Below are 72,089 nucleotides of genomic sequence, written 5' to 3' on the forward strand. Positions count from 1 at the left end.
GTCATGTATGGATGTGAGAGTTGGACTGTGAAGAAAGCTGAGTGCCGAAGAATTGATGGTTTTGAACTGTGGTGTTGGAGAAGACTCTTGAGAGTCCCTTGGACTGCAAGGAGATCCAACCAGTCCATCCTAAAGGAGACCAGTCCTGGGTGTTCATTGGAAGGACTGATGCTGAGGCTGAATCTCCAGTACTTTGGCCACCTCATGCGAAGAGTTGACTCATTGGAAAAGACCCTGATGCTGGGAGAGATTGGGGGCAGGAGGAGAAGGGGACGACAGAGGATGAGATGGCTGGATGGCATCACCGACTCGATGGACGTGAGTTTGAGTGAACTCCGGGAGTTGGTGATGGACAGGGAGGCCTGGCGTGCTGTGATTCATGGGCTCGCAAAGAGTTGAACACGATTCAGCGACTGAACTGAACTGAACTTCCCTCTGAAGACTTGCTATATACAATGTCAGCTCTAAAGTGTATAAGGTACTCCCTCATCTAAGAACTCTGGGAGAAGTTTTTTAATCTTTTAGTACCTATTATTAAGGTGGTAGAGTCTTATGGTTCATCTCTCAGGCTTTGGAGTCAAATACACCTGAGGAAAATTCTCCCTTCACAATTACTAATTTTATAAATTTTGGTGAGCCACATGGTATCTTTCATCTTCAGTTTTGCCATCTGTAGAATGGTCATTACAATGCTTAATTTGTACAGTTGTCATGAAGATTAAATATGTATGTAAGGTCTTGGTGCTGTGTCTGCAACGCATTAACTACCCCCTACCCCTTACACTCCAGCAAAGGTTTTTGTTACTAGAAAAGATCCCATGTTGGGTGCATTTGGGCCCAGCCTGGACAAATGCTCTCAATTAGGAAAAGCCTGTGTTTGGTGCCCTCTCATACGATCTGCATTAGTGTCTGCTCTCCCCTCCCTGCTTCTGCAGCCTTCTACACACTCTCTCTCCTGGGAGAAGAATTTGGACTCCAGTCTTTCCTGCGTCAAAATATTTTTGCATGCCACCATATTCTCACCCCTGGGGCATTCACACAGGAAAAGGATAGAAGATGAGGGAAAAGCAGCAAAGGAAACAGAATGAGTGTTGGACGCAGCAGGAGAGAAACCAGGAGAGTGTTACCCTAGAGGCCACGTGGAGTGACGCAAGATGGAGGGAATGACCAACTGGGTCAAATATGGTGACAGGTCAGCGAAGATGAGGACAGAGAACTGACCATCAGATTTGATAAATCAAGTCACTGCCTCTTTGACCAAAGTGATTTTTGCTGTAATGGTTGTGCTGAAATTCTGAGTGGCATATGAAATTGGATGCATCAGTCATGGACGACTCTTGAGAAGCTGAGAATTGGATTATTTCCTGTCGTATCAATAAACAAGGATGCTACAGTCATCCGGATTCCAGCCCTCCAGGGCACTCAGGAAGGAGAAGAGTCCCTGCCATCAGAAGCCATCAGACTGCAGCCACTCCCTACAGGGAGCCCTGAGGAACTCAGGATACTGGCCCCAGAGAGCTGAGATGCATATGAAAGGAATGTCTTCAGTGAGTCCAGACTCTTGCATCTTTCCATACATAGAAAAGAACCAAATACCTTGAGATACCTTATTTCTTGAATTCTTAAAAAATAGTTTTGATATTCAGACTACCTGCCCTTTGTTGCAAACCGATACAACCTGACTCCTCCAACCCTCTCCTCAGAGCAATTCTCTCGGGGTCACTTGAGATGCCGTCTCCCAGGCGTGAAGTCCTAAAAATTCCCACTGGATAAAACATACCTCCCAACTTTAGGATTGTGACTATTTTTTAAGTTGATAAAGTTTCTCTGTAGAGAGGCGCAAAGAAACGAGGTAGGAGCTTGAGGACAAATGTTTCTTTTTTAATATGGAAGAAATAAGAATGCATTTTTCTAATGCTGATGAGTGGAAAGAATCCAGTGTGAGAGGGAAATTGATGATACAGAAGGGAGAGGGAGGAATGGTTAGAGAAGCATCCTGGATAGACCAGAGGGAACAGGAGTTAGTACACGGGCGGAGGGGTTCCACAGGAGCACAGTTTGCTTACAGTAAGGCGGGGAGGGGCAGGGTCTATGCGCACAGATGCCCTCAGGTGGGCAGATGGATGGGAGCCTGTGCAAGTTCTCTTCTGATGGCACCTGTTGTTTAGGAAGCAATAGGAGACAAGATCACAACGAGAGAAGCTGCTACCAAGTGAAATAAAGTTCCACGAGAGAATAAGTAAAATCTGAAAAAGAATACATCTATTTGTGTGTATATATGGGCTTCCAGGTGGCACTAGTGGTAAAGAACCCGCCTGCCAATGCAGGACACTGAGAGACGTAGGTTCGATCTCTGTATTGGAAAGATCCCCTGGAGGACGGCATGGCAACCTACTCCACTGTTCTTGCCTGGGGAATCCCATGGACAGAGGAGCCTGGCAGGCTATAGTCCACAGGATTGCAAAGAGTCAGGCATGACTGAAGTGGCTTAGCATGCACGCATGCATATATGTGTAAATATACATGTATAACTGAATCACTTGGCTGTACACTTGAAACTAACACAACGTTGTAAATTAACAATACTTCAATTTAAAAAAAGGAAGCATAAGTGAAATGTTCACTTTTGGAAATATAACTCAAAGAGTGATGGTGAGGTGGTTTAGGGGCTAAGAGTTTTTGCTGAAAGCCCTTAGATAATGCAGTTCATATGAAATGTCAACTAAAATTCAAATAACAATAAACACGCATGTGATGCTCTCAATTTTCTTTATTTTCTAACAACTACTTAAACCACTCAACAAAACACTCTACAACATAATTTTAAGAAAACTTCTGCAAATTTTAGGGTGGAAATTAGACCCTACCATTAAAATATCACACAAGCACTTATTTAACTTTTTGGTATTCCTTACAGGTGATGGTACATTTTAACTCTATACACCACAGAATTCACCCTGAGCACAAAGCTCTTTAAAATAAAACAACACATGTGTATACCATGTGGCTGATTCATGTTGATGAAACGCAGAGATAAGCACAATATTGTGGAGCAATCATCCTTCAATAAAAAAAAATTTTTTAATAAAAAAAATAAAAATAAACCATCATTTCTTCTGAACCATTTTGGATTCAGTTGCTGTGGCTTTTTTTTTTTTTTTCCCCCTCAGAAGTTAAAACTACACTCAATCTGCTTCCCAGAGCCACAGCCTTGAGCTTATAGAAGATTTTACAGAGTACATCAAGGGCTCCTCAGAATCCTCCACCAGCGATGCTCTCCATTCATGTTATCACAGGTAGAAGAGAGAATTGGCTAATTCCAAACTTGGTTCTTTATGAAGGCTTTGTGCCACCAGGAAGGTCAGCTTGCGTGCATACTGACAGGGAGCTGGAATACTGATTAGGCCCTAAGGAGGAAAATGTATTGATAGTAATTAAGAGGAAAACTTACTCTTCAAAGCAGTATTCTTGCCTGAGGTTTTTTTCATCCACTAGTTATACATATATTAGAATGTGTGTAAATCAGTAAGAACTCACCAACAAAGGGCAACCTCGCTCACTGAGAACTTAAATTCGCTGGGCAGGATGGGGAGCCGAGAGGTTTCATGACGCCCGGACCTGTGAGCCACACACTGAGGGCTGACCTACGTTTCCTACAATTTGATGCTCTGAGGGGCTGCGCGCAAATCTTGGCTTTGGACCTTGACAGCAGCTCTGGAATGGAGTCACGCCTATTGCTTTCCCACCAGACACAACATCTGAGTTGCCTTCAACTGTCTCATCTGTAACTTGGAAGTAACAATACCCTGATTTCCTCCCAGACCGGTATAAAATAATATATATAGTAATGTCTTCGAGAAATTATCAATGCTAACGCATTCTAATAGTTACTGGTATTTTATGTCTATGATAGAGTGGGTTTCATGCAGTGTGGACTGAGAAATCATCCATCCATCCATCCATCCATTCACTCATCCCTCCTTTGTGGAAATTCAGGCATTGTGCCAAAGGTGAATCGGGGGACAACTTCCAGGTGGGCACCCCAAGTTCTACTCTGCAACCAAGTACACGGCTGTCACTCACCATCCAGTTGTAGTACACGTGACACAGTTTGAATGTGAGTCTCTGCATGTGGTCGGGCTTCAGGCCATTGTCATCATAAATGACATTATAGTAGGTGGGATTAACGGTTCCCCGACAGGCCATCTGGCTGATCAAGTAAAAGTCATACCTGAGGGGAAAGGAAGGATTGTGAGAAAGAAGGCATGCAGAACAGGGCCGAACCTGACCACACATGGTCAAAGCTTTGTTAAAAAATTTTTTTCTAACAGACTTGCCATTCCGGCCGTGTTGCTTCCGAATCCACGACAGTGCCAAGTGGTGGGTTCTGCAGATTTCGGCCAGTTTCCGCCAAGAATCGTGGCATGCCCTTCTTCCTGACCACAATCACTGACAGTTTGGGGCTTAAGACCAGAGACGCAAAATAAAAAATAGTAATAATAAGAAGACGGAGAGAACTAAAACCAAGCCATGCAGCCTTTTCTATTTATTTATATATTTTTGGTAATTTTAAAATGAAATAAATTCATTTATTCACAAAATGCTGCAAAACAAAGAAAATTAAAATTACCCCTAATCTCCCCTCCTCCCTGAAATACAAACAGTCTTTAAATTAAGGATCATCTTCATTTGTTGCCAAAGTGTGGTATGTCCAATCACTTGACCAGTTTCCATCATTGAAAGGGGATGGGGAAGAATGGTTCATCAGTTCAGTTCAGTCGTTCAGTCATGCCTGACTCTTTGAGACCCCATGAATTGCAGCATGCCAGGCCAGCCTGTCCATCACCAACTCCCGGAGTTCACTCAAACTCACGTCCATTGAGTTGGTGATGCCATCCAGCCATCTCATCCTCTGTCGTCCCCTTTTCCTCCTGCCCCCAATCCCTCCCAGCATCAGAGTCTTTTCCAATGAGTCAACTCTTCGCATGAGGTGGCCAAAGTACTGGAGTTTCAGCTTTAGCATCATTCCTTCCAAAGAACACCCAGGGCTGATCTTCTTTAGAATGGACTGGCTGGATCTCCTTGCAGTCCAAGGGACTCTCAAGAATGGTTCATGGGACAATAAATTACAATTAGCACTTCTAAAGAAAGCATTTATAGAATTATACACAAAGAGAAGATTCTTTTTTCCATTAGCAATCATCTCCCTGTTTCACCTTCGCTCTTCTTCTCAATTTCTGAATAAAAAATGGAAAACTAGCAGCTCTCCTTACTCCTCCAGTCATTGCTTCTGAATCCTGCAAAACACATGCCTGGGAGGGTGGATGGACAGACCACATACACCTTAGGGCCAAATGCTGAATGACCAGGTGTTAAGTGTTAATAGATAAAATCCAAATATTCGCCCCTGGTAGCTCAGCGGTAAAGAATCCACCTGCAATGCAGGAAACTTAAGTTCAATCCCTGCGCTGGGAAGATTTCCTGGAGAAGGAAATGGAACCCACTGCAGTATTCTTGCCTGCGAAATCCCACAGACAGAGAAGCCCGGTGAGCTACAGCCCATGGAGTCTCAAAAGAGTTAGACATGACTGGGCGACTAAACAAAAACAAATATTTGCCATTATGGGAGAAACCTCCAGATCACTGAAAATTCACTTTAAGCACTTTATCTTAAAAATACTTTATTAATGTTTTCAATCTCGAAACTTTTTAAAAGTTGATGTCATGGTGCAGGAGAACTAACTCTTTAGCATTGTCAGCTGCTAAAATGTATCCTGCAATCCCCAAATTGCATGCTGGTGACTCTTGGATCAGTTAGATTGACCCAATGCAAACCACTTCAGTATTCTTGCCTTGAGAAACCCATGAACAGAATGGAAAGGCAAAAGGATAGGCACTGAAAGATGAACTCACCAGGTTGGTAGGTGCCCAGTATGCTACTGGAGAAGAGTGGAGAAATAACGCCAAAAAGAATAAAGAGACGGAGCCAAAGAGAAAACAATGCCCAGTGATGGATGTGTCTGGTGGTGAAAGTAAAGTCCAATGCTGTAAAGAACAATATTGCATAGGAACCTGGAATGTTAGGTCTATGAATCAAGGTAAATTAGAAGTGGTCAAACAGGAGATCGCAAGAGTGAACATTTACATTTTAGGAATCAGTGAACTAAAATGGACTGGGATGGTTGAATTTAATTCAGATGACCATTATATCTACTACTGTGGGCAAGAATCCCTTAGAAGAAATGGAGTAGCCCTCAGGGTCAACAAAAGAGTCTGAAATGCAGTACTTGAATGCAATCTCAAAAACGACAGAATGATCTCTGTTTCCAAGGCAAACTATTCAATATCACAGTAATCCAAGTCTATGCCCCAAATACTAATGCCAAAGAAGTTGAAGCTGAATGGTTCTATGAAGACCTACAGGACCTTCTAGAACTAACCAAAAAAGTGACCAAAAAAAGATGTTCTTTTCATTATAGAGGACTGGAATGCAAACATAGGAAGTGAAGTAACAAGCAAGTTAGGCCTTGAAGTACAAAATGAAGCAGGGCAAAGGTTAACAGAGTTTTGCCAAGAGAATGCACTGGTCATAGCAAACACCCTCTTCCAACAACACAAGAGAAGACTTACACGTGGACATCACCAGATGGTCAATACTGAGATCAGATTGATTATATTCTTTGCAGCCAAAGATGGAGAAGCACCAAAAACATGGCCAGGAGCTGACTGTTGCGCATATCATGAACTTCTCATTGCCAAATTCAGACTTAACTTGCAGAATGTGGGGAAAACCACTAGACCATTCAGGTATGACCAAAATCAACTCCCTTACAATTACACAGTGGAAGAGACAAATAGATTCAAGGGATTAGATCTCATAGAGTGGCTGAAAAACTACAGACAGAGGTTCATGACATTGTACAAGAGGCAGTATCAAGACAATCCCCAAGAAAATGCAAAAAGGCAAAATGGTTGTCTGAAGAGGCCTTACAAATAGCTGAGAAAAGAAGAGACGCTGAAGTCAAGGGAGAAAAGGAAAGATATATCAATCTGAATGCAGAGTTCCAAAGAATAGCGAGGAGAGATAAGAAAGCCTTCCTCAGTGATCAATGCAAAGAAATAGAGGAAAACAGTAGAATGGGAAAGACTAGAGATCTCTTCAAGAAAATTAGAGATACCAAGGGAACATTTCATGCAAAGATGGGTACAGTAAAGGACAGAAACAGTATGAACCTGACAGAAACAGAAGATATTAAAAGGTGGCAAGAATACACAGAAGAACTATACAAAAAAGTATCTTAATGACCCAGATAATCACGATGGTGTGATCACTCACATAGAGCCAGACATCCTGGAATCCGAAATTAAGTGGCCTGAGGAAGCATGACTACGCACAAAGCCAGTGGAGGTGATGGAATCCCAGTTGAGGTATTTCAAATTCTAAAAGATGATGCTGTGTAAGTGCTGCACTCAACATGCCAGCAAATCTGGAAAACTCAGCAGTGGCCACAGGACTGGAAAAGATCAGTTTTCATTCCAATCCCAAAGAAAGGCAATGCCAAAGAATGTTCAAACTACCACACAATTGCACTCATTTCACATACCAGGAAAGTAATGTTCAAAATTCCCCAAGTCAAGCTTCAACAGTACATGAACCAAGAAATTCCAGATGTTCAAGCTGGTTTTAGAAAAGGCAGAGGAACCAGAGATCAAATTGCCAACATCCGCTGGATCATCAAAAAAGCAAGAGAGTTCCAGAAAAACATCTACTTCTGCTTCATTGATTATGTTAAAGCCTTTGACTGTGTGGATCACAACAAACTGTGGAAAATTCTTCAAGAGATAGGAATACCAGACCAGCTGACCTGCCTCCTGAGAAATTTGTATGCAGGTCAAGAAGCAACTGTTAGAACCGGACATGGACCAATGGACTGGTTCCAAATTGCGAAAGGAGTTCATCAAGGCTGTATATTGCCACCCTGTTTATTTAACTTCTATGCAGAGTACATCGTGTGAAATGCCGGGCTGGATGAAGCACAAGCTGGAATCAAGATTTCCAGGAGAAATATCAATAACCTCAGATATGCAGATGATACCACTCTCATGGCAGAAAGCAAAGTGGAACTGAAAAGCCTCTTGATGAAAGTGAAAGAGGAGAGTGAAAAAGTTGGCTTAAAACTCAACATTCAGAAAATTAAGATCATGGCATCTGGTCCCATCACTTTATGGCAAATGGATAGGGAAACAATGGAAATAGTGACAGACTTTATTTTCTTGAGCTCCAAAATCACTGCAGATGGTGACTGCAACCATGATATTAAAAAATGCTTGCTCCTTGGAAGAAAAGCTATGATCAACCTAGACAGCATATTAAAAAGTAGAGGTATCACTTTGCCAACAAAGGTCTGTCAAAGCTATGGTTTTTTTCCAGTATTCATGTATGGATGTGAGAGTTGAACCACAGGAAGGCTGAGCATTGAAGAATTGATGCTTTTGAACTGTGGTGTTGGAGAAGACTCTTGAGAGTCCCTTGGACTGCAAGGAGATCCAACCAGTCAATCCTAAAGGAAATCAGTCCTGAATACTCATTGGAAGGACTGATGCTGAAGCTGAAGCTCCAATACTTTGGCCACCTGATATGAAGAACTGACTCATCAGGAAAAGACCCTGATGCTGGGAAAGACTGTAGGCAAGAGGAGAGGGGATGACAGAGAGTGAGATGGTTGGATGGCATCATGGGTTCGATGGACATGAGTTTGAGCAAGCTCTGGGAGTTGGTGATGGACAGGAAGGCCTGGCGTGCTCCAGACCATGGGGTCACAAAGAGTCACACACGACTGAGCAACTGAACTGAAATGAAGTGACCCAAGGTCAGTGGGGAATGAGAAAGTTTGGCTCTGATAGTTTGAATGCAGCTAAACGTGGTTTTGCCACTGAGCTATGATGCTCTCCCTCCTCTCTGATGGTCACTGATGAGGTCAAGGTTTGGCTCTTTGAGCCTCAACAGTTGTATGATGGTATAACCCTACAGAGGAGAGGGAGTGCTATGCACAACTTGGAATATAAGGCTTTCTGAGGATTTTAAGAAGCCATCTTAAGATCATAATCCTCCTCCATTTTTCTGGTTCTAACATTTTTCTTGCACTTACCACTGGATATAATCATGGAGGAAAATGGAGCAAGGCATCGAATCTAGAAATCTGACAGTAGAGAAAGGTTCTTGGTGTTTAGCATGGTCTGATTTCCAAGTGCAGCCTTGATTTCACAGCACCCACACCGCACTCAGCATCTTCTACACACCTGAACTGCAGATTAGTGCCTGCACGTCAGAGCCTTTCACCCTTGTGTTGATCTGGGCCTCGAATTTGAAACCAGAGCTTGTTTTTTTTCCCCTAGCATGTTAATATGCACGAAGCATCTTTAGCTGCCAGCAGCCCTGCAAGCTTCCTGCTGAATCTCAGTGTCAGCTGCTCTGGAGATTCCTGCCTTCTTCTGGTACCCTTACCCAGGGCCCCCAAAAGCTCACAGCACCCAGACGATTTACATAAGATTATCCCAACCACCCTCCAATCTAGGGGTGGCTGTACTTGCATAAAGCAGAAATGGGGCAAAACTTAACCACACGAAAAATAAAAGAGACAGATGCACATAATAATTTTAATAGTTGCGATGAATGTGTTAGAATTGGAAGTGGGAAAAGAATACTCATTTGATACCTGGTATTTGAACTTGCTTCAATCACACTGCTCAGCAGTTGTGGGACTTCATAGTCAACGAGTGTCTGGAGCTGACCATCGCCGACACCGTCACGGTACACGATTATCCGTGCTGGCAAACCCTGGTTATGCCTATACCACCTGTTCAGCGCCCCTGCAGGATTTGATGTTAGTAAGAGAAGGATGACTTGTCCAATGCCAACAAAGAATAACATTCCCATATATTTCAGTGTTTAAATAGCTTGCTATTTCAGACCACAGTGAGATAGGGTAATACCTAATTTGGGTTATACCTAATATAAAATTGGATAACTTTCTGGAACATTGCTGCATTTCTGCTATTTAAGGAATCATAATAGCTTCTGTGGCATAATATATCCTCAAACTCAGCATATCTCTTTAGTAAAATTTTAATATCTAAGCAATAAATTAAAATTTAATTTATGCCATAGACATACAAATTCCCCCAAACCAAATTAATACTAATTTAGTTTCTTTCAATCCTCTCAAAGACTGGATAATATTATGTAATTTTCTTCTCTAATGAGCATAATGAAAACACAAGGAAAAGACTTGGCTGCTCCTGTAAAAAACATCTCTTCACACTGACTCACCCATAAGTCTCGCTGACAGTGTGAACTCTGAAAAATTTCCACTCACTTTAAGAAACTGCCTAAAGAGCAGAGACTCCTACCCAACAGAAACTTTTCATAACTACTGCTAAAAAAATGACCAGGTTTTGAAGTGAAGGGAAAGTAATATGATAAAATTCCTGCATCTATGGCACCATTGTATTAGGAGAGTTTATGGTCCCGGAGATTGGTTTTAGTTTGATAGAAGACGACCATATGTAGAAGTCCACTACCAGGACATATCACCAAGTGCACTTTTTTGGGAAACAAATATTTACAACCCCTCAGAGTTTATAGTTGTGATGATGCAGATTGGGGGCGGGGGGAGTTGTACAGGTCACATTGCTAGGCAGGGGCCAAGCGAGTTTCGGACCTGGGTTAGAAAAGACATGGGAACCCCAGACCCCTCTTTCCACTGCATTCCTCTGTGAGGAGGGCACCCTCCCCATCTGCTGTCTTCCCCATTTTCTCCTCTGATGCCACACCTGACCTGCCAGCACCCCCACCCCCAGCTCCCCAGGCTTCTCTCCTGTTTGTAGACCTGGTCTGTCACAATTCTTGTTCCTCCAGGCTAAGTTTCTTTTGGCCTTCAAACTGCTTGCCAGAATCACCAGCAGCTACAAACTTTTCTTTCCTCCTGGCTTTCAGTTTTTCACACAGAGACACAAACGTAAATTCCACAGAGCCTATCTGTCAGCCTGAGTCAGGCCACAGCTTTGGGGTCTCCAACTAGGTGCCAATTGACTGAGGGAGACTTAAAGAGTCTGTTTCCACCTGTCTGATCTGCTAGAAGCTTATGGACTTTGGGTCTGAAGGAGCAGTCCTTGGAGCCCACCCCCACTGCTATGAGTTTAGTACCGATCATGAACACTTTTAAGCAGTCTGCAACATGAGCTGTTGTTCTCTGAAGGATACAGCGGGAAAACCACCTAAAGTAAGAAAAGAACCAAAGTAAAGTTCACCTTTGAAAGTTCTGCTATCAACATGCATAAGTATTAAATTAAGAAGTAGACATTATAACTAAATCAATGTTCATAACTTTTTATACACTATATGATTACTATTATATTAAAATGCTCTCCCTCACCCCCTCCCACTCAATAAAATTGACTGATACTAGAAACTAAAGCACAGTGCTAGCATCATATGTCTCTGGGTTCAAGTCTTGGCTGGTAAATTCACCAACTGTGTGCCTCAGTTTCCTCATTTGTGCCAAGGAAATTTACAAAATAGTAATGTAGTTAGTGGCTCCCCAGGTAGCTCAGTGGTAAAGAATCTGCCTGCCAATGCTGGAGCCATGGAAAACTTGGGTTCAATCCCTGGATCAGAAGATCCCTGGAGGAGAAAATGGCAACCCACTCCAATACTCCTACCTGGACAATCCCATGAACAGAGGAGCCTGGTGGGCTATAGTCCATGCGGTTGCAAAGAGTCAGATGCAACTGAAGTGACTTAGCATGCAAAGTAGTTAGTATTTCATAGGGTTGTTGTAAAAATTACATAAAATATGCAAAGTACTTGGTTCAGCACTTGGTACATAATAAGCACTGATAAATACAGGCCACTACATTATTAAGGAAATGTATTAGTTTAGCAGTAGACCTTTTACTTTCAAATTTCAAAGATTTCTCAAGGATAAACTTCATTTCTATAGGTAAGCTTTGGGGAATTGAAATCTTAACATGATTAACTTAATCTAGACTTCAGAAGCAAGTTCATTTACTAAAATTATTAATTAAAAGCACTTGTAAAATGAAGATAATGACTTAGTGATATACAATATCCCCATTTCTCTAGTTCTCTAAAAATGTGCAATAATCATGATGCAATTAGAAATGTTGCTAAGAAGCCAGAAGTCCCTTGCTGCCAAGTCGCTTCAGTCGTGTCTGACTCTGTGCGACCACAGAGACAGCAGACCACCAGGCTTCCCCGTCCCTGAGATTCTCCAGGCAAGAACACTGGAGTGGGTTGCCATTTCCTTCTCCAATGCATGAAAGTGAAAAGTGAAAGTGAAGTCGATCAGTCATTCCCGACTCTTAGCGACCCCATGGACTGCAGCCTACCAGGCTCCTCTATCCATGGATTTTCCAGGCAAGAGCACTGGAGTGGGGTGCCATTGCCTTCCTTAGGTGTTTGATTAAGGAAGTGACACACAGAACAGGGATCTCATACAACCTGGAATGAAGTTGGAGGCATGCAAACTGTTGCTTTGTCTGTTTCCCACAATCCCAAATATATACCTGATCACAAATTAATGCAGTAAATCAAAGAGCTTAATTCTAGGAAGCAAACCTGTTGTGAACAGCCTCAAAACACATTGTATAGTTATAAATATTGAAACAATTCTAAGAACTACAATTTAATATGTACTGTGAGTCAATGTTTAATGTGTTATTCCTCATCCTGCCTATGTTTGCTTTGTTCTAAAGATGATGTATTTTATTTCTTATTTATTTATTTATTTTTGGATGTGTGTCTCAGCAGATGGGATCTTAGTCCCCCAACAAGGGATCAAACCCGTGTCCCCTGCAGTGAAAGAGCAGAGTCTCAACCACTGGACCACCAGGGAAGTCCCCTGCCTATGTTTTTAAAAGCTGTGTAAATAAACAACCACCATATCAAGTTTCTGTGACTATTAAAAATATTAACAAGCATGTCTCGAACATTTACACAGGATAGGTAAGTTGCAGATCAGGATATAAATCCAGGCAACCTGATTCTCAACTGCTTGACATCATGAATGTAAACTTTCTAGTACAGAGCATATAAGAAATAGCCTGTCCTAATGTACATATAAAAATATTTTTATTGAAGCTAAATTTTACTCCAATATTACCCATCACATTTATATATTTATATATGTGAATATAATTTGTGACCACAAGTGTTCATATTTTAAAAATGAGTGAAGAATATAAACTATTCCTTGCTGTATAGCCTTTAGTTAAATCAGAAGTCCAAACAGTTGAAGACTATGTTAGGGTAATTTTAAAAGTACCTGGTGATTCTGGGGTTAATACTGGCCACAAATCCAACCACCATCGTTCTCTGGCTGAATGCATCTTTACAGACATTGATACCAACCACCATCAGGGACTTTAACTGTAAAATTAGATTTTTCATGATTTAATGGAACTAGGTATTATTTTCCTAAGCAATGACTTAATATGCAGTTTTTGAAAGACTCTCCGTGGTTGTGAAATTATTTAAACTCAGCCAGGGAGATCAAGGTCCAGATGAGGCAGATTATTAAACCAGAAACCAGAGAAACTTAAAGACAGAGGGAAGAATAGAGTACATACTTTGATTAAGAGACACACTGTACTCCAAAATGGCCACCAACCACTGTTGGGGGAGGCAAGGGCCATCAATGGCTTAAGGGTTCCGGTAAAGCGGTCCATCATTTATCCCTTGCCTCAGAGCTGAAGGAATCTGAAGGGAAATTCCATTCCCCATTCTTTAGCTCTCCAAGGAATCCTCACTTGTATGCATGCCTCCAGGAGGAGCAGCTGAGGGTAACCTTGTATATCCTGATTAAGGGAACAGGCAACGGGCTCTCATTCCTCCGTCTCCTCACTTCTTCCACAGTGCCCATAGTTCAGGAAAGAGAACAGAATTTTTTCAGTTCCCAACACAAACTGGAGGTTTACATCACAGGCTCTGCTATTTCCTTAAGCCCTCGGAGTGTGGAGCGAAGCCGGCGGGGGGGGCGGGGGCGGGGAGGCGTTCCACCCAGGGTGCAAGGGTCCTCTGCAAGGTAGTGGCAGGGAAAGGCAGGGGCCACAGAACCCAGATTTTAAATGATGGCTCCAAATCAAGTCCCTCCAAGTCGATGCCAGACTAGATTCTCTTCCGTGAAATATTCTGTTACCAGCTTGACTCAAGCGCCACGAGGACAGGGGCCACAACTCACCCTCCAGACCTTCCCAGTGGCTGGTGTATAACGGAACCCAGAGCAGACAAACAGATAAACAACAAACCGACCCAATAAACAAACAGTGCAAATATTTCTAGAATCACATGAAAATATCTCCTACTTTGATTCACTTTTTAAAATTCATAACTGATTGGTGACTAAAAGGAAAAGAGAGGCAGTTCCTCACCGGGATCTCCACCGCCCAGAGCTCACCCCCGAGTTTACAGATCATTTGCATGGCAATCTTGGTGGCGACACTCAGCATCATCCCCTGCTTATTCAATGTCTGAGCAAGCACACACTGGCTGGGGACTGGGCAGTCGGAGCTCAAATATTTTTTAATGGAATCATAATAGCTGGTCTGAATAGAAGGCAGAATACACATCACCTAAAAACAAAACAGACAGCAGCAACAACAAAAAGAAGAAAGTCAATTTACTTATGTTGAGAGGATGCTTTAAAAAACAATGAATTTCCATAACATCTTTCACCGTTACACTCCCAAGAGGCGAACAGCACACCTACAATTCTTCTCTTAAATGGTCTTTAAAGAGAAGACAATGAATCTAAGCCTTTTGAAATGCCTTCTCATCAGCCATCTGCTCTGCAAAGCCCCCCTCCAATCCTACCACCTCCTTGGGCTCTTCCTTCCTCTCTGTTTCTCTCCTGATTTGATTCAGTTTCCTCAAATTCCCTTCCAACCTAGCTTTTCCTCCCATTACCTCTCTTCTTTGCAGTGACCCTTCCCTGTGGCTCTCCAGCTCCCCACTCCCCAACTGCATCCAGAGACAAGCAAAGTGGAGAATTCACTTAAATCGTAGTCTTTTCCCCATTAGGCACTGGACATCCAAAATTAAAAAACAACAGTTTTTGTTTTTGTTTGTTTACTCGGACTTGAATGTAGGGTATGATGGGAGGGAAAATAAGGAGAAAGAAGCTTCAGGTGCCCTGGTAAATTCCAGTCTTCTCTGTTACTGCTTACACTTACCATCAGGTATTTCCCTCACAGAAGGACCTCTCCTGGCCTAACTCCACCTCCTTCCTATCTTTTATTCTCTACTTTCAACCACCCCCATCCCCCAAATTATAGAAAAGACAGGCACTGTCATAATCAACAGAAAACAAATATAGTGACTTTTTTCACCTATAGAATTGTTCCAAATCATAACATCAAAAGCGAAAATTATTTACACTTAATCATATAAAGCAGAAGAAAATATTTTTAAAGTACCGGAAAAATTATCTCAGGGGCCTTCCTGCCTTGCATCCTGTGAATCTGGGGCTAAGGAGGAGTGGCCCAATGGGAACCAGGACTATAAGAAGGTCAGAGCCAAGTGAGACTGGTTACACACCAGGGCTGGAGAAGTAAGCAAGTATGTGGAGAATGAAAAGGGCCATGTTTCTCACTCTCAGAGATAAGGGGTACAGATATGGAAAGGGAGTACCATCTCCTGCGGCACTGGGTTGCAACTGGGGACCTGAACACGTTTCATATTTAAAATTTTGATAAAATATTTTAATATATACATAGATACATACAGCAATAAAATAGATGCAAGTGTGCATGTATATATATGAACACCCAAGCAGTGGTGGTAGTTCAGTCGCTAAGTCGTGTCCAACTCTTGTGACCGCACAGACTAGCCCACCAGGTTCCTCTGTCCACTGGATTTCCCAGGCAAGAATACTGGAGTGAACTGCCGTTTCCTTCTCCAGGAGATCTTCTCCACTCGGGGACTGAATCCACATTTCCTGCACCACAGGCAAACTTTTCACTACTGAGCCACCAGGGAAGCCTAAGCATACACACATATATACATATTTCCTAGCTTTGCCCATTGGGAAAGCCTAGGGGCCGTGACACCCCAGCAGCAAATAAGCACACCCAGTGCCCAGATCTTGGTTTGTGATACTGATCTCTTCCAAAAGGAGTCAGGGTTCATTGGAGAAATACACAATTCCAGAGTTGGGCAGAAAAACTTAAATTAACCTGGAATATTTTACTGTGCCAGACAGTAAGGAAGTGTTCCAAGAAAGATAAGAAAACATCAAAAAGACAGAAGCCATACTGAATGGGGTTCCTACTGGCAAAACCAAGGACAATTTGGACATAGGGGCTCAAAGACTCAGACACGACTGAGCAACTGAGTGCATGCACATAGGCTGTAGGAATGGATTAAGACAAGAATTATCAATGGATTCTAACACTAGTGGGTGAAGTTTGATGAAGAACAGGATATTTACATAGTCTCAAAGTATGTCCCTACCAAAAAAATCTTAATTACCAAAAAGTGTAACTTTATAAAGAAGAAGCTTGACAGAAACCACCCTAGTAATGGAGTACCCCGGGTAAGAACACAGAATCATTCCTGTGATACTGCTGCCCAAAGTGCATAAACTGAATTTAATGATAAAGAAACAGTAGACGAACCCAAAGTGAGAGACACTGTATTAAATAACTGGTCTACTATACTCTTAAAAACTGGAAGGTCATCCAAGTCAACGGAAACTACGGAACTGTCACAAACTGAAGGAGAGATTAAAGAGAAAAGGCAACTAAATGCAATATATTAGATCTATTCATTAGAGAAAACCTTCTGGGGACAAATGGAGAAATGTGAATGGAGTGGTAGAGTAGTTGGTTATACTGCTCCCTGATTTTGATGGTTGTTCTGTGGTTCCATAGGAGAGTGACCCTGTTTGTAGGAAATGTGCATAACTGTATTAAAAGGGTAATGTGCATCATGCCTGTAACTTACTCTCAAATGTTTAGGAAAAAATAAATAAATAAGATAGGGAGGGAGGAAGGGAAAGAGGGAGGGAGAGAGGGAGGAGAGGAAATGACAGAAAATGATAGTAAACATGATCAAATGCCAACAATCGGGGAATCTGAGTGAATGGTGTATTAGAGTTCTTTATGGCACCCCACTCCAGTACTCTTGCCTGGAAAATCCCATGGGTGGAGGAGCCTGGTGGGCTGCAGTCCATGGGGTCGCGAAGAGTCAGACACGACTGAGCAACTTGACTTTCCTTTTCACTTTTATGCATTGGAGAAGGAAATGGCAACCCACTCCAGTGTTCTTGCCTGGAGAATCCCAGGGATAGGGAAGCCTGGTTGGCTGCCGTCTATGGGGTTGCACAGAGTCGGACACGACTGAAGCGACTTAGCAGCAGCAGCAGCAACAGTACTATTCTTGCAACTTTTCTGCAAGTTCAATTTTACATTTTAAAGTGAAAAATAAATGCTCTTAGAGTGAGAATTTCTTTGGTTAATAACATCCTTATGGGCAAATTTTTGTGGAAAGAGCTAGCTAACTAAACTGCTTTGTGTGAGACATGAATAGCAAGGCTGGGAGCTGGGATGAATGAGCCAGGGGAGTAAGAAAGGAGCTGGGCAGAGAAGCACTGCAGTGCAGTGAGAGGCCAAGCGAACATGTCCAGGACACGGGAAGGGTTGAGCGATCCTTTACGAAAATGTAAATCAATTTTAACTTGTCTGGAATGGTGGTATGTGATGTAATCGTGCCTTGGCCCCAAACCCTCAGCAAAGTCAGCTATACAACACACACACATACATACACTCACCACACACACACTCACTACACACACACACTCACTACACACACACCACACCACAAACACACATACACTCACAACACACACACACATACACACACTCACCACACACATGCACTCACTATACACACACCACACCACAAACACACATACACTCACAACACACACACACATACACACACTCACCACACCCACACATATCACACACACATACACTCACTACACACACACCACACCACACACATACATATACACACACTCACTATACACACAAATTACACATACACTCACAACACACACACATACACTCACCACACACACATGCACACACTATACACACACCCCACACATACATATACACACACCACACACATATGCACTCACTACACACACCACACACACACACACACATAAACACACACTCACCACACACATGCATTCACTACACACACACATACACATACATATACACACACTACACACACACGCTAACTACACACACACACACCATACCACACACAGACACTCACAACATACATACACACACTCACCACACACACTCACCACACACGCATGCACACACTACACACACACACCACACATACATACACACCATACACACATACACTCACTACACACACACCACACACACATACACACACTCACTACACACACACACCACACCACACACACACATACATTCATGACAGACACACACACACATTTACCACACACACAGGCACACACTACCCACATACCCCACATACATATACACACACCACACATACACATACACACACTCACCACACACAACATGCATACACACACACACGATACTTTGGGAAATGCAGCAATTGTGGGTATCCCCCAGGGTGTTATAAAGCAGAAGGAAAGGGCACCCATGAAGGGGGACAAGAATTCAGGGGAAAAGGGACATGGGACCATAGGTGACCTTCCAAGAACCCCTGAAACATGAGAACAAAACTGGGTGCCCCAACACTTACGGGATGAGAGTCAATTAATCTTAAACCTTAAGTAAAAGATGACCCCCACCCACAAGCTGAAAATATGCAGATGTCCAACAAGTTGATAAAGGGGTGGGCGCTCAGCCGTGTCCACATCTTTTCGGTTCCCATGGACTGTAGCCCACCAGGTTCCTCGGTCCATGGGATTCTCCAGGCAAGAATACGGGAGTGGGTTGCCATTCCCTTCTCCAGGGGATCTTCCCAACCCAGGGATCGAACCCACATCTCTTGTGTCTCCTGCATTCGCAGGCAGATTCTTTACCACTAGTGCCACCTGGGTTAAAAATTAATATTAGAAATATGAAAGGAAAATAAAATATCTGGTTAAAATATCAAGATTAATACTTTTTGGGTGTTTGGGGAAATGCACAGCAATTTGAAAACATGTGGGAGAATATGTTCAAATTCCTGCTTTCAAGACTATTAGATAAGAAGAAAAATAAAAATTATACCTCAAAACACGAAAAACTATCCTATACTTACCAACTGAACCTCATATTTAACATGCTTCTGTATAGCGTGAATAAACGCAGCTGGATTTTCTTGTACTTTTATGCTACATAAAAAGATTAATTTTGAAAATGTATAAATTTTAGTAGCACATAATCATATAGCGTTAAAAATAATAGCAGTCAATATTTATAACAGACTATAATTTGAGGGAAAAAAATCATTAAACTGAAACCTAAAATTGTCTAAAATTGCTTCTCTCAAACAAGATATGCCAGAAACATTTAATTACTATTTTTATTAACATAAAAAACAGATTAGTGAAAACTGAAATTTTCTCCATTGTATAGAGTCCCCACAGATTCTATCTAAACAACAATTCTGTTGTTCAAAATGGAATTGAAGGCATACTTTTGAAACTACAAGTCTCATTATCAAACACTGAAACAGAGTTCAAGTTAAATTGGGACTAAAAATTCTGTAATCTGAATTTCCATGGGAACTCTAAAATAAAAATCATTAGATTACTGAGATCGAGATATCCAGTTAATCTGTATGATTCAAACTAAAAGATTTTTTTTTTTCCTAGTGGCACCTTGCATGGAGCCTGGAATATCTAACCTTAATTAATCAATCAATCAGTGGACAAGTACTTATCAATTATCTGTTCTGTGGCTACAGTATATTAGGGGCCAGAGGTTACAGAAAATGATTCCACTCAGAGGAATTTATAGATCTATTTTCTTGACATGGGTTCAACCTCTCCTATGTATACATGATTGGAATGGTCCCAATGCCCAGGGGCCTTTGAAAGCTTGCCCACCAAGTGGCAGGACCAACATCTGCCTCGCACTGGTTACAACAGGAGTGACCAGCAGTTCTGTTTCAGATGGGAGAAGCTACGCATATAAATCTAATAAGTAAATAGATATGTCACAGGAGAGAAAAAGGATGGAATAAAATATGAGCTTTCAAACAAAACAGACCAAGAACAGAACAAGAGCACAGACTTGTTGGAATTTGGGTGAAAAAGAGCCTGTGATGCCAGTCCAGGTCTGAGACTGTAGCTTCTTTCTTTAATCTTTTCCTGTCTTCTTACCTCATGGGTTGAGAGAAATTAGAGCAGATGAAACTCAAACCAGGCGATTTGTTAACAGATTTGATAAGAAGAGAACTCTAGACGACAGTGTAAAATGAGACTTCGGGAACAGCTACGGTTTACAACAATTCCTGAGCTGATGATGTAACTAATTAGGAACCACGTATTTAAAGAATAATTCCCCATCCTGGCAATTAGGACATTTGCACCTCCACTACAACAAAGAGAAAGAAGTATCTGTTGTTCTTTTTTTAAGCAATGAAGTAAGGCATGACCAACTTTGTGGCTTTTCTAAATTAAAACAGTATTCAGCTTTGAGTGTGATTGTATATCAATGGATTCCTTACTAAATTGAAAGTGTCATATTTCTCTCATCCCATGCAAATAGCATAGCATTTACTATGTAATAGTAGATACTCAATAAATGTTCAAAGGCTAAATGAATGACCTGGTTCTATCAGCAAACTATCTAGATGACTAATCTTATGCCACAGGAACAGAAGAAGAAAACTTGTTTCAGATTTATTTTTACATTAAATTTTAAATCATAAAATCTATCAAATAAGTCAGGAAATGCAACTTTTGTTAATATCCTGACTGCTGTTAAGTTTTATAAACAAGTGATATGGAGGAATTAAGAAAAAAGCTGAGAAGGCAATATATGGATTTATTAAGAATTCATATCTCAACTAGTACTGGAAAAACATTGAGGTAATGAGACTACTGCCTAGTAAGAATTATGAAAATAAAGTTTTACAAAGACCAACATAAAATACATCTTAACTGGATAAAATTTTAATCATTGCCAACTCTACGTGTAACTATTTTCTTGGGACTCTATAGTAGGAAATTTTACCGACATAAAGAAACATTTGTAGCTCTTTCAGCCATTAACTCCTATTACCTTTCTAATCAAACCATATTAACTTATGAAAAAAATGAGGAGAAATTTCAGCATCTTCTCACATTTTGGGGCAATCCACATTAAATCCCATGGGACCTCCAACTCTTCTCAAGCAGTTCAGAAAGTTCTCTGTCACACTTTCAGCTCTGTTACTACATATAACCAGCCATTTATTCAAAGACTGTGCACTTAAAACCTTGCAAGTTCGTATATCCTTAGACCAGTCAGCTGCAGATGCAGGTTGACACTGAGAAAAATAACAGAGAATAATTAAATAAAAAAGACAATGTGGAGATATTTCATATTTGTCATAACAGAACAATTCAGTACAGTTTGCTACTCACAGACTTAAAACACACATATAAGTACTTCACATCTGAACACAACACACACTTCTTGGGAGTGGAGGCAACTGAATGACATCCCAGGTCAACCCTTCCTTGCCTGTAGATCCTTGGCAAGTCCCTTCACCTCATGGGGCTCTGCCATGGCAAAGGCAAGTGTCCGGTTCAAATCTCTAGGTTCCCAGGAATTCCCTAGCGGTCCAGTGGTTAGGACTCCAAGCTTTGACTGCTGAGGGCATAGGTTCAATCCCTGGTGGGGGAACTAAGACCCCATAAGCTGCACAGTGTGACCAAGAGAAAAAAAAACAACCCCAAAAGCAAACCCCACACAAATCTCTAGGTTCCCTTCCAGCTCTACAAGCCTAAGATCTTTACTACAAAAGCTCACATGAATGACTGTCCAGTTTGGTCTCTTTGCTTTGGGCTTCTAGAAGTCGTAAGTGGGAAATGCTGATGACTGATCTTCCAGGTCACCATACTGAGATGAAAAGAGCCTACCATTAAGACTACACATTATACTAGGAGTAGCTATATCCAGAAGCAAAGATGAAGCCAAGACACAGGCTCCTATCTTATTCTTGGACGGTTCCCCAGGTGACCAGGAAGAACAAGCTCCCAACATTGAAGAGGGCAGACTTCAGACTAGTCCCCAGCTTTCTGAAATCAAATCAAAAGTCCCTGGTGTGTGAGCCAGGAAGAATCACTGGTAGAATTTAAAAGGACACTATAAGCTAATCCCTTGCTACTCAGAGTGTCGTCTTGTAGCAGCGCTGTCTCCTGAGAGCTTGTTAGAAATGCAGTCCTGGGCCCCATCCCAGACCCACTGAACCAGACTCTGCATGTTAACGAGTTCCCCAGTGATTCGTCCGCATAGTACTGTTCAAGAAGCATTGCAATCCCCTTATTTTACAGACTGAAAAGTGACGGCTGAAAGTGGTTATGGAGCCAGCTGGTGGCATGGACTTGACTTTGCAGTCAGGGCATTTTCCACCAAGCACTCTGACTACCAGGCCCCAGCCATCCTCCCAGTGCCATGTCACAGAAGGCCAGGCAGGGGCTCAGCTTCAGGGGACAACCTTCACCTAAGAACCAAGGGGCAGGGTTCAGCCTCCCGAAGGGCTCTGTCTCGAGCCAGGATTCATTCTTTCCCGTTACAGCCAGTGTGAGGAGAACCACAGCCCTCTCACCTACACTCCCACCTTTACCAGCTGGCAGGTGACCCAGGACACACACCCAAGGCCACTCTGAGGCCTGTGAACTTTTTCTGTACTCAGTTTCTCAAAGTGAAAGTCACTCAGTCATGTTCGACTTTTTGCAACCACCATAGTCAACAAAAGAGTCCAAAATGCAGTACTTGGATGCAATATCAAAAACGATAAAATGATCTCTGTTCATTTCCAAGGCAAACCATTCAATATCACAGAAATCCAAGTCTACACCCCCATCAGTAATTGTAAAGAAGCTAAAGTCGAATGGTTCTATGAAGACCTACAAAACCTTTTAAAACTAACACCAAAAAAAGATGTCCTCATCATTATAGGGGACTGGAATGCAAATGTAGGGAGTCAAGAGCTACCTGGAGTAACAGGTAAATTTGGCCTTGGAGTACAAAATGAATCAGGGCAAAGGTTAACAGAGTTTTGCCAAGAGAATGCACTGGTCATAGCAAACACTCTCTTCCAATAACACAAGAGAAGACTCTACACGTGGGCATCAGCAGATGGTCAATACTGAAATAAGATTGATTATATTCTTTGCAGCCAAAGATGGAGAGGCTCTATACAGTCAGGAAAAACAAGACTGGGAGCTGACTCTGGCTCAGATCATCAACTCCTTATTGACAAATTCAGACTTAAACTGAAGAAAGTAGGGAAAACCACTAGACCATTCAGGTATGACCTAAATCAAATCCCTTACGATTATAGAGTGGAAGTGAGAAATAGATTCAAGGGATTAGATCTCATAGACAGAGTGCCTGAAGAACTATGGACGGAGGTTCATGACATTGTGCAAGAGGCAGTGATCAAGACAATCCCCAAGAAAAAGAAATGCAAAAAGGCAAATGGTTGTCTGACGAGGGCTTACAAATAGCTGAGCAAAGAAGAGAAGCTAAAGGCAAAGCAGAAAAGGAAAGATATACCTATTTGAATGCAGAGTTCCAAAGAACAGCAGGGAGAGAAAAGAAAGCCTTCCTCAGTGATCAATGCAAAGAAATACAGGAAAACAATAGAATGGGAAAGACTTGAGATCTCTTCAAGAAAATTAGGGATACCAAGGGAACATTTCATGCAAAGATGAGCACAATAAAGGACAGAAATGGTATGGATCTAACAACAGCAGAAGATAATAATAAGAGGTGGCAAGAATACACAGAAGAACTATACAAAACAGATCTTTATGACCCAGATAACCATGATGGTGTGATCACCCACCTAGAGCCAGACATCCTGAAAGGTGAAGTCAAGTGGGCTTTAGGAAGCATCACTACAAACAAAGCTAGTGGAGGTGATGGAATTCCAGCTGAGCTATTTCAAATCCTGAAAGTGATGCTATGAAAGTGCTGCACTCAATATGCCAGCAAATCTGGAAAACTCAGCAGTGGCCACAGGACTGGAAAAGGTTAGTTTTCATTCCAATCCCAAAAAAAGGCAATGCCAAAGAACGGCCAAACGACCACACTACTGCACTCATCTCACATGCTAGCAAAGTAATGCTCAAGATTCTCCAAGCCAGGGTTCAACAGTATGTGAACCATGGACTTCCAGATGTTCAAGCTGGTTTTAGAGAAGGCAGAGGAACCAGAAATCAAATTGCCAACATCCACTGGATTATCAAAAAAGCAAGAGAGTTCCAGAAAAACATCTATTTCTGCTGTACTGACTATGCCAAAGTCTTTGTGTGGATCACAACAAACTGTGGAAAATTCTTCAAGAGATGGGAATACCAGACCACCTGACCTGCCTCCTGAGAAATCTGTATGCAGGTCAGGAAGCAACAGTTAGAACTGGCCATGGAACAACAGACTGGTTCCAAACTGGGAAAGGAGAACGTCAAGGCTGTATATTGTCACCCTGCTTATTTAACTTATATGCAGAGTACATCATGTGAAATGCCAGGCTGGATGAAGCACAAGCTGGAATCAAGATTTCTGGGAGAAATATCAGTAACCTCAGATATGCAGATGATACCACTCTCATGGCAAAAAGTGAAGTGGAACTGAAGAGCCTCTTGATGGAAGTGAAAGAGGAGAGTGAAAAAGTTGGCTTAAAACTCAACATTCAGAAAATTAAGATCATGGCATCCGGTCCCATCACTTCAAAAGATGGGGAAACAACAGAAAGAGTGACATACTTTATTTTGGGGGTTCCAAAATCACTGCAGATGGTGATTGCAGCCATGAAATTAAAAGACACTTGCTCCCTGGAAGAAAAGCTATGACCAAACTAGACAGCATATTAAAAAGCAGAGATATTACTTTGCCAACAAAGGTCCATCTAGTCAAAGCTATGGTTTTCCCAGTAGTCATGTATGGATGTGAGAGTTGGATCATAAAGAAAGCTGAGCACTGAAGAATTGATGCTTTTGAACTGTGGTGTTGGAGAAGACTCTTGAGAGTCCCTTGGACTGCAAGGAGAACCAACCAGTCTATCCTAAAGGAAATCAGTCTTGAATATTCATTGGAAGGACTGCTGCTGAAGCTGAAACTCCAGTACTTTGGCCACCTGATATGAAGAACTGACTCAGTTTAAAAGACCCTGATGCTGGGAAAGATGGAAGGCGGGAGGAGAAGGTGACAACAGAGGATGAGATGGTTGGATGGCATCACTGACTCGATGGATATGAGTTTGAACAAGCTCTGGGAGTTGGTGATGGACAGGGAAGACTGGTGTGTCTAGTCCATGGGGTCACAAAGAGTCAGACAAGACTGAGTGAACTGAACTGAACTATACTGTCCATGGAATTCTCCAGGCCAGAATACTGGAGTGGGTAGCCTTTCCCTTCTCCAGGGGATCTTCCCAACCCAGGGATCGAACCCAGGTCTCCTGCATTTCAGGCACATTCTTTACCAGCTGAGCCACAAGGGAAGCCCAAGAATAGAACCGGGGTCTCCTGCATTACAGACAGATTCTTTACCAACTGAGCTATCAGGGAAGCCCCAGTTTCTCAAATCCAGTTTTAAAAAAGCAGGATCAGCTGAGAAGTCACTGACACAGACAATTCTAACCTACCCAATACCACCTCTAGGGGGCGGGTTCTCCATTTTAGTGCCCCTTCTATGAAGGGGGTATTCCCAGGTGATGCTGCTGTTGCTGTTAAGTCACTTCAGTCGTGTCTGACTCTGTGCAACCCCACAGACAGCAGCCCACCATGCTCCTCCGTCCCTGGGATTCTCCAGGCAAGAACACTGGAGTGGGTTGCCATTTCCCTCTCCAATGCATGAAAGTGAAAAGTGAAAGTGAAATCACTCAGTTGTGTCCAACTCTTAGCGACCCCAGGGACTGCAGCCCACTAGGCTCCTCCGCCCATGGGATTTTCCAGGCAAGAGTACTGGTAAAGAATCCACCTGTCAATGCAAGAGATGGAAGAGATGTGGGTTCGATCTCTGGAGTAAGAGGATCTCTGGAGTAGGAAATGGCAGCCCCCTCCAATATTGTTGCCTGGGAAATCCCACGGACAGAGGAGCCAGGGAGGCTAAAGTCCATGGGGCTGCGAAGAGTTGGACATGACTGAGCACACAGTACTCCTATGGAGATCTGATTCTGGGCCAAAATATGCAAACAAAACTCTTAACAAGTATGATTACCTACAGATGATGAAACAGACCATTTAAAATATTTCACATCTCACTTCACATGTAGAACTAAAACTGAGCTTCTTTTTACTGACTCCTGACCAAGATCTTAATGGGGGTGTACATTTTAGGACTTGACAATATTTTGTGTTTAGTTTTTCCTTAGCTTCTCCAACAAGGATTTTGGTTATTTGAATAGATTATCAAAAAGCAATAATGAAAAAAAAGAAACCCATCATACCAAAAATAAATAAATAAATAAACATTCACTGCTCAATCATTAATTTCAACATGCTGACCTACCTGCATCAAATAAGGGCAAGAAGAACACCTTTAAAAATGAAATGTAACTCACTTTAAAAATGGGCAAAACAGAGGGGCAAAGTAGAGAATGTACAATTTTTGCATAAAATTGGTTCATTTTTTTTTCCAGTGGAAACCCCAGAGAGGCAATGATTTGTCTCTCCAGGTTTCTGAATGCCTCTCTGACTAACTGTTATGGCTAGGTGAGCTCTGGGAGAATTTCTTCATGTTTATGCCAACTGAGCAGCATTCTATTTTGGGGAAGAGAAAGAACTCTGGTATCAGGAAACACAGTCTACTGGAATTAACCTCCACCAGTTAAAACCTTTTCAGGAACCACAAATTTTTTAAGCTATATAAGAGTACAACACCACCCAATAATAGGTTACATGTTTTGATTGCAATGGCGTGAAGTACCATTTTGTAATGCATCTTTTATTTATTTATATTTGGCTGCACTGGGTCATTGCTGCTGTGTGCGGATATTCTCTTGTGGTGGCAAGCGGGGTCTACCCTTCATTGCAGTGCGGGGCTTCTCATTGAGGCAGCTTTTCTTGTTGCAGAGAACTGGCTCTACAGCGCGTGGGCTTCAGTAATTGCAGTATGTGGCTTTAGCTGCTTCATAGCATGTGGAATCTCCCTGGACCAGCGATCGAACCTGTGTCCCCTGCCTTGGCAGGTGGATTCTTAACCAAAGGACAACCAGGGAAGTCTTCTAATGCATCTGTAAATGTGACACCATATCACACTAACCTAAATCTGCTGGGTGCCACTAAATCCTTGTACACTCGGATTAAAAAGGAAAACAGAGGGTCCTTGGGGTTCAGGACAAAGGGAGGGTGGCGAAATATACTGTGCTAAGTCAGTTCAGTTGTGTCCAATGCTTTGTGACCCTATGGACTGTAGCCCTCCAGGCTCTTCTGTCCATGGGATTCTCCAGGTAAGAATACTGGAGGGGGTTTCCATGCCCTCGTCTGGGGGATCTTCCCAACCCAGGGATGGAACCCACATCTCTTAACATCTCCTGCACTGGCAGGTGGGTTCTTTACTACTAGTACCACCTGGGAAGAGACCCCAGAGAAAGCAAATGAACATTATATTATAATCCTACTCTGACTTATGATCAAACTGACATACATTCAAGAAAATACTTTTAAATGAAAATAAAATTACAGAACTTACTGTGTGGTCTTGCATTATTATTTTTTCTGCAGGTGCAACGCGGCCAGTCAGAGACATCTGGCATCCAAAATGCAGCCCCCAGGTCTCCAGCTCAAAACGAGCATCCTTGTTTCTGTTACAGAGTTGAGTCTTAAGTCATTAAAAATGCTTACTATCTAAAAATTGTAATCATTAGAGATAAAATTATAAAGTTAATTATTCAGAGACTGATTTTTTAGGGTTCCTGACTTCTGTTTCTATTCACCATTTTTTCTCTGCTCCAAGGAATTATAGGAGGACTGCACCCATGGGGGACTCCAAGGGATGGAAAGGCTCCCAGTGTGGCCCTCTGGTAAACAGAATGGGCCACTGAGCCAAGTGTCTGCATGTGTACTCAGTCACTTCAGTCATGTCTGACTCTTTGTGATCCTACTGACTACAGCCTGCCAGGCTCCTCTGTCCATAGGATTCTCCAGGCAAGAATACTGGGTTGCCATGCCCTCCTCCAGGGGATCTTCCCGACCCAGGGATTGAACCTGAGTCTCCTGCATCTCCTGCATTGCAGGTGGATTCTTTACTACTGACTCACTGAAGAAGCCCCTGAGCCAAATAGGTCAGGCTTCAAATACAAATTCTGACACAGAATAACATGGACCTTGAGCAAACTCTGAAATCTTTTAAAGCCATGGTTTCCTGATTGACAAAATGTAGGACTAACTTAGCTATTTCATAGGGGTAATGAAAAGGTTAAATATGGCAATCCACAGACAGTGCCACCACACTGCCTGGCACATGCTAGGTGCTCAGTATAGGTGAGATATTATTCTTGATAACAAACATCAATGAAGAGACTTTGTGGAGCATCTGGATGTGGAGATGTTCCCATACCTCTGGAAGTCATCCGCAAGCCTGGCCAGGTGCTGCTGCCTTACCAAAGGATCGAGACGAGTTTCTTTAGCCACAGCCTTCATCAGCTGGAAATCAGAAGTCGCCTGGCCAGGCATCCCTATCCATTGTGAATGAAAACAAAGTGAAACATGAACAGTCCTCAATGTAATCCAGCCCATCTTAGGCACAGAGTAATAAAACTCTGAACTTAAACTGAATCAGATTCACCATCTGACAGCAATGCAAGCCTTTTCATTTAAAATGTTTTCTAGTAGTCACATTTAAAAAGAGCCAGAAAGAAACAGATGCAATTATTCAAACAGTAACTCAGAATATCCAAAATATTATCATTTAAACACATATCCAATATAAAAAGTGAGTTAATGAGATAGTTTCTCTTTTCTTTCACACTGCATCTTAGACGTCTATTCTATATCTTTACACTTACAGCACTGCTCCATCCAATCCCTCAGTTGCACTAGTCATGCGTCAAATGCTCAGTGACCAGTCTGGCTAGAGACCACCAAGAGGACTACACAGATGTGAAATGCCAGAGTATCACTAAGAACGTTCATCCCTCTCTGCAAAGATGGTATCCTTATTAACTTCTCTAATTGCAGAATAAACACATGCACATCAAACTCATTCGAGCATCATAAGTGTAAAATATAGAAAGTCCTCCCATCTTAGTCTCACCCTGGTAATCAGATGAACATGATTAAAAGAATCTTACATAGTCTTTTTTTTTTTTTTTGATTCTAGTGTAGAGTGAAGATTACCTTCTGGAGCTCATGCAAAAAGAAAACAAAGAGTATTTTGGCACCTCTCAAAGAATACACCGGAAGAAAATTAAATCACACGATTTCCTAGCCTGCATGTGTGCTAATTCGCTTTAGTCATGTTCAACTCTTTGCGACACCAGGGACTGAAGCCTTCCAGGCTCCTCTGTCCCTGAGACTCTCCAAGCATGAATACTGAAGTGGGCTGCTATGCCTTCCTCCAGAGGATCTTCCTAACCCGGGGACTGAACTTGGGTGTCTTACATCTGCACTGGCAACACCTAGCCTAGTGAAGTTCAAAAACAGGGGGAAAATATCTTGGTTTTAGTAAAACATCTGGCAACCAATTTAACGTCAAAGTAACAAATGGAATACACGAGATAAGGGAAGTAAGATAACCTTCACGGTGCTGACCAATTTCCAAAGGGCACTCTACCCTCCCACTTCTTCTGTGATCAAGTAGATTACCTAAGACTCATCCTCCCTGGGCTAAATTAGAGCTCTGGCACTTATCTAACTTAAGGAGGTTTTGCCCACTGCAAAGTGTCATGAGTCTGTGATCAAGAACTTGAGAGAGAATAAAGTACAAACATTACCTGTTAGAAAGCAGAGCTCAGGAATCAGGTGGGCCATCTGAGCCTCAGAGTTGTCATTTTTCTTGTTTTTCAACAGACTAACAAGAACTGGCTGGTTCAGGTCAGATAAGATAATATCATATTGCTACAGAATGCAAGATCAATGAGGGAAAAGTTAATATGGAAACACTATACAATGAGCACCCTTGCTTAAAAGCAACAAATGAATGGATAAGAAACTCTTTTCAACAGAAGGGGAAAAAAAGTCCCTACTAATCCCCACAGTAACCTACTCATTTCTACTTCCTTCCTGGGACCTATCTCTTACATCTCAGGGGCAGCTTCATGATTTTAATTATTACCTCTTATAATTCAATACCATTATTTTTTCCCCCAAACATTTTCTTGCTCTCTTCTGAGTTTCATCCAGAGCCGTAAGCTGGATGAAATCCATAGAACCATGACCCCAGCTGCAGCACTACCAGTGGAGACTGAGGCCGACTGGCCCATGTGCCCTGGCACCTGTGTGCATTAGGACAATATCACACACAAGTTGGACGCAACGGTCATACTGAGTCAACCTCAGACTTCCCCAAAGAGCACAACTGTCCTTACTTTCCAAGACAGTATGACGTTACAGGGAAGTAGTTTTGAACTCTGACAAATGTAAATCTGGTCCACAGATAGTCTATCTACTTGGACCATGACACTGGGGAAGGGGCTTACCTTTCCTCCTCTATGAAACGAGGAGAACAAGAGCCCAGAGGCGTCCCATGTAAACCACTAGCACGGTGTCTGGTTTATAATAAGTCCTCGGCAATCATTAGCTCCTTCCCCACCCCCTTTCCCTTCATAAACTTGAATTTCCACATTCTCACCTTGCCATGAGTTCATTTACCTTCCAAAGGCAAAGTTTCCATTAACACCAGTATAGCTTACTCAACACTGGTGACAGAACAGGAATTATAATTTACAAAATGCCTGGGGACCACGTGATGCTGACATCAATAATTATAATGCAGGAAGCCAGCAGTGAGGGCTTCTGTCTTCAATAAAGACTTTAAGTCATTAAAATAAAAACCAATTCAGGAAACAGCAATTTAAAGTGGTGATTACAACAACGCTATGGCTGAAAAGCGTGGAGAAGCATTGGTAGAAAGAGTTTTTATACACGACCTCGTTCATTCATATCTTGTGCTTGCTATATTCCAGGGACTGAAGGGAATACAAATAAAAAAGAGGCACAGTCCCTGCCTTTACACATAACTACATTATCTACAAAGCAAGGTAGACCAGAAGCACAAATAATACATGTACGCTAAGCATTTATTGTTTTCCTCATTTAGTCTTTTTTTTAATGGATGAGTACTGTGTTTTTTTAAATTAAACTATAATTGATTTACAAGGTCCTGTTGTTGTACAGCAAAGTGATGGAGTTTTAGTTAGATATTCTTTCCAGATTCTTTTGCCTTATAGGTTATTTAGTATAGTTTTTTAATACTAAATATAAAAATATTTAGTATACTTCCCTGTGCTATACAGTAGGTCCTTGTTGGATACCTACTACATATATATTAATAGTAGTAGCGTATATGTTAATCCCAAGCTCCTGTTTTATCCCCCACTTCTCCTTTCATAATCATAAGTTTGTTTTCTGTGTTTGTGAGTCTATTTCTCTTTGGTAAATAAGACCCTTTCCTCACTTACTCTTAACAACAGAGTGTGATTGTTGTGTGCTCTGTTGTGTCTGACTCTGCAACTCTGTGGACTTCACCTGCCAGGCTCCTCTGTCCATGGGATTATCCAGGCAAGAATACCTGAGTGGGTTGCCATGCCCTCTCCAGAGGATCTTCCTGACCCAGGGATCAAGCCTGCGACTCCTGCATTGGCAGGCAGATTTTTTTACCACTTAGCCATCTGGGAAGCTCTTAACAACGGGATTGTGAGTCAAATATTATTATCATCTTCTTCACTGATGAGGAAACATCATTAGAAATTAAATAACTTCCCAAGGTCCTGTAACTGAAAATTAGCACAACCAGGATTTATCACTTAAGACTTGGGAGCCTCTGCTTGTTACACCACTCGGGGCTGGTTCCCTCACAAGGAATAGGGAGCAAGGTAGTGAAAATAATTTATGGCTGGTAAATTAAGGAAGGCTTCACGAAGGAGGCAGAATCCAAGACAGCACCTTGAAGAAAATGCAGGAGTATTATAAGTTCTGGGAACAGCTCAAGCAAAACTGGGATATATTCCAAGAAGAGGGTATTCTACTATTTACCTAGAGCATGGTCAAGAATTCTACCCACTAAGCTGTGTAATCAGGTGAACTTTATTGTCTCCCAATTTTCTTAGCATTTGGCAACAGTTTTTATGATAAGATAAAATAGAGAAATATAAAGGTCAATATCAAGATGTCTTCCAGTAAAGTTGCCCGGATATAAAATCAATACACAGACATCACTTGCATTCCTATACACTGACAATGAAAAACCAGAAAGAGACATTAAGGAAACAATCCCATTCACCACTGCAACAACAGCAACAACAAAAATACCCATGAATAAACCGACCTCAGGAGACAAAAAACCCACAGAAAACTATAAGACACTGATGAAAGAGTCAAAGGCAACACAAACAGATGGAGAGATATACTATGCTCTTGGATTAGAAGAATCAGTATTGTGCAAATGACCATACAACCCAAGGTAATCTATAGGTTCAATGCAATCCCTATGAAACTACCGATGGCATTTTTCACAGAACTAGAACAAAAAATTTCACAGTTTGTATGGAAACACAAAAGACCCCAAATAGCCAAAGCAATCTTGAGAAAGAAAAATGGAACTGGAGGAATCAACCTTTCCGACTTAACACTACATGCAAAGCTCCAGTCATCAAGACAGTATGGTACTGGCACAGAAACAGAAATACAGACCAGTGAAACAAGGTAGAAAGCCCAGAGATAAACCTATGCACCCATGGGCATCTTATCTTTGACAAAGGAGGCAAGAATATATCATGGAGAAAAGACAGCCTCTTCAATCAGTGGTGCTGGGAAAGCTGGAAAGCTACATGTAAAAGAATGTAACTAACTTCCTAACACCGTATACAAAAATAAAATGGATTAAGGACTTAACTGTAAAGCCAGAAAACTCTTGGAGGAAAATATAGGCAGTACACTGTTTGACATACATCACAGCAAGATCCTCTTTGACCCACCTCCTAGAGCAATGGAAATAAAAACAAACAAATAGGACCTAATTAAACTTAAAAACCTTTGAACAGCAAGGAAAACAATAAACAAGGTTAAAAGACAACCCTCAGAGTGGGAGAAATAATTGCAAATGATACAACTGACAAAGGAGTAATCTCCAAAATATATAAGCAGCTCATACAGCTCTATATCAAGAAAACAAACAGCCCAATCAAAAATGAGCAGAAGACCTAAACAGACATTTCTCCAAAGAATACATACAGATGGCAAATAAACACATAAAACGATACTCAACATCGCTAATTATTAGAGAAATGCAAATCAAAACTACAATGAGGTTATCACCTCACACCAGTCAGAATAGTCATCAAATAATCTACAAACAAATGCCGGCAAAAACCAACACAAAAAAAATTAAAACACAAAAAATAATAGAAAAAAAGAAAAAATCAAAACATGGCTGAAGTGAAAAAAAGGATGTCTTCTACTTTGAGAGTAGACTCTATAGTAATTTATCATCCCTTTCCTGGGACAAAGAGGAAACCATTCTAGAAACTGGTACCATTTTCTTTCTTTTTCTCCCTAATTACAATAGATATGCAGGGAATCACAACTCATTACAAAGAAAGTGAGTGGGATTTTTATCATGATTCCCTTTTCAGAATGTCACAGGTCCTCAAACACATCAAAGAAAAATGAATTTAACCATGCAGGAAAAACCCCAAACATTTAACAAACTCTGTGTTTAATAAACACTAATGGAGAACATTTTTTGCACAAAATGCTTTGCCAAATGCCAAAAGCTATATGTGTTCTGTAAGGACAACTCAATGAGGCGGAGAGGGCGAAGAAGAAGGATACAAAATGATTTCCTGAGACGCAGAATTCCCAAGGAGAGACAGGCATGGGAAAGACAATGAATCCAGTTTGAATTTTGTTCGTTTGAGATGCCTGCAGGATATTCATGCAAATGCAGCCTGAAAATGGAGAGGAGGATGTAATTTAGGAAGAAGGGCAAGACAAAAATACTATATTGGAAGCAATCTCAGAATATGAAGAAAAGATCCTCTGCAAAGGGGCCGTGGTGAGTTATAGCATTTCATGTTTGGGAGAAGTGAAGGAGGGAAATGTTGAAGGAGGCTGAGAAAGAACCACCTGAAACCACATAAAACGATACTCAAAACTCAAACTCAAACGATACTGAAACCCAGGGTGGGGAACCACCCAGGGATGTGCCGTGGGGTCAAGGAAGAGGAGTTCAGCTCACCAGGAGCAGTTTCTAGCATCCAGGGCCACCAAAAGCCCTTTAGAATAAGGTCAGTAGCTGACTTTGACCTTGGAGACCTAGTTCCACAGCAGCAGAACCGGATACCAGATTGTTGAGGCTTCCTGAAGAAGAATGGAAGAGGCGCTTGGAGCTAGTTTAGAGGACCTTTTAAAGAAATTAGCTAAGGAGGAAAAGGAGATCATTTTTCTTGAAAGTGTAGAAAGGTCAACACATTTGCTTTCTCTTTTCGTTTGTAAAACAGTGGTGAGATTTTGGAGACAGAAATATGACTGAATATGCAATAAAGAGAAGGCGCCTCTGAAAGGAACTGAAGTTGGACAGTGGGGATGGGGAAATTCTCATCACTGTGAATCCAGCTCCCAGAGTCAACACGAGATTTCATCAATAAGTGTTTCAGCATCTACTAGATGCTAGCCCTGGGTGTCCAGAAATCAAGAGTTCAAAGTTGAAGAGGGAGAGTCAGACCATTCATATCCTGCCTGTGATAACTGCAAGAAGTTAAGTACAGAGAGGGGACCTGGAGGAGAAAGTCCTAGGGCTCCCTTGACTGCTAGGGGAATTTCCCTGGCAGTCCAGTGGTTAAGACTTCACCTGCCAAAGCAGGGAGTGCAGGTTGGATCCCTGGTCAGGGAGGTAAGATCCCACATGCTTCAGAACCAAAAACTCAAAACACAGAACAGAAGCAACAGTGTAACGAATTCAATAAAGACTTTAAAAATGGTCCATATAAAAAAATCTTATTAAAAAAAAGAGTTGACTGCTGAGCTGAGTCCTGAAGGGTGTTCAGTAATTGGCCGACTGTGAATGGTGTCAAGGACGAGGAAGCGGGGTGTGAGAAAATGCATAGGGGAGTGATTGACTTGAGGAACTATGAACCGTGAGCACAGTAGAACCTTCCAAGGAAACAGGAGGGTACAGATGCGGCTCAAGAGGTGGGCAGGAGTCAGACCATAGCCCTTCCCCAAGCTAGGCGGGAGGGAGATGAGGCTGAAAGGAGAAACAAGAGCTACCTGCTTGTAGTAATCCACGTAGGTGATCTCAGCGCCGTCCCGCTTCCGGAAGGTGTGTGTAGGCTTCACCGACCAGTCAATGTCATCAATTCGATAGGTTTTATTATTGTATCTGGCAAATGCAAGAAATCTTTTAAGTTCCTCTCTGAAATCCTACAAGGTAAGTGGCTAGTTCACTACACCTTAATTCAAAGTATTATCCTCCAGAATTTCAGATATTATGAAAGATAGTAACTCAAGAATAGTCACTTAAAAAAAAAAAAGATAGCTCTTATCTGAGAAGAGCATTGATGAACTCTTCTGTTCATGAGAGGACCCCACATTCCAACAAAACCAAAGGAATAATTGCTGGCCCACCATCTGCTTTTCTCACTGAGAGACACTGTCTATGTGTGTATGTGTGTGCACACGTGTGTATGTGTGTGTGTGCACACGTGTATGTGTGTGCGTGCACTCAGTCCTGACTCTTGGTGACCCCATGAACTGCAGCCCGCCAGGCTCCTCTGTCCATGGGATTTTCCAGGCAAGAATACTGGAGTGGGTTGCCATTTTCTTCTACAGGGGATCTTCTCAACCCAGGGACCGAACTGGCATCTCCTGTATCTCTTACGTTGGCAGGCAGGTTTTTTTTACCAGCTGAGCCACTGAGGCATGCCCGGGAGATACTGTAGCTTCTGGTAAATCATGCTTAAATGTTCAAAGGCTGAAGTATGACTCCAAACCTTCCTGTCAGCTTCTGTTTTCAACTCAGAATTTTTGAACTCCCAGCTAGTTTTTCTCATTAAAAAAAAAAAAAAAATCCTAGGGAGGCTGATGAACCATGCCATTCTGGCAGCCTGCCTCATCTTCTATCTAAGGCTGGCCCTGAGCAAAACTGCAAAGCAGGTCAGCTAAGATCTTTCTAAGCTCTTTCTCCCCTTCATCAGGTACCACGTGGCCTGGAACACTCTCTCATGCCAACCCAGCCGTGGGACAGAAACCTCGTCACTTTTCTCCTGGGCTCTCGGTACCTTGCCAGCTGTCTTGGAAATAGTGTGGTAAGCTAATTCATGGAGCTCATGACAAGAGGATAAAGGGGCAGTGTGGAATTGCCACCTCTCTGCTCTACAACCCAGAAAAACAACTTCAAGTGGAAATTCCAACCTAGACTAGGAGAAGGCGAGCGGGTCTTCTGTAAAAAGTGTCCATGGACTGGCAGCAGCATACAGTGGGCTTTTGTTCCTCAGGAAGTCACCTAACTGTCCACGTTTCATTCGGTTCAGTATGCACTGAGGGCAAATTATACAGACACAGCGAGAGGCTTGAAAGTCCTCAGCCATAAGGACCTCGTAACTTTATAGTGAAGATGAGACGCGGACCTGATGCTCTGTCTTGTTGCTACTGAACCAAAGTTGGGTCGGCTTGCCCAGCACAGTAAAGCCAATCTGCTGACAGCAGGCTGTGGTGAAGGAAAGTGCATCAGACACTGCTATGTGGGTACTTCAGAGACGAGCTAAGGCAGAGGATATGGGGCAGGGGTCTTCCCGGGAAGGCCCCACTGTGATGTAATAAAATGAAATAAAAGGACCCTAAAGAGGTGACGATAAGCACTGGGTTTCCAGAACAGCATAGAGCAGAGAAATGAATAATTCCAACTGAGTGGACCTTCGAGTGGACTTTGTGTGAGCAGAAATCTAAAAGGCAGAAATAGAGGCGGGGAAACCAGGCAGAGGGGCTGGAGCAGCAAAGTGCAGACCACTGGGGGTGAGGGGAGGGTAAGGAAGGACCAGGAGAGACGGCGGGGGCCCAGCACACCCCTCCAGGGAGCCTCAGCTCTAGACAACTGACAGCAGGGAGCAGACTCATCAGATCTGGGCTCCGGCCAGTGCCCAGAGCTCTTCCCCTTCCTATGTGGCATACATAATGCATTCTCTAGAGGAAAGTCTATTTAAAGGCAGGATTTTACCTTGTCAGGACAATGAGCCCAACCAGCTGTTTCTCACACGTCTGGGTAAAGCAGGACTCGCTAGTTTTGCGGCAGAGATCCGTCATGAACTCCAGAACTGTCTCGTTCCGGAGTATTTTGTAACTCACATTAGCACTCAACAGGAGTTTGGTTTCAAAGTGTGATACAGAAATGGCAAACCCAGGCCAAAGAGACAATCTTCAAAAAATAAAAAATTTTTAAATAAATATTTTAAATGTTATATCAGGATAACAATAAATATTTTAAAATGGTGACTTTATATTCTAATTCTCTCAATTTTATGAAACAATTTTTCTTTAAATCTGATTTCTTTCAGCAGCTGACTTAATGCTGCAGCTATTTCCAGCTGGAGTGTCTTTAAACATATGAAGTGAAGTGAAGTGAAGTGAAGTGAAAGTCACTCAGTCGTGTCTGACTCTTTGCAACCCCATGTGGAATTCTCCAGGCCAGAATACTGGAGTGGGTAGCTTATCCCTTCTCCAAGGGATCGTCCCAACCCAGGGATCAAACCCAGGCCTCCCGCATTGCAGGCGGATTCTTAACCAGCTGAGACACAAGGGAAGCAAATAAGGGGAAAATTTAAACATATATTAGAATAAAATACATTTCTTTAGAGCTTCGTTTCTTAACCTTGGCACTACTGACATTTTGACTGGATAATTCTTTGCTAGGGGCTGTTCTGTGCACTGCAGAGTGTGTGAGTGTGTGTGTGTGTGTGTGTGTGTGTGGTGTGGTGTGCTCAGTCATGTCCGACTCTTTGTTACTCCATGGACTCTAGCTGACCAGGCTCCTCTGTCCATAGGATTCTCCAGGCAAGAATACTAGAGTGAGTTGCCATTTCCTCCCCTACAGGATCTTCCTGACCTAGGATCCCTGGGTTTGATCCAAATCTGCATCTGTTTCGTCTCCTACTTCACAGGCAGATTCTTTACCACTGAGCCACCGGGTAAGCCTGGGCATTGCAGAATGTGTAGCATACCCCTGGCCTCTACCCACTAGATGCCAGCCGCAACTCCCACGCTGTGACAACCAAAAATATCTCCAGACATTTTCAAATGTCCCCTGAGGAGCAAAACTGCCCATGGCTGAGAGCATAGCTGTTAAGACTGAAGTGTTTACGGAGGGATCTGTCCCAGCATGCAAACATCTAGGTTCAAAATAGCACACTAACTCAATGGCGAAGACAGTGACGAGACTTCACAATGAGACAGAAATAATCTAAGTGATGTCACATATGGACACACAAGAGAAACTGCAGCAGTGGCTACATCTCCTTTCCACATTTATGAATATCATAGTCTGAAGTCTTGAATAAGAAAAAGTTACAGGAGCTGTCAAGAAAGAACAATCTTTTTTTAAATCATTTCAGTTGATATTTTTGTGGACTTCATTGACTGTGATACCAATGCAAGAGTACTGGAGTGAATAACCATTCTCTCCTCCAGGGGACCTTCCCAACCCAGGGATCAATCCCCAGTCTCCTGCATTGCAGGCAGATTCTTTACCATCTGAACCACCAGGGAAGCCCCAAATATCAGCTTCAGGACCAGCATATGCACTAGCACTGAGAGAGGCTGGGAACTGGGGCCTTTTGCCACAATACTGACACCTGGACAAACATCTCCTCCAGCAACAAACTGCAGCGAAACTATCAAGGACTAAAAGTAACTGGGGCATGCACAGTTGAGACAAATTATGGACAATAAGATACAAAAATATACCAAAAAGCCAACTGCCTCTTCTGAAGAGCTGGGAGCAAAAGCAGGGTACTGTGCATGCCCGCTACACCCAACACCACTGAAGGGATGGGCAAACCACCTAAGCTAACCCTCTGGCCAGACCTCTGGACATATCCCTACCTTCACCCCACATAAGCAATCAGCTGCTCCCCTCAGGGAGGAAGCAAGCAAGGGAACCTATCATTTGTTCTTGTTCCTCCCTGTTGCAGCAGGGTCCCTGATAAAGCCTTTCCTGAATTTCCTGTCTGGTCTCTGATCAATTTCTATTGATTAAGGAGACGAAGAATGCTGGTTGGTAACAGCACCAACACCAGCTCATCACAAGACTGGACCCACGAGAATTTCTAATCCAGGTAGAGATATAAGTGACAGGGTGAATGATTAGGTGCTTTATACAGAACAGTCTGACACCACTCAACCAGCACACAGACACCCTGCCTTTTTCCTCCACCTGGCAGAAACCAAACACCCTGCATCCATTTTCTATCTTTTATGTACAGACCTTCCTCAACTGACAATGGGTTTTTATCTTCACAAACCCATCGTAAGTTGAAATATCCTCAGTCGAAAATGCATTTAATACACCCAACCTTTTCTTCAGTAACCTACTGAACATCAGAGCATCGCCAACCTTGTGTGCTCAGAACACTTACATTAGCCAATAGCTGGACAAAATTATCTAACACAAGGCCTATTTTACAATCAGGTGTTGAATATCTTGCGTCCTTTACTGAATACTGTACTAAAAGTGAAAAACAGAATGGTTGTATGGGTTCAGAAGGGTTGTGAGCGTATCAGTCATTTACCCTCATGGCTAAATGGGGTGGCTGCCTGGGTGCTGTGGCTGTGGCAGCTAACCATCATCTTCAGATAGTACCATACTCCATACCGCTAGCCCTAGAAAAGGTCAAAATCCGCAATTCCAAGTGTGGTTTCTGTTGATGGTGTATCGCTTTCACACCATTGTAAGGCCAAAATGTCATTAAATCAAAACATCTTAAGTCAGGGAGCATCTGTATTTCTCCCTTTGGGTCACTGGTTGCCTCTATTTTTGGCTCAAACACATGTTTTGGAAAGCTCAAGACCACCTTCGCTGCAGTCTCTACTTCCTAGTTTAGGATGAAGTGTTCCTCGTGGTTCTATCATTCTGCAAGTATTGCTAATGGTTCTATCATTCACTAGGGCAGCTTAGTTGGCTTGGGTATCTGACATCTTCTTACCCAATAATTTCCTACCTACCACCCTGGCTGTGTTAACTTTGTGTCAGCCGGAAAACAGAGCCCAAGTTATGAGGTATAACATAACAGAGCTTATTCTGCTCTCATGATTACTTGTCACACACACGAAGTTCAGTTTCTGAATTCTAGGATTTATGATAATTATCTAGCTCACTAATATAAGAAAACAGACTGCTACCTTTTGACATTCACCATTCTATTAAAAAAAAACTTGAAAATTAAAAAATCCATTACTTTTCTTACCACGGAGTCTCTCAGAGGAGGCATAATGGTATCATATTGCATCATAAATGATATTGCTCACATTATAACAATTTCAGAGTAACAGAAAACATAAATAAACCTACTTGTGCTGGGGAATTTCCACTGGCTCTGAAGGCTTATAGAAGTTCCGTCCAATTTGGTACATGGATAACTTTTTTAAGATCCTGAAAGTATATATATTTTAAATCTGTGTTAAACATCTGTCTATAACAGTATACTTCTAAGTTTGTATCCATGCTGAAATAAAAACGAGTAGAAAAGCCCAGAACTCTTATTGTTATAATGTTGAAAGTTTAGCTACTGTATATACCTATGAGGGTATATACAAGAACTATCACTCCACATTTGGGAATGACACAATTGAAAATAGTTCTATTCTTCCGGGTTTAACTGCAAAAGGAAGTGGTCCCTTAGCAGATATGACTGTGACGGTAACAACGTGGTTGCCGTGGCTGAGGTGAGAAAAGCCATGTCCACAGGCTCTTCTGGCCCCGTTCTTATTTTGAAATGAGGAGGCTGTTTCCTTTCTTTTTTCTTTCTTTCTTTTTGTATAAGTAATTTACAGTGTTGTATTGGTTTTAGGGTACAACAAAGTGATTCAGTTATATATGTATATTCTTTTTTGGATACTTTTCCCTTATAGGTTATTATAAGATATTGAATATAGTTCCCTGTGCTATTCAGTAGGTCCTAGTTGCTTATTTTATATATGGTATTGTGTATATGTTAATCCCAAATTCCTAATTTACCTCTAACTCCCCATCCCCTTGGGTAACCATAAGTTTATTTTCTGTCTGTGAGCCTATTTCTATTTTGTAAATAAGTTCATTGATATCATTTTTTAAATTCCACATACAAGTGATATCATATGATATTTGTCTTTCTGGGGCTTACTTCAATGAATATGATCATCTCTAGATCCATCCATATTGCTGCAAATGGCACTATTTCATTCTTTTGAAGACTGAATAGTATTCCATTGCATATATGTACCACTTCTTCCTTATCCATTCACCTGCTGATGGACATTTACGTAGCTTCCATGTCTTGGCTATTGTAAACAGTGCTGCTATGAACACTGAGGTGCACGTATCTTTTTGAATTAGAGTTCTTACTAGGTATATACCAGAAATGGGATCACTGGATTATACAGTAGTTCTGTTTTCGTTTTTTAAGGAACCTCCATACTGTTCTCCACAGTATCTGCACCAATTTACATTCCCGAGGAGTTTGGTTTCTAATGAGTCTATTCAGGCTCCTCACTGCTACTATATGACAAGGCTGCCTCTTCAGTAACTAACTCTGGCTGCTTTAGGAATGTGACACATTACTGATCTGAAGCTGCCCTGTGCATTGGGGAAACGGAAGAGTTTCAAGTCTGAAAACAGAGGTTCCAATTGTGTGCTTCTTGGCTACCCAAAGTCATCTGAGCCTCAGTCTCCTTATCTGTAAAATGGGGAGTTTAATCATACCTGCCTCAGGGCAATTGAGTAAAGATCAAGTAAACTCTAGCACCAGAGAAAGAGCTCTGTTACTGCAAAGCACCTTCCAAATGTCAGCTGACTTAAAACAATCAGGGGGGTACATGCAAAAATGGATTCTGAAGAGCGTTTTTTGATCAAAAGACACTTGCCTAGACTTCTGACTAGAATTAGGAATCAGTGTATCTGTGTGATGGAAATTCCTCTATGTGTCCTACTCAGTAAACCCAAACTCCTCTCATCCTGTCCAGAGCAAAGGGCTAAAATCTTAGGTTTTTAACACATCAACCTAGTGATCCACACCAACAGCATGGAAAACAGGGGTCCTCAAGCTTCTGAGATCCCATCTGGGAAGCTTGCCAAAAATGTGGATTTTTCAGGCCCCACTCACAAAATTCTGTTCACTAGGTCCAGTGAAGGGCTAGGGAACCTGCATTTTGTCAACTAACACCCAAGCTGACGCTGAAGCAAGTGATCCTCACATCAGTCTCAAGAACACTGAAAAGCTTAGTGACAACCTTCCTCTGTCCCCGGGGACAAGTGGGGAAAGGAAGGGGTCTGAAAGCACTGAAAGCAGATGGTGATGCCCTTTCACACCTAAAACAAATGAGCCAGGAGAAAAGCCACTCCTTCAGTTTACTGACCCAGTTTTTAAGTCTGGGGACGGAGGCTGGGAGTGGGTACAGGAAAAGGGCAAAGGCACCTGCCCTGGTCCCCGAGACATCACAACCCTTGAGGCCCCTGTCTCAACACAGATGATACTGAATCGTGACAGAGGTGCCCGTTCAAGGCTGTGATGGGCTGTGGTGCGTATTACTGCAGTAATACACAGAAGTACACAGAAAATTGCCCTAAAGAGGACATTGCTGCCGGCACACCGCCTACAAAACTGCAAATACTTTTAATACCCAGGCTCTACGCGGAAAGGCATCATTGGCCTACATTAAATTCACATTTGAGGCACTTTACTTTTTGAAGATGATATTGAAGACCTGGATGCACACAGGAGAACTTGCCGGCAGCTTTCTCGTCAGAGTGATAGTCATCTTTACAGTCTCGCCTCTTTGGGTTTCACTTGACAACTCCGTGACCTGGAAAAAGAAGCACTTAAAACAGACTCTGTATCCTCCAATGCACAGAATGTGGCTGCTAAAGCCATCAAAACTTCACAGGCTCTACCAAAAACAAAGCTGCAGCTGTTAGTGATGTGAGTGATAATCTAATCATTGGGTTACGTTTGGGAGGTTTTTTTCCTCTGTATTTTGCTAATCCCAGAAAAGCAACACATCTCTCCGCTCTCAGATTTCTTAATTGAGAATCAAAACCAGACTCAGGGTTCAAAGATTCAATCCAAAGAGAATTCAGGAATAGGGTTCTTGACTTTTGGAGGGAAAGGGGAGGTAGAGGAAAACAGGTCACAACCTAGTTTGAGAGTCTGATGAAAGTTACAGACATTCTCCCAAGAAAGTGTTACATACTTGAATACCACAACAAGGCATATAATGTACCCATTTACAGGAGTTCATGGATGCCCAAAAGCCTATTAATAAAGTGTCCTGCCCATCTTGGGGATTCCCCCATGACTCAGCAGTCAGGAATCTGCCTGCAATGCAGGAGATGCAGGAGATGTGGGTTCGATCCCTGGGTCAGGAAGATCCCTTGGAGTAGGAAATGGCAACTCACTCAAGTATTCTTACCTGGAGAACACCATGGACAGAAGAGTCTGGAAGGCTATGGTCCATGTGGTCACAAAAAGTCGGACATGACTGAGGACACATGCATGTTGCACGTTGCCCACCTTGAGTTCATGGATTTCAGAAAGAAGCCTCTCAAAAGTTCATTAAAAAAAAACAAAAACAAAAACAGAGGCGCAGAGGAGAAGAAAGGAAAGGATAGGGAACAGACCATAGGGAAAGTAAATGTGGAAAGAGAGAGAAGAAAACCAGGACAGTTTAGACAGGAAATCTGATTTCATTTTTAAAAGGCCTAGAGAAAGCCCTAGGGTTCTTATAATCTGGAACCACATGCTAACAGTATAGTGAATGCATGAATAGGTCTTTATACCAGGTGCCTAACTAAACCTAAAGCTTCTTAGACCAAGCAAGGCTCGGTAGAGATTTTTTGGAATAAAAGAATGAATAGATCAGCCAGTAGAATCAATGGTCAAGGATTTTTCAGAAGGGTTAGGAATTAGAAGAGGTCAGTTCATTAGCAGGCATTAAGCTCGGCCAAGAGGAGCTACCCTACGTCCGAGGTCAGGGGCAGAAGCCGGGAGGACCCCATGCCCGAAGGGTGGCGGCCAAGAGGAGTTACCCCATGTCCGAGGTCAGGGGCAGTGGCCGAGAGTGCCAGGCTACGACGGTGCCGGAACGGCTGAGAAGAGTAACCCAGCGTCCGAGGTCAGGGCGACAGCCAAGAGGAGCTACCCGGCGTCCGAGGTCAGGGGCGGCGTCCGAGAGGAGCTACCCCACGCCCCCACGCCTGAGGCCAGGGGCGGCGGCCGGGAGGAACAACCCCACGTCCAAGGAGCTGTGGCTGCGTGGGCGCAGGAGGGCCTAGAGGAGCTATCCCATGTTGAAGGTCAGGAAGGGCGGCAGTGAGGAGATACCCCTCGTCCAGGTAAGGAGCAAAGGCTGCACTTTGCTGCAGCAGCCGTGAAGAGATACCCCACGCCCAAGGTAAGAGAAACCCAAGTAAGACGGTAGGTGTTGCAAGAGGGCATCAGAGGGCAGACACAATGAAACCGTAATCACAGAAAACTAGTCAATCTAATCACACTAGGACCACAGCCTTGTCTAACTCAATGAAACTAAGCCATGCCCATGGGGCAACCCAAGACGGGCGGGTCATGGTGGACAGATCTGACAGAATGTGGTCCACTGGAGAAGGGAATGGCAAACCACTTCAGTATTCCTGCCTTGAGAACCCCATGAACAGTACGAAAAGGCAAAATGATAGGATACTGAAAGAGGAACTCCCCAGGTCAGTAGGTGCCCAATATGCTACTGGAGATCAGTGGAGAAATAACTCCAGAAAGAATGAAGGGATGGAGCCAAAGCAAAAACAATACCCAGTTGTGGATGTGACTGGTGATAGAAGCAAGGTCCGATGCCGTAAAGAGCAATATTGCATAGGAACCTGGAATGTCAGGTCCATGAATCAAGGCAAATTGGAAGTGGTCAAACAAGAGATGGCAAGAGTGAATGTTGACATTCAAGGAATTAGCAAACTGAAATGGACTGGAATGGGTGAATTTAACTCAGATGACCATTATATCTACTACTGCGGGCAGGAATCCCTCAGAAGAAATGGAGTAGCCACCATGGTCAACAAGAGTCCGTAATGCAGTACTTGGATGCAATCTCAAAAACGACAGAATGATCTCTGTTCATTTCCAGGCAAACCATTCAATATCACAGTAATCCAAGTCTATGCCCCAACCAGTAATGTTGAAGAAGCTGAAGTTGAACGGTTCTCTGAAGACCTACAAGACCTCTTAGAACTAACACCCAAAAAAGATGTCCTTTTCATTATAGGTGACTGGAATGCAAGAGTAGGAAGTCAAGAAACACCTGGAGTAACAGGCAAATTTGGCCTTGGAATACGGAATGAAGCAGGGCAAAGACTAACAGAGTTTTGCCAAGAAAATGCACTGGTCATAGCAAACACCCTCTTCCAACAACACAAGAGAAGACTCTACACATGGACATCACCAGATGGTCAACACCGAAATCAGATTGATTATATTCTTTGCAGCAAGATGGAGAAGCTCTATACAGTCAACAAAAACAAGACCAGGAGCTGACTGTGGCTCAGATCATGAACTCCTTATTGCCAAATTCAGACTTAAATTGAAGAAAGTAGGGAAAACCACTAGACCATTCAGGTATGACCTAAATCAAATCCCTTATGATTATACAGTGGAAGTGAGAAATAGATTTAAGGGCCTAGATCTGATAGAGTGCCTGATGAACTATGGACTGAGGTTTGTGACATTGTACAGGAGACAGGGATCAAGACCATGCCCATGGAAAAGAAATGCAAAAAAGCAAAATGGCTGTCTGGGGAGGCCTTACAAATAGCTGTGAAAATAAGAGAAGCAAAAAGCAAAGGAGAAAAGGAAAGATATAAGCATCTGAATGCAGAGTTCCAAAGAATAGCAAGAAGAGATAAGAAAGCCTTCCTTGGCGATCAATGCAAAGAAATAGAGGAAAACAACAGAATGGGAAAGACTAGAGATCTCTTCAAGAAAATTAGAGATACCAAGGGAGCATTTCATGCAAAGATGGGCTCGATAAAGGACAGAAATGGTATGGATGTAACAGAAGCAGAAGATATTAAGAAGAGGTGGCAAGAATACACAGAAGAACTGTACAAAAAAGATCTTCACAACCCAGATAATCACGATGGTGTGATCACTGACCTAGAGCCAGACATCCTGGAATGTGAAGTCAAGTGGGCCTTAGAAAGCATCACTACGAACAAAGCTAGTGGAGGTGATGGAATTCCAGTGGAGCTATTTCAAATCCTGAAAGATGATGCTGTGAAAGTGCTGCACTCAATATGCCAGCAAATTTGGAAAACTCAGCAGTGGCCACAGGACTGGAAAAGGTCAGTTTTCATTCCAATCCCAAAGAAAGGCAATGCCAAAGAATGCTCAAACTACCACACAATTGCACTCATCTCACACGCTAGTAAAGTAATGCTCAAGATTTCTCCAAGCCAGGCTTCAGCAATATGTGAACCATGAACTTCCTGATGTTCAAGCTGGTTTTAGAAAAGGCAGAGGAACCAGAGATCAAATTGCCAACATCTGCTGAATCATGGAAAAAGCAAGAGAGTTCCAGAAAAACATCTATTTCTGCTTTATTGACTATGCCAAAGCCTTTGACTGTGTGGATCACAATAAACTGTGGAAAACTCTGAAAGAGATGGGAATACCAGACCACCTGATCTGCCTCTTGAGAAATCTGTATGCAGGTCAGGAAGCAACAGTTAGAACTGTAGATGCAACAACAGACTGGTTCCAAATAGGAAAAGGAGTACATCAAGGCTGTATATTGTCACCCTGCTTATTTAACTTATATGCAGAGTACATCATGAGAAACGCTGGGCTGGAAGAAGCACAAACTGGAATCAAGATTGCCAGGAGAAATATCAATAACCTCAGATATGCAGATGACACCACACTTATGGCAGAAAGTGAAGAGGAACTAAAAAGCCTCTTGATGAAAGTGAAAGAGGAGAGTGAAAAGGTTGGCTTAAAGCTCAACATTCAGAAAATGAAGATCATGGCATCCGGTCCCATCACTTCATGGGAAATAGATGGGGAAACAGTGTCAGACTTTATTTTTGGGGGCTCCAAAATCACTGCAGATGGTGACTGCAGCCATGAAATTAAAAGACGCTTACTCCTTGGAAGGAAAGTTATGACCAACCTAGATAGCGTATTCAAAAGCAGAGACATTACTTTGCCAACAAAGGTCTGTCTGGTCAAGGCTATGGTTTTTCCTGTGGTCATGTATGGATGTGAGAGTTGGACTGTGAAGAAGGCTGAGCGCCGAAGAATTGATGCTTTTGAACTGTGGTGTTGGAGAAGACTCTTGAGAGTCCCTTGGACTGCAAGGAGATCCAACCAGTCCATTCTGAAGGAGATCAGCCCTGGGATTTCTTTGGAAGGAATGATGCTAAAGCTGAAACTCCAGTACTTTGGCCACCTCATGCGAAGAGTTGACTCATTGGAAAAGACTCTGATGCTGGGAGGGATTGGGGCAGGAGGAGAAGGGGACGACAGAGAATGAGATGGCTGGATGGCATCACTGACTCAATGGATGTGAGTCTGAGTGAATTCCGGGAATTGGTGATGTACAGGGCGGCCTGGTGTGCTGTGATTCATGGGGTCGCAAAGAGTCGGACACGACTGAGCGACTGAACTGAACTGATGTATTTTCTATAGTGAAAGTGTAATTTTAATGGCTTTCAGGATGAACCAAGCATGTGGGGGAGGGATGGAAATAAAGAGAAATGCATTCTTCCACAAGTGATGAGATATTTCACTGAAGTGTTTCTTGCCTCAGGTAAAACTGTACAAAAGTCTGGGACTCCCCTGGTGGTCCAGTGATTAAGAATCTGCCTGTATGTAGAAGGACAGGATGATCTTTAATGATAGTAAAACCCTCGAAATATGTCATTTAAGTATGAGAGACTGTACTAGCATGCTATCAACATCTGGTCATGGGACAAAATATTGAGGGACCAATAAGGACTTAGGATGAATAAAAATATTTCTAAATTTACAGATCCAGATTTTACATGTTCTTAAATCTAATCATATGGTATAATTTTAAAATTCCATATTCAGATGAAATAAACACTCAGGTAGCTCCTATAAATCTTAGAATTTCATAAATGGATAAGGGCTTCAAGAGTGTTCAGAAAAGCACTTCTTGAGGAAATTCACAAAGGTTTACAGGGAATCTAGAAATTTCCATTTAGGCTCTAGCTGTCATCCTGTTTAAGATGCTGAACTAAAATGATTACACTTTCCAAGGGACAGAAGCATCAGGTTTTAATTCAATACTCTGCTTTAGTTTTTCATACAGAAACTGGTTCTTTTTCTTTGTAATAATTTTAATATTGCCTTAGAACAAAGCATATGATAAAAACCTTGATATTGGTATTTTGATTTTAGGACTAAAAATGGGAAGGTATGAAAAATGGATATGAATCATGCAATTGCCATATCCAAAGGTCATAACCATTCAAAAATATCCTTAAGATTGATATATGCATGTGTCCTCAGTTGCTTCAGCCATGTCCAACCCATTGTGACCCCATGGACTATAGCCTGTCAGGCTCCTCTGTCCACGGGGTTCTCTAAGCAAGAATACTAGAGTGGGTTGCCATGCCCTCCTCCAGCGGATCTTCCCAACCTAGGGATGGAACCTACATCTCCTGCACTGTAGGCAGATTCTTTTCTGCTGAGCTACCAGGGAAGCCCTAAGATCGACATCAGTTCAGTTCAGCTCAGTTCAGTCACTCAGTCTTGTCTCATTCTTTCGACCCCACGGACTGCAGCACACCAGGCCTCCCTGTCCATCACCAACTCCCGGAGCTTGCTCAAACTCATGTCCACTGAGCCGGTGATACCATCCAATCATCTCATTCTCTGTCGTCCCTTTCTCCTCCTGCCTTCAATCTTTCCCAGCATCAAGGTCTTTTCCAATGAGTCAGTTCTTTGCATCAGGTGGCCAAAGTGTTGCAGTTTCAGCTTCAGCATCAGTCTTTCCAATGAATATTCAGTACTGATTTCCTTTAGGATTGAGTGGTTGGATCTCCTTGCTGTCCAAGGGACTCTCAAGAGTCTTCTCCAACACCACAGTTCAAAAGCATAATTCTTCAGCACTCAGCTTTCTTTATAGTGCAAATCTCACATCCATACATGACTATTGGAAAAACCATAGCTTTGACCTTTGCTGGCAAAGTAATGTCTCTGCTTTTTAACATGCTGTCTAAGTTGATGATAGCTTTTCTTCCAAGGAGCAAGACTGATATAAGTAACTCCTATTTCATATGATGGAACAAGTCATGAAAAATGACAGTTTTAGAATCAAGATTGATGTCAAGTCAATCCTTTGGACAGATGGACAGAATGCACAGGAGCAAAAAAAAGTAAATTTAAAGGTCTGAGACCACAAGTTAAATGCTGTTTCTTAAACTCTTGCCTATTTTGGGAAAAGTTTAAAAAGGATTCCTCTCTCAAGGACACTTTGCCTTGAAAAAAAATTGTCAAAAAAGCAGTGTTTGTATTACCGCTCTTCTTTCTGAAATGCCTGACCGGCAGCTTCTTAATTAGGAAATCAATTGCTGATGAGGTCTTAATTAAGAAGTCTTTTGCTCTCGGGCATGGGAATAGTGACACACTTATTCCAGCTGTCATGAAAATCAGCTAACCTCTAAAATCTATATGGGGGAGTATAAATATATGCATATGTGTGTGTTTAAAAATTAATCATACTATACCTTTTCTTCTAGCTTTTGTGAGAGAAAAAGGATGACACCATCGAATGCTTTTGCTTTGTTGGAGAGTTCCCTGTGACTATAAAGCAGAGCAATTCTCAGCCTTCTAGACTCTATATCAGGACTGTATGTCACGTGATACTGGTATAGCTGCCAGTCCTGGGGCACGTCTAAATTAAAGAGATTTGTGACCAGTTTCACAGGTATTCCACTGGAACCTGAAGAAAACAAATAAAAAATAATTTTTAGTGAAAAAAAATGCATCATGTTCATATTAATCATGGCATTCAAAAATTTATTTGCATATGCATAATTGCTGCTGGAAAGCAAGAACTTTTGTTCAGTGACACGAAGTAAGCTTGAGTAACCGGCAGCCTGATAACCTTACAAGCATGCATGATAAGTCACTTCAGTCGTGTCTGACTCTTTGGGATCCTATGGACTGTAGCCCACCAGGCTCCTCTGTCCATGGGATTCTCCAGGCAAGAATACTGGAGTGGGTTGCCATGCCCTCCTCCAGGGGACCTTCCCAACCCAGGGATCGAACCAAAGTCTCATGTCCCCTGAATCAGCAGACAGATTCTTTACCACTAGCGCCACCTGGAAAGCAGAGTCCTACAAACAAAAGGATCACATTGGCAAAGCAGGCCTCATAAGAACCAAAGAGCAGGAACTGACCTTGTTTGGGGAGAAGAGAAACATCTGAATTCAACTACCCTAGAACTCCTTCCAAAGACTGCCTTCCTGCTGATTCTGTGCAACTCAAATCATTCAAGTGAAAACTTTGTAACTGAGCAAGACCCCATGGGGCCTTCCTGGGACAGACCCTTCTTCCATATCGTCTGCTTTCTCTCCTCTCTAAGTACCTGCTGCTGCTGCTGTTGCTAAGTCGCTTCAGTCATGTCCGACTCTGTGTGACCCCATAGACGGCAGCCCACCAGACTCCCCTGTCCCTGGGATTTTCCAGGCAAGAACACAGGAGTGGGTTGCCATTTCCTTCTCTAAAGCATGAAGGTGAAAAGTGAAAGTGAAGTCGCTCAGTCGTGTCCGACTCTCCGTGACCCCATGGACTACAGCCTACCAGGCTCCTCTGTCCATGGGATTTTCCAGGCAAGAGTACTGGAGCGGGGTGCCATTGCCTTCTCCCTCTAAGTACCTAGATAATAGTATCTAGTGCACATTTCCTGAATTGTTTTACAGATGCTAAAACCCCCACCCAATGAAAGAAGTTAACTACCTGATGACCATGATCATGTAGCTTCTAGACCTACTGGCACCTAAGGATTAATAGGGCTTCCCAGGTGGCTCAGTGGTAAAGAAATCGCCTGCCAACACAGGGGACATGAGTTTAATCCCTGGGTCACAAAGATCCCCTGCTCCAGAATTCTTGCCTGGGAAAGCCCATGGACAGAGGAGCCTGACCGGCTATAGTCCATGGGGTTGCAAAGAGTCGGACACTGAGCGACTGAGCATACACACACACCAGGAAGTTTGGGCTTTTTGAGCATTAGCTGTCCTAGACTCCTTGTTCAGTGCGTCATAACAAACATTGCACTTTGCCTAACTGCAACCTGGTGTGTCAGTAGACTGACTACTGCGCGTGGGTGAGGGGGCCCATTTGGTTTGGTAAGTTTCAGATGCTGCTCTGAAATTATGGAGCTCTCAGATTAGAAAGAAACTCTCCAGTTTTTACCATGAATAGAGCCCCCCCGCCCATTCTCTTGGAAATTCAGATAATAAAAAGTTCACCATATTTCAGAAAATATTGAAACACTACAGTCAGTGGTTAGATGGCTCTGTAAGCCCCAGAGAAGGAGCAGAAGAAGAAATTTCACATCTTCCCTGTGTGAGAACAGACAGGACTCTGGGCTTCTGTTTTTTGCAGGCACAGGAAGGCCATGTGAGCTTCCGGGAACGCCAGGCCCTATAGAACTTTTATTCACCTCCTCAAAATCTAGAGGACAGGGACTTCCCTGGGTCAGTGGCAGAGTCCAGGTCCCAATGCAGGGTACCTGGGTTCCATCCCCGGTCAGGGAACCAGATCCCACACGCTGCGACCAAGAGTTTGTAGGCCACAACCAAAGATCCTGAATGCAGCAATGAAGACACCCGGCACAGCCGAATGAATAAATACACATTTTAAAAATTGTTTTAAAACACTCTACAGGACAAATTCAGAGATGGCCATGACACAGTGGTCAGTGCCCAGGATCCTGTGAACTCCACCAGGACAGACTCTAAGAGGGCGCAAAGGAAGCACTCTCACCTCTCCTCTGAAGGAATTATCCAGTGTTTGTCTTACAGGACAGAATTATCAAACAGTCACTGTTTCGCATTTCTCATGGAGGAAGTCGAAACATGAGCCCTGAGGTCATGAGGATAAAAGAGTATCCTGTGTACCTTAGGAAATATTCCCTCAGTTTTGACACGTGCATTGACTGAAAAATAACACACAACTTAAAAGATGAGAATTATGTTTTATTCAGTGGACAAAACTGAGGGCTTAAGCTTGGGACACGGCATCTCAGATAACTCTGAGAGTCTGCCTGTAAGGAGGCAAGGGAAGAGCAGGACAGACAGGAGTTTTTGCAACAAAGACCAGGGAGTCGGAAGCTCTAAAGATGATTGTAATTAAAGAAAGCCAGACATCCTGTGTTAATGACTTTAGCACCTTGCTATGTATGAAAGAGACAGTGTTAGTCACTCAGTCATGTCCTGCTCTTTGAGAACCCCATGGACTATAAGCCACCCCAGGTCCGCTGTCCATGGAATTCTCCAGGTAAGAACACTGGAGTGGGTTGTTGCTGTTTCCTTCTCCAGGGGATCTTCCTGACCCAGGGATCAAACCTGGGTTGCCTGCGTTGCAGATGGATTCTTTACTACTTGGGAGGATGCAAAAGTCAGTTCACTGAAATCATTCCTTTGCCATGCACCTCAGCTACAGGGGCCAGTATCCTATTCTTTCCCACCCCGAGTCTCCTTAGGGTACATTGTTGGAGAGTGGCTGCAGTAACTGAGGGCTTGGCAGTGGGCAGCCCTCATCCTTAATGTAAATTCACAACATCCTTAATTTACTGATACAATAGGCAATGCTTTTTTTCATTGACACGTGTAAATACCCAGTAGGAACAAGGAATCATTGTGCTATTTTATTCAAAGGAAAGCTTTTTTGTCACTGTCCTCCCGAAGGCCATGCCAACATATTTTAGTTGCTCCTATTAATGGATAAACAGAAGTCATGTAGAATGTCCGAGCAGGCAGGCAACCCTTTGAGATCACTTAACCAAGTGTGTTCAAACTGTAATCCTATCTCATTAGTGCTCCAGTTATGAAAATAAGTGAGGCGAACCATCACGTTTCATAGAAAGACTAGGATACAACAGGATGGATCCAAGAGCCCTGCCACTGGAAGGACAACACTGCCTCATGAAACTTTGTTTCTGTTGTGTTTGTGTAGTGTGTGTATTGGAGAAGGCAGTGGCACCCCACTCCAGTACTCTCGCCTGGAAAATCCCATGGGCAGAGGAGCCTGGTGGGCTGCCTTCCATGGGGTCGCTAAGAGTCTGACACGACTGAGCGACTTCACTTCCACTTTTCACTTTCATGCATTGGAGAAGGAAATGGCAACCCACTCCAGTATTCTTGCCTGGAGAATCCCAGGGATGGGGGAGCCTGGTGGGCTGCAGTCCATGGGGTCGCTAAGAGTCTGACACGACTGAAGCGACTTAGTAGTAGTAGTAGTATGTGTATGATGGATAAGGATTTATCTACTTATTTTTGTTGCATGGTTTGAAAGAGTTTGAAAAAGACTGATCTGCAGGCTTTCTGCATCACTGAGTCTTAACTTTTGGAAGGAATTACAAAGTCTTTTGAGGATCCTATGAAAACAGTAGGCCTACTTTTCCAAAAATACACATAAAATTTTAGGTTGCAATTTCAAGGGTAAGCCTAGAATCATCATAAAGAATTCCCCAAACAGGCTACACTTTTCTTTTTAGAGCTTAAGTCCAGAAAGGTTATTTTCCCCCATACAAGAAAAAGTTGAGAAAGGGACAAAGCATCTTTGCACACCCCTACCTCAGAGGTAAAGAGAAAATGTTTTCAATGTATGAAATGCAGTTTTACAGAAAATATTATTCTTCCTATTAATAAAAGAGAGAATTAAGGCTAAAACAACGAGTGTCTAGATAATGTTTTTGTTTGTTTGGTTTGGGTTTTTGCCTTTCTTTTTCTATATTTATTTAATTGATTGATGACTGCTTTCCAATATTGGTTTGATTTCTGTCATACATCAACATGAATTAACCCTAGGTATACATATGTCCCCTCTCTCCTAAACCTCCCTGCCACCCTTACATAATGTTTTAAATATAGCAGATGCTCAATACATATCTTTGAAGTCAAGATATGAACTTATTTTAGATCTGGAAATTAAAATTCCTTAGGTAAGATTTGGTAATATTAAAAAGAAAGAAAGTTAAGTAACATGAAGAGTGAGTACCTGTTTTGCAGTCTCTCACATGGGCCAGTTTCTCTCTGGTACAGACAGCCAAATCCATGATGTCCCGTCTGACTTTCCCACCTCTTTCCTGGACGGTACATCCAGAATCACTCGGAGATATACCACCTGCATTTAAAATATGAAGAAAATACCATAATATCTCATATTTCATGCTAGTGATATTGCTTACAACTATTATATAAAAAATGCATCTAGAACCAAAACTCAGATTTTTGTGGGTTTTAATAAAACTGACCCACATTGCTGAAAACAATGGGGAATGTAAAGAAGTCTGCGGCCTGAAAATTGAAAATTGTGAAGGAAGCATGGTATGTTTTCTTAAAAATAACAGACCCTGGGTTAGTCCCACCTCATATAACATTTGGGGCTGCTCTGATTCTCCTCTTGACTAAGGAGGAAGCCCTCTTTCCCTACATTGTGCTCCACGCCCACTGATGGAGGGTTGGTCTCCCTCCTGTAGCTCTTGTGTAACACCTGAAGAACTACAAATTAAGATTGTTCACAGCAACTTCTGCACAGATTGAGGCTGAAAATCTCCCAACTTGGCTGTCATCAGTTTTTATGCTAGATCATTCCTCTGAGAATGAAAATCAGTACTTTACCTTGGGGCATGTCAATGTTTTAGGATCTAGAAAACATGAAATTGAAATCTATTTCCAGATGAATATTTTCTTTTTTAAATGAGTATAGCGATGCTGATTTTGGATATAACTTTGACACTTTGAAGATAATGTGAAAATATCAATTTTACATTACAAAATTATTACTACAAAGTAACATGACTAGTAGTATACAAATCTCTTTCCTTTGATATAGTCATGATATGCAACTACCCCAAATGGCACTACCCACTCACCCAAAACTGCTGTCCATATCCTTTTCAGTGGAGTCAGAGTCTTTCAGGAAAATAAAAAAATTTATTTCGTTTTTTAAAATGTGATTATTCTTGCTGATTATCCATATAACTTACTGTTCAAATAACATCTGATGGTTTCTAAAAATTCAGTCTACCACAGATGCTGGGAAATATTGAAGGCAGGAGGAAATGGTTGGATGGCATCACCAACTCGATGGACATGAGTCTGAGCAAGCTCTGGGAGTTGGTGATGGACAGGGAAGTCTGGCATGCTGCAGTCCATGGGGTCGCAAAGAGTCGGACACGACTGAGCAACTGAACTGATAGAATAGTAGTTGACAGAGTCTGGTGAAAATCGTTCAGTCGTATCCGACTCTTTGCGACCCTGTGAACTATACAGTCCCTGGAATTCTCCAGGCCAGAATACTGGAGTAGGTAGCCTTTTCCTTCTCCAGGGAATCTTCCCAACCCAGGGATCGAACCCAGGTCTTCTGTATTGCAGGCAGATTCTTTACCAACTGAGCTATCAGGGAAGACCACCAGGGGGAGGGGCAAATGGAGAGGTACTGTTAAATGCGTACAAAGTTTCAATTTTGCAAGAGCAGAAAGGTTCCAGAGATGGATAATGGCAATGGTTGCACAATGTGAATATTGTTAATGCCACTGGACTGTGCACCTCAACATTGTTAAAATGGTCAATTTTACATTCCACATATTTTACCACAATTTTTAAAAGTAAAAATATTCAGTCTACCCTCAGTGGATGAACAGTTTCCATCACTTGCTAGTCACAAGGATGTGCAGCAGATGTGGAAAGAAATTTTCAAAGAAAAGCTGGAATAACACTTGCATGATGGCTGGAATTATGAGACCATACATTTACACTGTCTAAGTCACTTGGTCTGCAGTACTCTATCACAGCAGCCCTGGGAAACCAGCACATTGGGCAGCCAACTCGCACTGTGTGCTATGGGCTATTTAGAGTAGCATGTCAACGAGTATCTTGAGGTCAAATCTGGATTTGCAAGGAAGAGGGCTACCATCAAATGGTGATGTCTACAACAGGTGGGAAAGGAAGACAGAATGGGAAACAGGCACGCCAGGTTTCTACCATCTCTGCAAGGCAATAGTACTGACATTTGTATGTCATAAAGAAATTTTTAAAGATGATTTTTTAAAAAATTTATTCAGTAAGAAACAGAAAGAAATCAGAAAAACTGGCTTCCTAACGTCTGGGGGTTCCCAACTGCCGAACACTACCAGGAAATTCAGTGGCAGACTCTGTGTTTGGAGGTCTCAAAGAAACACAGCAAACACAGAGAGATGCTTCAAGGAAAGGAAGGCAGGATGCTCAAGAAGTGAGTCTGCTGCTCAAAGGCTTGGTCGAGTCACTCCTATTTCATTCAGATGGGATGGAACTGAATGGAACAGATGGAGCTGCACTTACATTTCTGTGAAATCCTGCTTGTTCTCTCACAGTCACTGCTAGAGGATGCTTCATTATCAATAAGCACAACAGATGGAGGCTGAAATGAGTAAAGATATTTGGTCAGAGTTAAGATATTAAGTCATAAACTAAAACCTTCTCACGAGATGAGAATGAGAATGACATCATGTCCTATGTCATTAGAGTACCATGAGCTAGGAAAAGAAAATGTTAGCAGGTAAGATGCTTGAGAGAGGAGAAAAGATTGCCCATTTTAGAAAAGAAGATAAAGCAGAGCTACAGTTTTCCCCATTCATTAATCTTTGATTTCAACGCTAACTGTGAGCCAGATACAGCCTTTAGCTCCCAGAGGCAAAGGTGTGAGCCTTGCACCCCAAAGTGAAGTTGCTCAGTTGTGTCCGACTCTTTGAGACCCCATGGACTGTGTAGCCTACCAAGATCCTCTGTCCATGGGATTTTCCAGGCAGGAATATTGGAGTGGGTTGCATTTCCTTCTCTAAGAAGGTCATCAAATGGAAGGTGGTACAGGTGGTCATAAGCTTCCTGGTGACAGATGGTAAAGAATTTGCCTGCAATGCAGGAGATGCAGGTTCCATCCCTGGAGAAGGAACTGGCAACCCACTCCAGTGTTCTTGCCTGGAGAAATCCATGGACAGAGGAGCCTGTTGGGCTATAGTCCATGGGATCGCACAGGGCTGGACACGACAGAAGCAACTAATATACACACAGATGATCACAGACTTCACACTTCTGTAGCCCTCAGACATAGGGAGTCTGATGTGAACAAGTTTGTAGCAAGAAAATAAACTGAGCCCAGAGGATCTGGGCCACCAGTCTGATGATGACACTCCTGAAAAAACTGGTCCAAAATTAGTTCACAAAACAGATGAAGAGAACCATTAATATTTTCTCTTCACAGTAATTCTCTGTTGAAGAAGGTATAAATCTTAGCCTGCTTTAAAAAAATAAATGGGAAAAATCAACAACAGAAGACCTCTTTCTGAGAGTAAAGGCATAATAAGGACACACTACTCACGTAACACTTCTGGTCTAAGATGTTACTCCAAATACTAAGTTTTTGCTAAGTATTGCTCCAAATACTAAGTGTAACGTCACTCAGAAATTGCAGATATGATTCTCAATTCAACCAAGCTGCCTAAGTTTAATAAGGAGCCCTATGCACAGTGGTTGATTCTAAATTTCATTTGTGTTTGAAATTATTTCTTTTTATATAAATTAGGGAGATGGGTCATATTAAATTACATACCAAATAATAGTACCTTTAAAGGTACCGTCTTTTTCACCAGGAGACTTGCAAACGAATGAAGTAATTAAAACTCAGAAAACAGAAAAGAGTGATCCACTCTCCTCCCACTTTCAGTCCTTTTCAGCGGCCAAAACATCTACATTAATATCTTACTCAGATAAGCTCCCCAATGGGAAATACATATATATATATGCATATGAGAAACCCTGGAAAGACTCAAAGTTGAAAGAGAAGAGAAGAGAAGTCGCTGCTTTCTAGCAGAGAGGGGGAGAGATGTGCAGAGAAAGGCAGTGTCCACAGAGGAGCAGTAGGAGGGAGACAGCTCAGCTGGAGGCCCCCGGGCACGCCCCACCTCCGCGGCGCCGGGGCTGCGGGCCATTCCCCGCGCCCTCACGCGGGCGCGGCCGCTCTTGTCCCCGCGGAGCCCAGAGGCAGCCAAGTCTCCGTGAGGGCGCTTCTTCGCCGGCATCTGGACGGCACAGCACCGACACGGGCGGAGTGGGTGGATCTACGCAGAATCGCGGCCGGGGCTCCCGGGTGGGTGGAGCCGGGCGCCCAGAGGGGGCGGGGGGAGCGCGTGGGCCGGAGGGGGTGGGAGACTGCAGCCAGACTTTTCTTTGCATCTGCCTACCCCCCCCAAATGCATCCAGCTTTCTAGTTTTTGTCTATCAGATGTGTATATAAGGTTGCATCACGCTTTTTTGTCTGTGTTATCTGCTCACTTCTGCTCCTGGCTTCTGGATGTCTTTGAATATGTCATGTCAGTGTTTTTTCTGAGAAATATCTGATTAACCTACTGGGGCATTGGGAGAATTCATTTAGAATTAAATTAATAGAAAAATGTGAAGGAATGCTTAAAAAAAAAAAAGGGTAGCCATCTCTTCATCTATGTGATAGATGTGAGGGTTTTTCTGTTATTGTTCTGTGAATTGTCTGTTATATCCTTGGCTGTTTTAAATTGTACTTCTCATGTTTTTCTTGTCATTTCAAAGACTTTTTTTCATAACATAGCAAATATCTACTCTTGATTTATCACCTGTTAATTTTAACTTTAAAGTTCTTTATCTAATCAAGTCTTAATTTCGATGTAGTCAAATCTACTAATGTTTTATTTTATTGTTTGTGCTTTTCAGGTTTTCTTTTTATTATTATTATTTTTTTATTTTATTTTTAAACTTTATAATATTGTATTGGTTTTGCCATATATCAACATGAATCCGCCACAGGTATACACGTGTTCCCCATCCTGAACCCTCCTCCCTCCTCCCTCCCCGTACCATCCCTCTGGATGGTCCCAGTGCACCAGCCCCAAGCATTCAGGTTTTCTCGAAAGAAAATTTTCCCTGCCCTGAATTTACAAGGACTTCATAGGACATTGTGTTTCCCTGGTAGCTCAGATGGTACAGGATCTGCCTGCAATGCAAGAGACCTTGATTTGATCCCTGGGTTAGGAATATACCCTGGAGAAGGGAATGGCAATCCACTCCACTATTCTTGCCTGGAAAATTCCATGGACAGTCCATGGGGTTGCAAAGAGTCGGACATGACTGAGGGACTAACACTTTCACTTCTTTCATATGAAATTTATTAATTTTATGTTTTCTAGTCACATAAGCTACCTTGTATCCTTTAAGAATTTATTTATATTTATACATATAAATATATATTTATATGATATGCATGATGTGAGGTAGGGATCTAACTTTATCTCACTGTGGCAAGCTGTTTACCCCTAACATCATGTATTAAATTTATGTAATGGTTTCTGGAGGCACCATCAAGAAATAGCAAATTTCCATATGTATCTGGATCTGATTTTGTGTCTTCCATTTCTATTCTACTTATTTATATCTGCTCAGAATCAATACTTAACCCCTTTAAAAGAATTTTAATGACTTTAGCATTTACTTATTTTTATTTTTTGGCCACACTGCATGGCATGTGGGATCTTAGTACCCCAAGGCGGGATCAACCTGCAGCCCCTGCAGTGAAAGTACAGAATCTTAACCACCGGACCACCAGGGAAGTCCCAGTACTTTACCTCTTTTAATTATTGTTTCTTTACATTACTCCTAAAATCTGGTGGGGCTAGTCTTTATTCTTTGATTTTTTTGATTCTCTGATTTATTTTTTGCAAACTATATTCTTCCATATAAGTTTTAAAATAAGTTTGTCAAGCTTCTTTAAAATTCCTGATTAATTTCCAATGGGCATTGTATGGAATATATAAATTAGTTTGAGAAGAACTGTCTGCGGTCCATGGGGTCGCTAAGAGTCTGACACGACTGAATGACTTCACTTTCACTTTTCGATTTCATGTGTTGGAGAAGGAAATGGCAACCCACTCCAGTGTTCTTGCCTGGAGAGTCCCAGGGACGGGGGAACCTGGTGGGCTGCCATCTATGGGGTCGCACAGAATCAGACACGACTGAAGTGACTTAGCAGTAGTCACTCTTATAGTGTTATATTTCTTCATTTATTCAAATATCTCTTTATATCCTTTAATAGAATTTAACTTTTTTCATAAAAGCCTTATATATTATTTAATTTATGGAAACATAGTTTTATTAGTAGTTTGAAGCATATCTTTTTTCATTATGTTTTCTAATTGGTTATTATTAATATAGATTCAGGATATTGATTTTTATAAGTTGATATTGTTTCTCAGATTTGCTGAACTCCTTAGTTCATATAGCTTGTCCTTTGATTTCATTAAGCTCGCATTTAGATGATCATATCATCTACAAATAATAGTAATTTTATCTCATCCCTTCTTATTCTTATCTCTTTTATTTGTCTTATCATGTTGGTCAAGTTTTCCTGTATTGTTTTGAAAGTGACTGTGATAGCTGATATTGTTTTCTTCCTGACTTTAAGGAGACTATCTCTGAAATGTTTCCATTCTGAGTTTGCCATAAATATCAGGTTTATAATCTTTCACATTTTAAGGAAGCTCTTCTCTAATCCTAATTTTCAAAGGTTACTTTAAACATGAATATGTATAGAATTTTATTCAATACATCTATGCAAGAAGATCCAACCAGTCCATTCTAAAGGAGATCAGCCCTGGGTGTTCGTTGGAAGGACTGATGCTAAAGCTGAAACTCCAGTACTTTGGCCACCTCATGCAAAGAGTTGACTGATTGGAAAAGACTCTGATGCTGGGAGGGATTGGGGGCAGGAGGAAAAGGGGACGGCAGAGGATGAGATGGCTGGATGGCATCACTGACTCGATGGATGTGAGTCTGAGTGAACTCCGGGAGTTGGTGATGGACAGGGAGGCCTGGCGTGCTGTGATTCATGGGGTTGCAAAGAGTCGGACATGACTGAGTGACTGAACTGAATTGAACTGAACGGATGAATGTATTGAAAGCTGGGGCAGAGGTTATAGACTGCTTATTGTATAGATGGTTTATTGAAGTTATTTATTTATATATTTTACATCAGAATATTCTTTTATTAAGTTGTCTTGGGAAACCATTAGCCCTGAGGGCTGGCAGTGTAAGAGGTATAGTAGCCTTGGACAGAGATGACCAGTCTGGTCTTGGCTCAGTGAAGCCACTGTAATAAATATGTTTCTTTGAAAAGACATGAGTCTGAAAGTTGTGAATGCTCATGAACTGCATGTTAAAAAATAGGGCAGGTGGAGAACAGAATCTGGACAAGGAATCTACTTTTGAAAAATCTGAGCTTTGTTGTGAATATAAGAATAATCTTTATGGAATGTTTTCCAAATTGACCACCTCAAATAAATTTGACTTGTATTGATGTGAGAACACTAACAGTAACAAGAAACGCTGAGAATACCACAGACAACTTCAAACAGTCAAATCCTTTCAATTTTCCAAATAGTAACTCATTATGAAATCAGGAATATCGATTATTTCCAATCATTATCTGCATTTTCAACTCTCTACTATAATTATTATAACAACTGACATACAAATTCACACTGTGACCTCCACATACGATTTTTTAAAGGCACTTGCATATTCCCTGTAACAGAGAATTCACAGCATGGTTACAAGCACACATGAGCTTTAGAGTCCTAAAGATTAGGATTTATATCTTAACTCCATCAACCCACTAGCTTTCTGTCTCAAGAACATGTACTTAATCTCATTTAGCCTCGGTTTCTTCAGCTGTAAAATGGAGATAAAGGTATGCCAGGATTTCTCAACCCTGGCACTATTCACATTTTGGCTCAGATAACGCATTATCTGGGGGGAGGGGGACCTGTCCTATACATTATAGGATGTTTAGTAGTAATCTTGGCCTCTAGACACCAGTATCTCTTGTCATTGTGAGAATCAAAAGTGTCCGTAGACGCTGACAAATGTCTTCTGCAGGGTAAATTGCCCTAGATTAAGAACCACTGAGGAACTTCCCTGGTGGCCCAGTGGTTATGAGTCAACTTGCCAATGCAGGGGACATGGATTTGATTCCTAGTCCAGGAAGATCCCATATGCCACGGGGCAACTTAGCCCATGTGCCACAACTACTGAGCTGCCTCTCTAGAGCTGAAGTTCTGGAACAAGAGAAGCCACTGAAGTAAGAGTTCCGAGCCCTGCAATCAGAGAGTAGTGTCCACTTATCACAGCTAGAGAAAAGCCCATGCACAGCAATGAAGACCCAAAGCAACCAAGAAAAAAAAAAAAAAAAGACTTTGCCTTCCAGCACACAGGGTGTGGGTTCAATCCCTGGTCAGAGAACTAATGTTTCACATACCTTACAGCTGAAAAACGAAAACTTAAAACAGAAGCATTACTGTAAAAAATTCAGTAAAGACTTTAAAAATGGTCCACATCAAAAAAAAAAATCTTACAAAAAAAAAACGAAGACCCACCAAAATATGGCTACCTCTCAAGGTTGTTTTGAGGATTAAATGAAATAATAATAATGACACAGTGTAGTGTGTGGCATGTAATAAAAATTGAAGTTCCAGTGCTTTGGCCACCAGATGCAGCATCAACTCATTGGAGAAGACCCTGATGCTGGGACAGATTGAAGGCAAGAGGAGAAGGGAACAACAGAAGATGAGATGGTTGGATGGCATCACTGACTCGATGGACAGGAGTTTGAGCAAACTCCAGGAGATGGTAAAGGACAGGGAAGTCTGGCGTGCTGCAGTCTGGGTCACAAAGAGTGGGACATGACTGAGCAACTGAACAATAACAAATTGTATAATTAGTTATTATTGATACCAGAGAGTAGGTTCTTGTCTCATGGCATAGAGAATTCAAAGATAAGAGAAGGAGGTCAAGAAAGCAGAATGAGGGTTTATATAGGTGATATGCTTTTAGGGGAAAGCAGGCAGACTTAGGTGAGTGGCTGTCCTGAGCTTCTTCGGCAGGTTGGTTATGTGGAGTGTAGAAATGAAGAAGTAGAATATTCACTGGGGAGGGAAGGTTTGGGGAGTCATATTCCCTGATTTTCATCCCAGCTCCACCTTCCTGAGAGGTGCAGGAATTTTTGTTCTTATTTAGTCTTGATTGGAATTGTCATGGTGTCTAGAGATTCCTGCCCTTCCTTGTCCGCCCAAGGATCCCCATTGACCCCCACTGTTTGCAAGGCATGTGGGTTCTTGCCATTCAGCCCATGTCCTCTTTCTCTGCTAATGTCTAGCTAACTGCCTTCTTTGACATTAGTATCATAAGAATGTGTGATGAACACATTTTACAAAAGTTTACTTAATATAATTTTTGCCATGTTTCATATTTGTGTCAAGTCCATTCATGTGCACATACTGGCTCATAATGTTCCTAGTGCTGGACAACTCTTATCTTGTGCCACTCCTCACATTCTCTTCTGCCCACCTTTTAGCTCCAGCCCTTGCTGTGGTGATCAGCTGCACACGGTGTAACCTCAGCTATACCTCTCTCTCCCCAGCTTCTATCCTGGGGCTTCTCTGCTACTGCAGGTTACCCACAGGAACTCGCTCAGCCATTCCAACAGAGGAGCAAACCTGGAAGTGTGAAAAAGTTTACATCTCATGTCATACTTGGCCAGTGTGACATGGGAAATGATGGGTAAATACTCCCTTCTCCATCCATTGGGCAGACTGTTTTGTGGTGCATTCTATGGCTTCACAGAGGGTTCGAGTGGGGTCAAGTATCAAATGTCACACTGGTGGCCACCTAATGCACTCTTTTTTTAAAATATAATTTTATTTATTTTAATTGGAGGTTAATTATTTTACAATATTGTATTGGTTTTGCCATACATCAACATGAATCTGCCACAGGTATACACGTGTTCCCCATCCTGAACCCCCCCTCCCACCTCCCTCCCCGTACCCTCCCTCTGGGTCATCCCAGTGCACCAGCCCCAAGCATCCAGTATCGTGCATCGAACCTGGACTGGCGATTCGTTTCATATATGATATTATACATGTTTCAATGCCATTCTCCTAAATCATACCACCCTCTCCCTCTCCCACAGAGTCCAAAAGACTGTTCTATACATCTGTGTCTCTTTTGCTGTCTCGCATACAGGGTTATCGTTGCCATCTTTCTAAATTCCATGTATATGTGTTAGTATACTGTATTGGTGTTTTTCTTTCTGGCCTACTTCACTCTGTATAATAGGCTCCAGTTTCATCCACCTCATTAGAACTGATTCAAATGTATTCTTTTTAATGACTGAGTAATACTCCATTGTGTACATGTACCAAGCTTTCTTATCCATTCATCTGCTGATGGACATCTAGGTTGCTTCCATGTCCTGGCTATTATAAACAGTGCTGCGATGAACATTGGGGTACACGTGTCTCTTTCCCTTCTGGTTTCCTCAGTGTGTATGCCCAGCAGTGGGATTGCTGGATCATAAGGCAGTTCTATTTCCAGTTTTTTAAGGAATCTCCACACTGTTCTCCATAGTGGCTGTACTAGTTTGCATTCCCACCAACAGTGTAAGAGGGTTCCCTTTTCTTCACACCCTCTCCAGCATTTATTGCTTATAGACTTTTGGATCGCAGCCATTCTGACTGGCGTGAAATGATACCTCATGGTGGTTTTGATTTGCATTTCTCTGATAGTGAGTAATGTTGAGCATTTTTTCATGTGTTTGTTAGCCATCTGTATGTCTTCTTCGGAGAAATGTCTGTTTAGTTCTTTGGCCCATTTTTTGATTGGGTCATTTATTTTTCTGGTAATGCACTCTTATGTGGACTCCATCCTCCCTTGTTTCACTCTTCCTTCTCCTTCTCTACTGTGTCTTGCAATCACTTCCCTAAATAGACTGCTTGCATGCAAACCCTTATCTCCGGTTCTATTTTGGAGGGAACCTAGTGTCAACTGAAACAAAAAAAGTACAATTTAACAGCTGAGAATTTGTTTTATATAGCGGTCTTTCTGCAGACTTCAGGCCTGGGAGGCAGTCTCTCAGCTGAGGGACTGCTGCTAAGAGAAGAGGTATCAAGAGTCTGTTCAGTTCAGTTCAGTCGCTCCGTTGTCTCTGACTCTTTGTGACCCCATGGACTGCAGCAAGCCAGTCTTCCCTGTCCATTACCAACTCTCGGAGCTTGCTCAAACTCATGTCTGAGTCGGTGATGCCATCCAACCATCTCATCCTCTGTCGTCACCTTCTCCTTCTCCTTCAATATTTCCCAGCATCAGGGACTTTTCCAATGAGTCAGTTCTTCACATCAGGTGGCTCAAATATTGGAATTTCAGCTTCAGCATCAGTCCTTCCAATGAATATTCAGGACTCATTTCCTTTAGGATTGACTGGTTTGATCTCTTTGCAAGCAAGGGATTCTCAAGAGTCTTCTCCAATACCACAGCTCAAAAGCATCAATTCTTTGGTGCTCAGCTTTCTTTATGGTCCAACTCTCACATCCATACCTGACTACTGGAAAAACCATAGCTTTGACTATATGGACCTTTGTCGGCAAAGTAATGTCTCTGCTTTTTAATGTGCCGTCTATGTTCATAGCTTTTCTTCCAAGGAGCAAATGTCTTTTAATTTCATGGCTGCAGTCACCATCTGCAGTGATTTTGGAGCCCAAAACAATAAAGTCTCTTGCTGTTTCCATTATTTCCCCATCCGTTTGCCATGAAGTGATGGGACCAGATGCCACGATCTTAGTCTTTTGAATGTTGAATTTTAAGCCAGCTTTTTCACTGTCCCTCTTTCACTTTCATCAAGAGTCTCTTCAGTTCCAATTTGCTTTCTGCCATAAGGATTGTGTCATCTACATATCTGAGATTATGGTATTTCTCCCAGCAATCTTGATTCCAGTTTGTGCTTCATCCAGCCCAGCATTTCGCATGATGTACTCTGCATATAAATTAAATAAGCAGGTTGAGAATATAAGACTTGATGTACTCCTTTCCCAATTTGGAACCAGTCTGTTCTATGTCCAGTGCTAACTGCTGCTTCTTGACCTGCCTACAGAATTCTCAGGAGGCAGGTAAGGTGGTCTGGTATTCTCATCTCTTGAAGAATTTTCCAGTTTGTTGTGAGCCACATAGACAAAGGTGTTGGCATAGTCAATAAAGCAAAAGTAGATATTTTTCTGGAACCCTCTTGCTTTATCTATGAGCTTTTTCAAGAGTCTGTGTTCACTGAAACGATTCTTTTGATATGCACCTTAACTATTTAGGGCTACTATCCTGTTCTTTGGGCCTCACTGGTGGCTCAGACAGTACTGAATCCACTTGGAATGCAGGAGACCCAGATTCCCTCCCTGGGTTGAGAAGATCCCCTGGAGAAGGGAATGGCTCTGCACTCCAGTATCCTTGACTGGAAAATCCCTTGGACAGAGGAGCCTGGCGGACTCCATGGGATTGCAAAGAGTTGGACATGACTGAGCAAGGAACACACATACTGACTTCATGGCTGTAACATTCTTTGTTTATTGATATATCAGGCAACATTTTTCTCTCTTTCTCTTTTTTTAGGCAACATTTTTCATTCAAACTAGGCTAGCCTCGTTCAGAAAGCAAATGTCGTATTTACTCATTTAAAACATGTTTCATGAGCACTCTGGACACCAGCACTGGTATCTGAATTTTATCCTGCATGTCAGTGGTAAAGATTTTCAGTTATTTTTCAGTTATTTATTCCAGTAGTTGTAGCTTAAATTTTTGAAATGATTTTTATTAGGAAAACCCTGCAAACAATGACAGTCTACTAGTGCAGATATGTGGTTGAATACCTGTGAAATTAGTGTATTACTTTATTTCAACACTTTAAAATTAACACAGGACTAATTTCAAACAGTCTCATTTTTTAACTTTTTATTTTTAAATGTATTGCATTTACAGAAAAGTTGCAGGACTAGCACAAAGGACATTTTACCAAGATTCACCAGTTAACATTTTGACATATTTGTTTTATTCTTTTCTTTTTGTGTTGAAGCTAAATCTGGCCTCTGTGTCCCAAGGTCAAATTAAATCTTGGAGGCAGAGTTTTAGTTGAAGTTCAAAACTGAAAGAATAGCTTTAGTGCTTGGGCAGGCAAAGGGGGTCACAGTGAGCTAATGCCCTCAAAACTGTGAGTCCCCCCAACTTGGAGGGGATAGTGAGAAATTTCACAGTAAAGGCTCAGTTGGTGAGCTGATCATTCACAGCATGATCAGTTGGTGGACATTCTTCTGATTGATTGGTGGTGAGCCAGTGGGAATCAGCATCATTAACCTTCTGATTCCAACCAGTCTGAGGTCTACAGCATACCGTCCTCAGCCATTAATTTTTTCCACCTAGTAGGAGTTTCAGTATCTGCAAGACAGCTCAAAAGATCTTGTGTGAATCCCTTGATGGAGAACCGGGACCTTGTCCCAAGGCTGCAATATTGTTTCTCTTGACTTTGTTTCTCCTTTGTCTCACATCCCTTCTTCTTCCCTAATTTACAACTTCTTCTGTCTACCCATTGGAACTCAGGAAAGTTCATGCTGAATGAAGACTATTTCCTGTAATCAAAGAAATGGGGGAATGTAGAAAAGCTTTGTGCCCAGGAGCCCCATAGGGCCCTGCTCATTATCAGTGTGTGTGTGTGTGTGTGTGTGTGTGTGTGTGTGTTGCTGACCCATTTACAAAGTAGCTGTAGACATTATACCCTTTGACCCCTTAATATTAGTGTGCATTTGTTAAGAATAACAATATCTTCCAATTTTCTTGTATAACTACCAATCCAATCCCAAAATGTAACATGGATAAAATACTGTTGTCCAAGTATCATCAGTACTTAATTTAGACAACGTTCCCCAAATGTCCTTTAAAACTTTTTTTTTTTCCTTCTCCAGAGTACAGTTAGGTCAGGATAACATGATGCATTTGGTTGTTATGCCTCAGTCTTTTCCTTTTATTGTCATTTTTTAACCACCCCATGTGGCGTGTGGGATCTTAGTTCCCCAACCAGGGATTGAACCTACCCTTGTCTCTTGTATTGAAAACATGGAGTCTTAGCCACTGGACCACCAGGGAAGTCCCTGTCTCAGTCTTTTATTTGTGACGGGAACCACCTCTCTCTCTCTCCCTCTCTCAGCAAATTGTAAAAAATGCACTATTTTCATTACTAAAATATCCAGAGAAAGAAGAATTCCCACTGTGTATGTTAACTGCTTAGCCACTGTGATGGGCATCTTTCTAAAACATTGCATCTGCCTCTTGGTCTACGGTGAATGCTCTAAGGCCATTGAACTCCTTCTGGAGACACAAACTGACTCGCACTGAGTGTTCCATGCTGCAGAGGTATTTTTATCTCTGTGTGCCCTGTTGTGCTCCAGGAAGGATTTAAGATTACTTATACATGTACAAGATAAAAAAAAAAAAAAGGAAAATGTTTACAGTGGAGAGCATCTCTATTCCCTAGTTCCTACCCTAGTTCTCTAGCCATAAGCTTTACATTCCCTTCACTTAAAGCACTCTTTGGTTGAGAAAATCCATCCAACAAGAAACTCCACCCCAGTGATTTCAGAGCACCATTTTGACTTTCCTTGTCTATAAGCACCTTCACCTTGGTGGGCTCCTTTTTCACTTAAAAGATATTTAAAATTATATCTTAAGACTTAGATGATGTAAAGATGAATATATCAACATTATATATTAGAACATTTTCTTGGAACTCAAATTTTTCCTTTTCCAATTTAAAATAAATGAAACATTTTCAAGCACTCCCCCCACCAAAACCATTGTGGGCCTTAGACACTATGCTTCCTGCCTCTAATGCATGAGGCAGCCCAACTCTCAAATCCATATGCATTTGCCAAATTGAGTGATTTCATGTGGAGGCATACTCAGGTCCTACACCAGGAGAGTTAGGGATGGCCCCTGACTCCCACCAGATGTTCACAGAAGATGGGTGAGGGTGGATCCCAGGCCAAAGATTAATAGTCAAGGGCAGATGTGGGTCCTCCAGGTCAGATTTCCTTTACAGCAGTCCCCTCAGTGTGAGCTGTATGTCTGCTTATTTTCTTTAATTATGGCAACTCTTTAGTTCTGTTGATTTTCTCTGTTGATTTCTGGCTTTTGATTTCATTGATTTCTGCTCTAATTTCTTCTGCTTCTTTTGGATATAATTTGCTATTTGTTTTCTAGTTTCCTAAGGGGGAAATTTAAGTGATTGATTTAAGATCTTTTTTCCTTTCTAATATATTTTTTTAATGCCATAAATTTCTCTCCAGCACTGTTTTCACTGCATCCTACAAATTTTGATAAGTTATATTTTAATTTTTACTTAGTTCAAAACATTTTTCAATTTCTCTTGAGATTTGTTCCTTTACCCATGTATTATTTAGAAGTGTGTTGTTTAATCTACATGTATTTGAAGATTTTCCAGTTATCTTTCTGCTGCTGATTTCTTCTTTATTCCCATTGTGGTTGGAGAGCAGACATGGTATGACTTCTATTGTTTTTAATGTGTTAAGTGTGTTTCATGGCCAAGAATGTGGTCCATTCTTGAGCTTGAAAAGAATGTGTATTTTTCTATTATTGCATGAAGTAGCCTATAGATGTCAATTATGTCCAGTTGATTGATAATGCTATTAAGTTCAGCTATAGCCTTATAATTTTCTCCCTACAGTCTGCCGTTTCTGAGAGATGGATGTTGAAATCTCCCACCATGAAAATGGATTCATTTATTTCTCTTTGCAGTTCTGTCAGTTTTTGCCTCATGTAATTTAATGGTCTGTTGTTAGGTGCACACACGTTAAGGATTGTTGTGTCTTCTTCTAGAATTGACCCTTTTATCATTATGTAATGTGCTCCTTTGACACAACCCTTATGGCAGAAAGTGAAGAGGAACTAAAAAGCCTCTTGATGAAAGTGAAAGAGGAGAGTGAAAAAGTTGGCTTAAAGCTCAACATTCAGAAAATGAGGATCATGGCATCTGATCCCATCACTTCATGGGAAATAGATGGGGAAACAGTGGAAACAGTCAAACTTTATTGTTTTGGGCTCCAACATCACTGCAGATGGTGATTGCAGCCATGAAATTAAAAAATGCTTACTCCTTGGAAGGAAAGTTATGACCAACCTAGATAGCATATTCAAAAGTAGAGACATTACTTTCCCAATAAAGGTCTGTCTAGTCAAGGCTATGGTTTTTCCAGTGGTCATGTATGGATGTGAAAGTTGGACTGTGAAGAAAGCTGAGCACCAAAGAATTTATGCTTTTGAACTGTGGTGTTGCAGAAGACTCTTGAGAGTTCCTTGGACTGCAAGAAGATCCAACCAGTCCATTCTAAAGGAGATCAGTCCTGGGTGTTCTTTGGAAGGACTGATGCTAAAGCTGAAACTCCAATACTTTGGCCACCTCATGTGAAGAGTTGACTCATTGGAAAAGACTCTGATGCTGGGAGGGATTGGGGGCAGGAGGAGAAGGGGACGACAGAGGATGAGATGGCTGGATGGCATCACCAACTCAATGGACAAGAGTTTGGGTGAACTCCGGGAGTTGGTGATGGACAGGGAGGCCTGGCGAGCTGTAATTCATGGGGTCACAAAAAGTTGGACACAACTGAGCAACTGAACTGAACTGAACTGAATGTGCTCCTTTATTCCTGATAACTGTCCTTGCTTTGAAGTCTGCTCTGTCTGAAGGAAAAGTCTACCCACTCCAGTCTTCTGGCCTGGAGAATTCCATGGACTGTATAGTCCATAGGGTTGCAGAAAGTCAGACATGACTGAGCAACTTTCACTTCACTTCACTGTCTGAAATTAATACAGTTACTCTTGCTTTTTGAAATTAATGTTAGCAAGGTACAATTTCCTCCATCCATTTAACATTTAATCTATATGTGTCTTTATATTTAAAGTGGGATTCTTTTAGACAACATATAGATAGTTGGATCTCATTTTTAAAAATCTTTTCAGACAAAGTCTTTTTAATTGATGCATTTAGACTATTGATGTTCAAAGTAATTATTGGCATAGTTGGATCAATATCTACCATGTTACATCTACTGTTTTCTTTTCATTGCATTCATTCTTTGTTCCTATCTTTGTCTTGTACACTTTCTCTGTTTTGTTTTTTTTGTGTGTGTGTGGTTTTAACATATTTTTATTGAAATATATTTGACATGCAACACTGTGTATATGTAAGTCTTCCCAGATGGCTCAGTGGCAAAGAATTCACCTGTCAATTCAGGAGATGAAAGAGATGTAGGTTCTAT

The 72,089-nt window shown here is 42.0% G+C and overlaps 1 protein-coding gene across 1 annotated transcript; it reads right to left on the reverse strand.

Annotated features, from left to right (window-relative positions):
* Positions 1–3,059: 3,059 nt before the first annotated feature.
* On the reverse strand, positions 3,060–58,943 carry PIWIL4 (piwi like RNA-mediated gene silencing 4). The gene is made up of 20 exons (XM_086341935.1): positions 58,773–58,943; positions 57,208–57,286; positions 54,884–55,015; positions 50,386–50,600; positions 43,333–43,454; positions 40,966–41,046; positions 37,621–37,818; positions 35,676–35,787; positions 30,182–30,305; positions 28,807–28,924; positions 27,940–28,051; positions 21,381–21,565; positions 19,349–19,421; positions 14,452–14,652; positions 13,347–13,450; positions 11,207–11,277; positions 9,717–9,870; positions 4,338–4,463; positions 4,084–4,231; positions 3,060–3,407 (listed from the first exon to the last, which is right to left on the reverse strand). Exons 1-20 carry the CDS (start codon positions 58,941–58,943, stop codon positions 3,291–3,293), a joined length of 2,643 nt encoding a protein of 880 aa, XP_086198061.1. The 3' UTR covers positions 3,060–3,290.
* Between the last annotated feature and the right edge of the window lie 13,146 nt (positions 58,944–72,089).

Source organism: Bos grunniens, chromosome 15, assembly GCF_055505025.1.
Source record: "Bos grunniens cultivar Pamir isolate PY7600 chromosome 15, Bosgru_T2T1.0, whole genome shotgun sequence".
Classification (NCBI taxonomy): Eukaryota; Metazoa; Chordata; class Mammalia; order Artiodactyla; family Bovidae; genus Bos; species Bos grunniens.

What these genes read in the sequence shown, in the direction of transcription:
- PIWIL4 (XM_086341935.1), bottom strand. Translation starts at nt 58,943, where the DNA reads ATGCCGGCGAAGAAGCGCCCTCACGGAGACTTGGCTGCCTCTGGGCTC. An exon ending in AATGTGGATTGCCCCAAAAT is followed by an intron (nt 19,422 to 21,380) that starts GTGAGAAGATGC and finishes CTTTTTATGTAG; the next exon opens with CATAAAAGTACAAGAAAATC. An exon ending in GAAGCAACACGGCCGGAATG is followed by an intron (nt 4,232 to 4,337) that starts GCAAGTCTGTTA and finishes CTTTCCCCTCAG; the next exon opens with GTATGACTTTTACTTGATCA.